At 47.0% G+C, this 71,355-nt stretch overlaps 3 long non-coding RNA genes across 4 annotated transcripts; 1 reads left to right on the forward strand and 2 right to left on the reverse strand.

Moving 5' to 3' along the window:
• Positions 1–8,333: 8,333 nt before the first annotated feature.
• LOC106150282 lies at positions 8,334–13,322 on the reverse strand. Its single transcript, XR_001237004.1, has 3 exons — positions 13,307–13,322; positions 12,775–12,944; positions 8,334–8,921 (listed from the first exon to the last, which is right to left on the reverse strand). It is a non-coding gene; the product is annotated as an uncharacterized LOC106150282 (long non-coding RNA).
• Positions 13,323–13,621: 299 nt separating this feature from the next.
• On the forward strand, positions 13,622–14,117 carry LOC102030297. The gene is made up of 2 exons (XR_263458.1): positions 13,622–13,876; positions 13,968–14,117. It is a non-coding gene; the product is annotated as an uncharacterized LOC102030297 (long non-coding RNA).
• Positions 14,118–33,830: 19,713 nt separating this feature from the next.
• LOC102007002 lies at positions 33,831–43,129 on the reverse strand. Of its 2 annotated transcripts, XR_001237015.1 has the most exons (4): positions 42,806–43,129; positions 42,142–42,273; positions 37,602–37,682; positions 33,831–34,423 (listed from the first exon to the last, which is right to left on the reverse strand). It is a non-coding gene; the product is annotated as an uncharacterized LOC102007002 (long non-coding RNA). The 2 variants fall into 2 exon arrangements; XR_001237016.1 differs by lacking the exon at positions 33,831–34,423 and having other exon boundaries at positions 37,599–37,682.
• Positions 43,130–71,355: the final 28,226 nt, after the last annotated feature.

A 71,355-nucleotide genomic window follows, 5' to 3' on the forward strand; every position in this document is an offset into this window, starting at 1 on the left:
TTCTTTTCCTTTCCTGTTCTGGCCTGTCCTTCCCTTCCCTTCCCTTCCCTTCCCTTCCTTTCCCTTCCCTTCCATTTCCTTTCTCCCTTCTTTCCTTCCCATCTCCTTCCCTTCCCCCTCCCCTTCTTCCTTCCTTCCTTCCTTCCTTTGTTCCCTCCGGCCTCCCCTTTCTTTCCTCCCTTCCTTCCTTCCCCTCTCTTCCATCTTCCCTTTCTCCTCTCTCTTTCTGTATTATACTGGGGATTGAACCTAGGTCTCTATACCTAGCTGCATTATCTATCTATCTATCTATCTATCTATCTATCTATCTATCATCTATCTATCTATCTATCTATCTATCTATCTATCATCTATCTATCTATCATCTATCAATCAATCAATCTATCTATCTATCTATCACCAATCTATCTTTGTGATACTAGGGATTGAACCTAGTGTACCACCATGCTTGGCTCAGATGTATTTTCTTAAATTCTCTTTTTCTTCTCCTCTCATCAGATAAGACACTTGCCAAGGGCCACCAGCTCTAAATGTTTTAAGTCTGAAGTAAAGTGTTCACCTGAAGGACAAGCTTGTGTATTCTTATTCTGTCCCCCAGCTCTGTGTTTCTCGAATTGCCCATGCCTGGGTTTGCACTCCTCTTCCTCCTGCTCAGCCCCTAATTCGTAGGCCTCCCATCAGCTTCACCACCTCGTAAAAATTGTCAGGGCCTCTCTTACCTTCACAGACCATTTCTGTGAAAGTCACTCTGTGTTCTTTCCATACTTTTCTTGCCAGACAAGTCCCAACCTGTAAGAGATTTCAAAGACAAGAGGCTGGGCATGGTGGTGCACTCCCATAATCCCAGCACTCGGGAGGCTGAGGCAGGGGGATTGCAGCAGGTTCAGGGGCACCCTGGACTACATAGTGAGTTCAAGGCAGCCTGTACTACATAGTGAGACCCAGTCTCACAAAACCAAAAAAAAACATGGACAGGGGCTAGAGTAGGGCTCAGTGATAGAGTGCTTACCCAGCATGACCCTGGGATCAATCTCTTTGGGGCCCTGCATCTGGGTTTGCACATGAAAACCCCGTGTAGGGCTGGGATCTTGGCAGGAAGGAATCCCCACCCCTGCTTTCTGGGCGTCTTTTTGATCTACTATATACGGTGCAGCACTGCCTGTCCCACCTCATGTGCCTTGGAATTGCAGTGGGTCCTCTGTGAGCCACACTCCCTTGTGTCTGTTCTAACGTGTTTCAGGACAGCAGTGCGTCGCTGTCACCCTAATGAATGTATCGCCCTGTGAGAACGGCCAGATGGGAGGAGGGAAGAGCTAGGGGTCACCAGGGCGGAGCTGGTGTCCACTGGTGTCAACTGCATCCCATTCAGTATAATTTCCTCTTCTAGGTTAGCTGCTTACATAAAACCATGGGCTTGCTCTCACCCTGTATTCCCAAGGTGACTTTTAGCTAGAGAAACACTAATTTATATTCCCTGAGTGAGAGAGACTCTGAGATCTCAGAGCGTCATCATAGTATTGGTTCTCGGGGTTAATGGTGATAGGTCGCTGGAGTCAGGGGACAATTTCCTTTCTTCATTCAGTGCAGTTCAGTCAGTGAGGTGGCAAACATCACAGGAAATGCAGTGATTTTGGCAGCTTAGGCTACAGATGGGGGGGTCGGATATGATAGGTGTTAGACCTTTTTGGTAGCAAGAAAATTTGAGATTGTATAAGATGGTGAGAAAGTTTATGGGAAGATATAAAATATCTCATAACATCTATGACAGCCTTGCAGAATGCGTCCAGGTCAGCTCCCTGCCGGCCCTACTTGGAGCTGGGGACACAGCCCTGTGGATGACGACACAATGGGCGTGTCACCTTGTGGATCTGCAGTCACCCTTCCAGGTGCCCAGGCTACACATGTGAATGAACCTGGCCGTGGAGAAAGCGCTGGTGAGGGAGGGACGTTTGGTGTCCTTGAAAGCATTTCTGCCTCTGGATACATGATGCGTTATGTCACAGGAATGTCAAGAGGGGGAATGGGAGTGCCATGATAACCTCAAGGACAGCAAGAAGCATGTATGTGAATAGGAGACTCTTGGACCCTTTGAGAAAAAGAGACCCAGGCCTTGCCCGGAGGGTGGTTCTCCTATGGGCACCAGACAAAGGCTGGAGCCTTTTCTGGGGTCAAAACCCTAGTAGCCTCTAGTTTTTGAACATGTTTGAGATTTGACTATTTCACATTAATGATGGAATTGAAACTTTGTCTTAAGTCAGTGACTGCTACATTCCCAGGTAGTTTGAGAAAGACATTTTTTTTTTTTAATTTTAGAGAGAATAAAAAAAACAATAAAGATGATACAGAAGTACAACAATAGTTGTTATGTTGCATATTGTTATCTTCAAAGTATTTGTTCAGAATACCAGATATAGGCATGCAAAATTGATGAAACAATTAGGCATTAACTGTTCCTTTCAATAAACCAATAGAAATTAGTAGTATAATTATGTTAGCTGGCTTGTGTTTACATATATATATATATTTTTTTTCCTTTACTTCTTTCTTTTCTCCTTTTCCCCATTCCAGTTGTTCTTTCCTTTTGAGCAGTTTCTTTCCCTTTCACAATATCTATTGTAACTTTCAGATTTTATTTACTCTTTCAGTTTCTTACACTAGGGAGACAATGTGATGTTTACACATGCAGGTCTGATTTATTTCACTTATGGTCTCCAGTTGCAAAACAATTTGTCATAGCTAAACCTTGGAAAGAACCCAAATGCCCATCAACAGAGGAATGGATAAAAAACGTGTGGTATTTTTATACAATGGAGTATTACTCAGCTATAAAGAAAGATAAACTCAAGGCTTTTATAGGTAAAAGGAAGACATGTTTTTATAGCTCTGGATTCACCTCATATTCCTGGAAAAGTCACATTTCTAAGCCCTTTTGTGGAACGCATTTGATCTGGAGTATTCCAGGCCTGGGGAAGGATCTGGCTGGATGACATTTAGGTGTAGAAACTTAAGAGCCTGAACATTCTTCTCCATCAGACACTAGGACCCCACCCAGTCCCCATCAGTGACGCCACTAAAGAGGTTCTAACAAAGGAAATAAGGTTTGAGTTTGGGATCAACCACAGAGCCTGTTGGGGTCTGATATTCTTCGAAGACCGAGGGAGTGACCTGATTTGTAACCACATTTTTTTTCTGGCTGATTGCTACGTGGGTTTTCCACAACTTTCCTTGGACCATGGGGACTGGCTGTTTTCCCAGCCAGTGCGTTGGCCTGGGGAAGCCGTGAGAACCCTGTGTGCTATTTGAAGGAAGCATTTGGCTTCTGTGCTGGAAGACTCTCTGTGTGTGGGGAGTGTGGGAAGTTCTCTTCTTGCTGGCTCATGTAAAGGGATCAAATGACCCAGGGGAAAAGACTGTCCTTCTGGCTAGCGGGTCATCTCTGCTAATTGACCCAAAGCAACTAGCGGACATGCACCCTTGTAAGACTTTGCCTGTTGCCTGGAACAAAGCAGCCACGTGACCGAGGAATTCCCTTTGGAGTGGCTGGTGAGGGACCCCATGGGGAGATGCTCCCTCTGCTGTGCAAGCTCGGTCTCCCTGAGCATTGTGCCTTTTGCGAGAGCCATATAGAGATCATTTCTCGACCTCAGTATTGGGGCTTGAGTAATTGTGTCAGCTGCTCTTCTCCTTTGAGTCTAGCAGAAAAATCCACTTACATTTCCAGGGTGTTGCCTCTTAGGATAAAATTCTTTCTAAGAGGTTCAGAAGATGATGCCAGGCAAAGACCTGCGCAGATCTGTCCTGGAGCTGGAGAGGGATGCAAGCATGGCAGAAACAGGTCAGGCACTGAAGGAATGGTGGAACCGCGCACTGCCAACGTAAACACGAGCTAATGCTCCTGGGCTCCCCGCTGGGTAGAGAATTTTTTCTGAGCTCTCCACAAGGGCCAGGTGATGGCCATTTATCTGCTTCATGCAACGAAGCAAATCACACAGGAATCCTGGACAGAATTTTCTCTGGATTTAAAACTAGATTTAGAGAGAACATTAAAACATATTTTCCTTGCCACATAAATAGCTTTTGAGGGAATTGTGTCCCCAGGGAATGGGGACTATAAACATTCAGTGCATCCTTCAGACAGCTCATCCTTGGGGCTCTCCCTGGGAAGGCCAACAGGGGAGAGAGTGGGACCCTGCCCAGTCCCCCACTCTGTCACTCACCCATCCTTTCCTGTTGCCTCAGCCTTCCCTTCTAGCCGGCGTACTTTCTGTTTCTATTTTGTAAAATCCTTTCCTCATAACCCCTCCAATATAAAGCTAGAATTGGGCAAGCAATCATTTGTCGGCAAAGCTTTAAAAAGTACCTGCTTTAGATTAAGGCACAATATGTCTTATACTTTGCCTCAGGCTACCATTTAAATGTCTTGGATAATGAAATGAAAAACTGGATGGACTAAAATAAGGGTCCTGTCTGCATTTGACAGGAAAGAACGACCTCTCATTGCCTCTCAAACAGCTGCCATCATTGTTCCCCCTGGAAACTGATTGTGAAATCAGTTCTGCCTTCTGCATTAGTTCACAAATTATCGGGGAGATTGGTGAATTTTGTCTTTTAATGTCAACCTGTTCATTTGACTTGTAGCTTTTGGCTGTAGTGGAGGGCGGTGCTAAGTTAAAGTTTATTTACTTTTACAACCCCAAATAAGTGTTGGGTGCTGGGAAACACTCTTCAAACTTAATAAGACCTCCAGGAGGATGTCTTCAGTACACCACAAAATTGGGACTAGAAGTGACAACTTAAGTAAAATTCCTGATGATCTGGTCATAGTTGGCTGATAAGACACACTCTGCAATTCTCTGCTTATCTTTACTCGTGTGCTCTATTTAACATTTATTGAGGGTATAGATGGCACAGAAGTGAGCCAGACATGGGCCCTGTCATTATTTCCCTCTCTCCATCCTTTCCTCCCTCTTCCTCCCTCTGTAGAGTATGGCTGCGTTCGCATGCAGATGGGGCGAGCTAAGACATGCAGTAGGAGACTTTGAACTGACATGAACTTGAACATGGGCCCAAATAAATTGTTTGAAGGACATACAAGTTACTGTAATCAGGCTTAAGACACTAAGTACACATTCTCACAGGTCCTGAGGGTCTAGAATCTGGCCATGATGTTTTGGCTGAAGACCCCTCTTGAGGTTGCAGACAAGTTGGTGACCAGGGCTGCAGTCTCCTCTGGAAGCTCATCTAGGGTTGGTGCCGTCTCCCCCAAGCTTGCTCAAGTGGTCATTTGCAGGCCTGAATTTCCCATAACCCTTAGGGATGCTTCATGACATGGAGGCTGGTGTCCTTTGGGGGTGAGAAATCTATGAGAGAGAGCCAGCACTGCAGACAGAAGCCACAGACTTTTTATAACCTAATATCAGAGGTGACATTCTATTGGTTCTGCCAATTTCTCTATTGGGAGCGAGTAATAATCCCAGCTCAGATTCAAGGGTAGGGATCCCATAAAAGGGGGTCCCAGGGTATGGGGATCTTGGAGGGCATCTCAGAGGATACCTCCCACAAAGCATGTGCTATTAGGGACCAGGCTCAGCTGTTGGTAACAGACCTGACCTAAGAGGCTTAAATACATGAGGATTTATTTTCCCAATATTATGAAAAATCTGGAGGTAAAAGTCACAGGCCTTGGCTCAAAAGCAGAAGACACTGCAGGTTTTCCAGCCTTTCCCTTAGGGTGCAAAGTTAAGTACCAGAACTTCTGCCATCCTATCTGAATTCTAAGCAAGAAGAAAAGCAGTGGGTAATAAAAGAGTAAAAAGGCACTACACATGAAGATTTTTCTCATTTTAGGAAGTACCACTCAAGGTAATTTGTATTCCATGGTTAGCTCTAGCTGCTAGGGACGTTGGGAAACAGCATACATACCCTTATCCAAATGCATGCACTGCTCCCAGTCCTTTCCACCTCTTATGGTTCTAGGGACACCTGAAAACCCCTCTTCTGCACCAGGTCTGCCCCTCACGCCAAGGGCAGTTTCATGAATGGTTCAATGGCACCTTGGGTTTTATGAGTCTGGTTGACTGGGTGGGGAGATTCAACACCCCACAACTCCACCTACTCTTAAGCAAAAAGGAGGCCAACATTGGAACTCAGTAGCTTCTGTCTGGGGGACTAGAAGTCACATAACCTGCTATGTAAGGACAGAATGCAACCTGGGGATATTCATATGAAATGAACTTGGGAACGGGGCCATTTCTATTCCCCTCCACAGCTGTCATCCGAGTGTCTGGAGTGTTTTTTTTTGTTTGTTTGTTTTGTTTTTTTGTTTTTCTTCCGGTACCAGGAATCAAACTCACGACCTTGCACTTGCCAGGCAGGCGCTTTTGCCGCTGAGCTAAATCCCCAGCCCCCAAGTGTCCAGAGTGTGCACGGGACTGCCAGGGGACACTGTGGTGAGTGAGAGAGACAAGCATGCAGGCCATGCTGAGAGGTAAAGTTGTACCCTGCTTTAGTGCCAGGGGTTGGACAAAGTCTCTTTCCATCGGCCAGGGCCTGGTGTCCTGCTTTGCTTCAGCCTTCTCTACCATAATGAGTGGCTAGGAATCCAGGTTCTGGAGACAGAGTGGGTCCCTGCCTTGCCAGTGCTGTGTCTCCTTGGGTGAACCACAGAACATCTCTGGGCCTCAGTTTCCTCATTTCTAAATGAGGAAATGTGCTTGCCTGTCAAGGGATCACAGGGGAAGATGTATGTTGCTTAGCCCAGTGCCTGAGATGGGAGAAGACCTTTGTACATGTTAGCCACACAGGTAATGTGAGGGTGGGGATGATAATGATGATTCAGTTTCTGTTTTAAAGTTTGGTTACAGTATCTTTTGCTTGCATGTTCATCTGTACATATCATGGTATATTATCTATTTTTTTCTGTTTTAGAGAGAAGCTTTTCACACTTTGGTTGGCTCTAGGCCTCCCTGTCTTCCTGGATCGAGGAGATCTAGGATAACTCTCGATTGATACGGTTTGTGTCTAGATGTGCCCCTAAAGCCTCACGCAGTCGTGGGGGGGTGGAGTTTTCAGAGGTGGCTGAATCTAGAATTTGTAATTGATTCATGGTCCAGTCTGGGATTAAGGGTGTGAGCGCTACACCCATCTTAGGGCAGGTACCCTGCATACAGTATGAGAGACAGAAAGAGGCTTGCCTTTCTTTCCCTTGTTGCTTTTGCTGTCTTCCACTGCTGTGAACTGTTACCCCTCTGCTACACCAACCTGCCTTGGAGCCAACTGATTATAGACTCACACCTCTACAAACTGTGAGCTAAATAAACCTTCCCCTTTTAACTTTGGGTGTTGGGTATTTTGCCTCAGCGAGGAGAAAAGTAACGAAGAGAGTCCAGAATCCCGTACAATTTACAGACAAGCAACACCCAACTTCTCGGCACACATGGGGTGCAAAGTATTCTTTTACACTCCAAACTGCCCTTGCATCTTCCTAGATATAAATGACAAGAAATAAATAAACTGTACGTCTGCTCAGGGGTGCTCACTGCAGATGGAGTTAACCCCGCAGACGCTGACCTATAGCATTAGCAGCCCTAACCTGGGAAGTAGAGGAATCAGGAACAGAGGAGAGGTCTGAGGAAGATGGCTGTGCTGAAGCCAGATTGTGCAATAGGGAACTTTATCTGTGCTCACTGGCAACTCTGTCCCTCGGGGTCATGTCCATGGCCCCATGTCCTCTGTCTTTTTTTAAAAGCCATGTTGACCCTAGCATGGGGAGCAGGGCAGCAAGGGAGGAGCAAGCTGAGCAAGTGGACGGCCGCCGAGGAAGGGTGCCTCCTCACAGGGCATATCCATACAATTGATTTCCTACTTTAACACAGTGCAAAAGAGCTATGCATTCTATAGAAATTATACTTCAAGATTCAAATTTTGATCAATTTTTGCAGCGTAGTAAAACATTTTCTTAGGATGCTGGGCAGCGGCAGAGTTGCAGCTCCTGGGCAGCCATGAGATCAGGAGGGGAAGCAACCGCTCTGTACAGTGTGTGGTGTCCCTACCATGTCTGGCACGTTACACGCGTTGAGTGTGTGTTTGACCTTCCATATTTTCAGCTTAGGATGGGTTAATTGGGACGTAGCCCCACTGTAAATAAAAGCCCATCTGGGGGCCTCTGCACCTTCAAAATAAAATACCTGTGAACTGAGATGAAGTTCTAATTGTGAGCAGTTGAGGAAGCTTACAGCAAGAGTCACTCGTCAGTGAACTAAAATATGCGCCAGGCACCTAGATACTGGGGACACAGAAGTCAACAAATAACGTAAGTGCTGTGTCATTGTGTTTCTGCGGAAAACATGATGTTTTACTTTTATTTTTTAGGAGAGGTCAGACCACATGCCAGTGGCCCGGTCTGATCTCAGTGCTGCAGTCGGTGCCCAGTACTGGCAGCGCCGCTTTCTCCTCCTCACCCTGGGCTCCCTGCATCCTCAAGCGTGCTTGTTTCATGGGAGAATGGGCAGAAGGGCGCGGGCACATTCACTGCGTCTGCGAGCTAAGACCACTCTGCTCTTCTGGGAGTTAGAACGAGCAGTTCCGATATCAGTGCGTAAATGCTGGCAGAGTTTACTTTTGGAGTCTGGGTTATTTTCCCCTCCAGGGCCGCTGCAACTGCAGGCCTGCCTCTTGGGGTCTGCAGGAAAGAACATCTGGATTCCTAGGGCTGTGCAGCCAGTGGGGAGCTGGGCGCTGGCGTGTGCAGGCAGCTGGCTGAGCCTCGGCTTCCTCTGTCCTGAATCCCACTCGTGGGCAAGAAGCAGCCTCAATTTTGGAGTGACGTCCTTGAGGTCCTCCTAACTTGTCTTTGTGTCATTAAGACTGGGCGTGAGACAGCTCTGATCATCCCAGCTCCTCTGCGAAAACAGCCTTCTGTGCTGCAGGGGAAGGAGGAGGGGAGGAAGGGAGAGGAGCAGGAGGGGAAGAGGAGGAGGAAATGAGGTAAGTGTCAGGCAGAAGCTGGTGAGAGCTCTTGTCCGTGGTAATCAGAGGATGAAGTTGGCTACAACAGGAGAACAGAACAAAAACAATCTGAAAACAAATTCTAAAATTTCCATGAATTTCTTCTTGGGACATACTAAGAAGCATCCTGCATAAAATAAAGGTTCTCAGCAATCATTTTCCACTGCCACTTTCCTTCCCTCTTTACAGGTCCCTCTGGGAAGCCCAGTGGCGGGGGAGGTGGCCTCCAGGCTCAGGGATGACTATCTTGCCGTGATTTCCTGATACGACAATATGCGACTGTTCTGCTACACGTGTCAGTGCCTCTATCACGGGGAGAATGAGGACCCCCACCAAAGCCAGACGATGATAAGGCTGCACTGCAGCTTCTAGTAGTCTGGTGCTGAGAGTTGGCTCAGAGAGAGTCCGCTGAGCCAGTCACCTTCAGGGTCGGTGGCCTTTAACAGAAACCTGCGACAGCAAAGGCTCAAATGCAAGATGTTCTCTCCTCCCCTGTACAAGAACCCAGAGGTGAACAGCTTGGGGCTGCCTATCCTTACTAACTTGTTCCTTCCAGCTCTTCTCCTGCCCTCCCTAGTGGGTGGCTGTCCCCAGCTCCAGGGGGCACAACTATATAAACTGTTCTAGGAAGAGCTGTCCTGCTTCCAGCTGAAAAGCAAGGGCTTGGTTACTAGGATCGAAAGGCGGAAGATGTGGGCTTGGGCAAGCAGCAGTTGCTGGCGAGGCTCTCCTTTGAGCTGTGTTTGGCGGAGTGTTCCTGGTCTCCGGTGGTAGACGGCGGTTTCAGTAGTGTCCTTTTTTGACCTGGAGGTCCATAAACGGATAATAAAACAACAAGACACATCAGCTTTTGCACATAGTCCAGAGGCTGCCATGGGCTGGGAACGGCGTGATGACAGCCCTGCCATTCCAAGAGCACACAGGAGTGCCCAGGCCAGCAGTTTCCCCAGTCTTTAGGTCCTGCCTTGCGACTCTCCCACCCATCGTTCTTTGGGGCTCTGGCTTGTACCCCTGGAGGCTCCTCTGTTTCCCGTCCCTCGGCCGCTTGTCTATGACATGGGATTGGGCACACGCTTTTGGCTGCAGCTGCACAGCTCTCCCAGCCCACTTCCTGTTTCTGAAAGGCTGGAGGGGGCGGGCTCACAGTGGAATAGCCAAAAAACTTTACTTAGTTGAAGTTCACATAATATAAAATTAGCTATTTAAAAACGAACAATTCAGTGGCATTGAGCAACACAGCAATGTTATGTAATCATTTCTATTTGGTTCCAGAACATTTTCATTGCCCCAAAAGGAAACCCCATGTCCATTAAGTAGTTGCTCTGTTCCCTCAGCCCCTTGGCACCTGTCAATCACTAAACTACTTCCAATCTGTGTGGGCCAACGTATTCTGGACATTTCATATAAATGCAATTACACAGCTTGTGTGATTTTGGGTCTGGCTTCTTTCATTTAGCACATTAAAAAAAAATTTTTTTTTTTATTTTAAGGAGAGTAGTAGCTGAGAAACAAACAAACAAAGAAATAGAACAGTAGCAGCATACCAGTGTCACAAACATAAACAAATCAAAGCAAGAACATTTAATGTGATACAGAGTCTCAAGACAGAATAATACAAATCAACAGTGGTTGTTACATTACATATCTCTATCCTCAACTATATTGCTCAGATCACCAGATGTAAGAATGAAAGATTGCTCAAACCAGTATAGGGAATAAGAAAATAATTCTTCCATAAAACAGTAGAGATAATACAGAGTTTCACTAGACAAGATGGTAGGAGTTCACCATTGTAATTCCACTGCATATTGTTACCTTCAAATCAATTGCTCAGACCACCAGACACAAGCATGCACAATCGATCAGAACATAAAAAATTGTAAGCACTAACTGTTCATTTGAATACACCATCAGATATCAGCAATACAGTTATCACAGCTATTCATATATATAATTATAGTTTGCCTCCTTCTTTCCTTTTTCTTCTTTCCCTCATCCCAGTCGTTCCTTCCTTTGAGCAATTTCTTTCCCTTTCCTATCATCTATTGTATGTTTTGAGTTTTACCTAGTCTTTCAAGTTCCTGCACCAAGGAGACAATATGATGTTTACCCATCTGGATCTGGTTTATTTCACTTATAAGTATGGTCTCTAGTTGTATCCATTTACCTAAAAAATCCTCAAGATTATCTTTTTTAATAGCTGAGTAATACTCCATTGTATAAAAATACCACTTCCTTTTTATCTATTTCTCAGTGGATGGGCATCTGGGTTGTTTCCAAGATTTAGCTATGGCAAACTGTGCTGCTATAAACATGGATGCACATATACTGCTGTAGCACAACATTTTCAAAGTTCATCTACAGTGTAGAGTGCACTAATGCTTCATTCTTTTTGTGGCTATGCAATATTCCACACTGTGCATAAAATGCTTCTCAGTCTATGATCTCTTTGACAACTCAGGTACCAGAAAACCCAGTCTACTTCTGATTTGCTTGTTTCTGGTCAGTTCTACATGGCTGCAATCAGTCTGAGTTCTTGTCAAGACACAAGTCTCAGACTTGCTTCATTTTTCTCCTTTGTTTTTTGATCCCTTGGTAACTCTCTTTTTATCTAAGCCAAGCCTCCTCATCTCTTTCTGAGCCACTATGGGCCTTGGGCACACTAAAGTTAACTGGTTCTCATTTCTTCCTACTTGGAATTCATATGCAGTTGACATTTCTAGCTTTGTGAGGTCCTGAATTTCTGATCTCTTCCTTTCCTGAAAACAAACCCATTAATTTCTAAGCAACATCAATTAAAAAACAGCAGGAATTTTTTTTGCAAACATGCAAACCCTGCCCATTAAAAACAGTATACCATACAGTGAAAGGGCCATTGCAGTGTGAGGAAGAAACGTGGGTGTCAGAGTCAACGGTATACAGCGAAACCCTCCTGATATGGGTGCTCAGCCCTGAGATCTCATTAAGCATCACGCCCTGTGAATGATCCCTTGAGAGAGATGTCACCGTCATTATCTCTCTTTTCTCCAGGAAGCAGCGGAGGTGGGATGTGGTTCACAACCAGCAGCAGTTGGTTAGAGGACTCCTGTCTGGATAGTTTGCATTTAAACCAAACCCCAGTCCACTGGCTGTTCACTCAACCACCCCATGACAGACAGAAAGGTCACACGTAGGAGTGTGTGGGGGTGGAATGGGATTTTCCCTCCAGGTCCTTTCAGTCTAGTGGGAGGGGAAGGATTGCAGTGAAGTGTGAGAGATCATTAAGACATTTAGGGACCCGTGGATGGAAGGAGTTGAGGGTGGGGACATTGGAATCAGGTCTTGAGGACTCCGGAGGTATTTTCTTGGGGTGAGGGGATGGATGAGAAATTACCAGGTGTGGGAAGACACAGATGCTTTTGTTCTCAGACCTTGCAAGGGAACAGCACGAATAATGCGTCCAGAGGAGTCTCTGAGGTCACCTAATATCATTATTAATAGATACATAGAGCAACCCATTCGTTACAATAAAAGTAATCACTTTGGTTTTTGAATTAGCCCTACTCAAATGCATTCAAATTAAGGGGTGATGTGACCCAGTAAAGCCCAGCGGTGTCCTCCCTCCTGACAAGCCTTTTTCTATCCCTGGATCACACTGGTTGCGCCTTCTGTGTGATGCGCTTGTGTCCCTCCACCCATAAGCAACACGGACCATCTCTTTTCCAGTGTCCTATGGGCACTGATGGCCCACCTGGGTCCCATGCCATGACAGACATTGCTGGTTCCTACCTGACCTCTTTCTTCTGCTCTTGCATTTCCAAGACTAGCTTACAACTGGGAAGAGCCATATGACTGTCTTACGTATGGTGGAGACGTCATGGTGAAGTTTCAGTAAAGCTCCACAGTGGTGCAGATGGGAATGTGCTACACATGTTTTTGTCCTTCTTCACTTCTTCTTACTGTGTGCATGGAGAATATGAATTATCTGGCTGGAGTTCCAGTAGCTAATTGAGACCGGGAAGTCATTTTGAAGATGAAAGCCAGAAAGACAGGCACCCAGGGTCAGAGTAATACTCAGGGGCTGCTCCACTAGGCAGTCCGTGCTGCCGGGACAGATTGCTTTCTCATGAGAGAGACGTGTGTTCCAGAAATACGCAGCCAGCCCTAACGATGGATTGTGTGGGGTGGGAGGTACAGGGGATGACAAGCCTGCCAAGGCCACATGAAGCACCTAAAAAGGAGGCTATTAGACAAAAGGACAACATGTCCGGGACACAGAGCTGCATTTGCCAGTGCTAAGACTCGGCCCACTGCTACTCACTCCATCTGCATCATCTCACTGACTGAGCACTAGATGCTGACTGAGGACTCTCTCCTGTGACCTCAGCTCTTCTCCATTCACACAAGGATATAGAAGCTCTGTGCCAGTGTGTTCTTAAGGCCACTGAATTGAGGAGTCAGGTTCCAGTCTGAGTCTGTTTGACTCGGGGACAAACCCTTAAACCCCACCTGGATCCACGAAGCTATGCAGATATGAAGCACAGTAGCTTAGCAGCCCAATCTGTTCTGTGGCTTTGTGTCATCACAAAAGTGAAAGAATCAGTTCAAGGAAGGTGGTGGAGCCTGGTGGGCAGGGACCAGGGAGGAAGTACAGGCAGGTCTTGTGACAGTGGGCTGAACGGGGGTGGCAGGACCTGGGGGTCCCCGTCTGATCCCCTTCTCACCTTGCTGGGGGTGGGTGGCACCTGGGAGCGCCCACCTGGGAACTTCTTAAACCCTCATTATGGTGGCTGGTGTTGAACTCACAAGCTTCCCTCAAGAGCTACGATGGATCAATGCCCATGTTCACATCTGGAGAAGTTCAACAGCCCATCAGCAGCCACAGGGAAGGGTAATTTCCTTTCAATATAGTTCAAGTTTTTAGTTAATGAGCTTTTCAAGGTGCAAACTCAGATTGCTTGGGGGTATGTGTGTCTTTGTAGTGTTTTTGAAGGAATCACTAGGGGCACGGAATAATGAAGTGAAAATAAAGAAGCTGTTAAATCACTCAACCATGAATCAAGATGGTCCATCAGAGAATGAGCTCCATCCTCTCTGTGGGCAGCCCGCATTAAACCAAAGAATTGTTTAGATATGAAGGGTTTTGTTTGGTCAGTTATCAAGCCTAAGAGAGTTCCTAGTTACACTGAATCATGTAAAATGATGAAGATTATCATCTGGTGCTGCTTGCAATGGAAAGAAACCATTCATAAATTCTTCCTGTTAGCCAACCAAGGAGAACAGTAACTGCCTTGGCTTCCTAGTAATAATTTTGCTTTATGTCTTTTGTGTTAACGTTCTGGAAAAATAGTCAGTCTTACCAGACTACATAAACTAACCCCAAACATCACTGACACATTTGGGCTGAATGATATTCAGAACCTACTCCATCCTGAGATGCCATCCCCGTGCTCCGGACAGTGGGAACACTCGTAACAGCTACTTAACTCAGAAGTTGACAGGTCGCGACCGGGTCTCAGCCACTGAAATGATGTCACTGTACTTGGTGAGGCCTTGAGGAATTCTGTGTCCCATTTCTCTGGTTCTTTTGTGCCAGGGTCATCTGGGGGTGCTGCACCCTGTATTCCCTCCCCACCCCCTGTAGCCAGGCTCCTGTGTCCCTGATGTAGAAGCTGAGAGTGACATCTCCCAGGCCACCATAGCCTCCCCAAAGCCAGGCCAGCACACCAGGAACTCTCAGCATTACAGGTCTGGGCTTCTCCTGCCTTCTGGAATCTTCACTCCTCAGCTTCTGAGCCCTGATTTTCTTGGTTTTCCTCTGAACTCACTGGTGGAGAGTACTGGTCTCCCTTCTCTTCTCAGCTCTAGGTACATGTTATCTCTCTGTCATCCAGGTTGGGTCTTTAATTACATTTCTAGGACATTGACTCTCCACCTGCCTTGAACATAGACTTATCCCCAGCATCCCAGGCTCCCCAACATCTTCACGCGTCATCTCCAGCTGGGGTCTGATGAGCCTGTCTCAACAAAGAAGGCCAGAAGAGAGCCCATGATTGCCTCCCAGCCCACACTGTCCTCCCTCTCAACCCTCCCCTCTCAGTAAGTGACTCACTTGCCCAACCAAAAACCTAACAGAGATGCCGGGTTATTCTCTCTCCATCATGACCCCCAAACCCAATCCATTCAACTGCTCTGCCTCCACATGGTGCCAATAGGGCCTCATCTTTCCATTTCTGCTACAGATTGGATACCCAGCTGGACCCCTTAACTGGCTTGATCCTACACACAGCCTCCACATTTGCAGCAAGAGTTACCCTTGGGGAATTCAAACAGGATCATGTCACTGTCACGTCCCCAGCCGCCCAGCTTCCTCATGGCATTTAGCTTTTGCTTCAAGCTCTTCCCTGGCACTTTCTCCACCCATCTCTGTCCCAATGGCTGTCTGTCTCACATCCTTCTCTTACCTCACGCTAATTTTTCTCTTAGTTCATATCACCAGCTCCTATTTCTGTTTTCCTGTGCTTATCATCTGTCTCATCACCAGAATATAAGCTTCGGGAGAACAGAGGCCCTTTGTGTCTTGTCTTCTTCCTGCTGTGTCAGAGCTTGGCATGGGGTGCACATTTGTTAAATACTTGTGGAATGGTTGAGTTCCAAACTTCCTGCCTTTTGCTTTCTATTTCCTGACATCTTTCTGTTTTATCACGTTCTGGTCTGTTAAGTAACATTTTATGACTGTGCACCTTATTCATAAGCACTGTTTTTAAAAGATGCTGCATAGTTAGTGAGTGATTCACTTATTTAAATTCTAGACTTTTAATTGTGGTCTGTAATTCAAATACTGCAGGGGAAGGGAAACTTTGAAATACCCCACCACACATCTCCTGAGGTTTCTACCAGCTCAATGGCACATGTGAATAATAGTCAATATGTGGAGATGGTGCTTATTATCATTTTATGTATTTATTTATTTGGGTCCTGGGAATTGAACTCAGGACCTCATGCTTGCCAGGCAGGTGCTGCACCACTGAGCTAAATGCTCAGCCCCTATTATCATTTTACACGCTTAAGGGTGTTAACTTACCCGAACTCACGACCTTGCGCTTGTCAGGCAGGCGCTTTGCCGCTGAGCTAAATCCCCAGCCCAAGGGTGTTAACTTTTAATTCTCATATAACCCTTTGAGGATGGAATTATTTTGCAAATGGGCCTCATTTTGCAAATAGGCCAAGTGTATTAGTTTCCTACTGCTGTGTAACAAATTACACAAACTGTGTGGCTTAAAACAACCCCCAGTATTAGTTCACGGTTCTGTTGTCAGAAGTCTGGGTGGACTCTGCCTGCTCAGGGTTGCATAAGTCAACATGGAGGTATTGGAGAGGTATCTTGTGTGGGCTTTCTGTCTGGGGAAACCTCACCTGTGTACGCCTGCTAAAGCCAAATCCAAGGCCTCCCCTCCAGGGTGGAACCCAGCTCTTGCTCCTATGACTGCCACATTCTCTGTTCTCTCCCATACCGTCAATGTGCTCCTTCGTATCACCAGCTCCTATTTCTGTTTTCCTGTGCTTATCATAATGTGCCTAACCCCTTCCTCCCGTTCCTCCCATGCTAGGGCCCTTGAGTTTTCCTCCTGCCTCGCTAGCCCCTGCTTTGTACCCACTCTGCCTCCTCCTGCTCACCCCCCATTGCTCCCAAAGTGCAGCACCTGGATTGATTGCCCCCTCTCCTGCAGTGAGCTCCTTGGTCTCCAATTACACAGACTGCATCATATCTCATTTAAGATGCCTTAGATCAAAGAAGCACCATGAAGTTCAAACACTGCTGCTTGAACTCTCAGGCTCCATCATCTTGTTTCAGATGTCCTTTTGCTCTCAGACCCGATACTGCCCTGAGGTGACTGATGGTGTTTCCTGTCTCAACAGCTCTACAGAGCAGCAGGACTCAGAACTCCCCCTCTGGGTCTCCCCATCACCCTGTCTGTGGGAGCCTGTATCAGGGTGTCTTGGTTACTTTTCTCTCGTTGCTGGGACAAAATACCTGACGCCCAAAATTAAGGAAGGAAAGGTTTATTTCGCTTACAGTTTGTGGAGCTTTCAGTCCATACTTGGCAGGTTACAAGGCAGAGCAACATATGGCAGAGGGCTACAGCTCATGGCAGCAGAACACAGCAAAAGCAACAAGCACTAAAAGGGAGGAATGGCCACAAGCAGCCTCTTCCTCTCCCTTACATATACAAACTATCCACCCCAGGACAGGTGAAGCTCTCACACCCATAATCAATCAAACTCTAAAAGCCTGCCCCATGACCACATGAGGCTTTGGGGGGACACCCAGACACAAATCATAACACAGGGTTTACTAGAAAAACAGATATAACAAGATATATGAATGCATAAGAATCTACAAGATTGGCTCACAACAGTCACCCAAGAGTCGGATGAGGAAGCATGCAGAGGGTGTCTGCCCACTGGAGAATAAAGGATCCGGCTCAAGGTCTGGAGCTCACAACAGTGGCCGTGCGAGTCCGTATCAAGAGGCCGATGGTCTGCAATGGGAGGCTGAAGAGTCTACACCGGAAGGTGAAAGGATCTGCTCTGGAAGCTGAAGAGTCTGCGGCAGTCAGGTGACATCCAAGAGAAAGTGAAGACTGGAGCTCCTCCAAAGAAACAGAAGCAGATCCCTCCTTCCTCATTTCCCCTTTATATCATCCAAGCAATGAGCAGGCCTAGGGTGTGCAACTGCTAAACTGATCTAGTTAAGTTTCTCTTAACTAATCTTCTCAAGTTGACACAATCAATCAACCTTCACAGACCCCTCTGTGTTCATGTTATGATATTGCCTGGCACAACACCCCACTCTGCCACACATGCTTGTGCAAATATGAATTTATTCCTAGGGTTGTGCAGTGTCCAACCTGTGCAACTGGGTATTGTTGATTGACTTCACATATGCTTCCTTCATGATATCCAGGCCTAGACATTTGAAACTTTAAACAAGAATGAGACCCCTTAATTTCATGCATTCTTTTCTTGCTACCTCCTCCCTGTGGCAATCACTGTAGTCCTGGGCTTTTCCCCAGCTGGAGACCCAGAAGCCTGTCACTGTGCTAGAAGCAGCCTGTGCTGACACAGGCCTGGGAACCTCCCCTGGGAACCACCATACTGGTCAGAAATGGCTTCCCAGGGTTTTGCTTAGCCCATCAGGACGCTCCTGAGAGTTTGGCCTGGAGTCCATGGCATCCAAATGAGGCTGCTACCCATGGGAGGAGGGACTGTGTGTGGGTCACAGTGGGGTCTGCCTGATGTGCTGTGGCTGAATATGACTTGTCAGCTCTGAAACTTTAAGTGAAATTTAATCTCCATTGTGAATGTTAAAGTAGGGTGCAGGGTGGAGCTTGGACAGGTGATTAGGCCTCTGTCCCCAGGAGGGGTTTGGGTCCATCCATTCAGGACCTCATGGCTACTGGTCGTCTGGAGAGAGGCTGCTGGAAAAGCCAGCTGGATGAGTCTCTTTCAATGTGACGCCCATTGTGACCTTGGGACTCATCACCAGATGTGACGCCTGAACCTTGCACCAGAACCAGGAGCCAAAGCAAATCTCCTTTCTCTCCCGACTTCCCAGTCCATGGTGCTGTGTTCTCAGCAACAGCAAACAGGCTCAGGTGTCGTTGTGGTCGGGATGAGGGAGGTGAGGGTCCGCGTCTCAGCCCATGGACAGGAAGATGCTGGAGGGAGAGAGAGGCCTGAATTTGAGAGCAAAGTCCTAGGGCAGAGGTGAGGCTGGAGAAAGGGGCTCAGATCTGAAATGAAGGGTGAGTTCCCTCAGGTTGGCTCCAGTGAAGGGAAGGCTGTTAAAACCTCTGTTGACCACAAGGCCTTTTTACAGGGGAGCACTGCGCATGGAGGATGAGGGTGGGGTGCAGCTTCATGGGCCTTTTAGGGAAGTGTTCAAGGTGTCATTTAAATCAGTCTGCCCTTCCTTCCTCCCTCCCTCTCTTCCTTCCTTCTTCTTTTTTTCTCTTCAGTCCTGAGGAATTGAACCCAGGGCCTTTGCACTGAGCTACATCTCCATCCCATTTTAAACATCTCCATCCCATTTTTGGGACAGGTCTCATTAAGTTACTGCTTGACCCAATCTGGGCTCAAAGTCAAAATCCTCCTGCTTCAGTCTCCCAGAGTGCTGGGAATATCGGCATGCACCACCATATTTGGCTTCTTTGTTCTTTCCATGATGTAGACTTGATGTAGTTTTAAGAGGTAGATTGCTTTAAGGTTAGGATTTTTATTTACTTCTCAAGTCAACAGGAAGCTGCTCTGCTTTCCCTGTATCTGCAGACTGTGGGAAGAGACATTTGGAGAGAAGTGGGTGTGTGTGCAAACATGTTTAGAAAGTCCCTGGTGGGGACTTGCCTGGTTTAGGAACATGGGCTTGAAACCAGGTGGCCTGTGCTAGTTTGGGGCCTCTGCTCTTAGACGGGGTCGGGGGCTGCTCCTGCCTTCCACACAGGGCTACACTCAGGACCAGAGGCCTTACCCTCTTGCAAGTGGTTTGGGGAGCTACTGTCTGTGTAGACACTCTTCAGTGTGAACCACCAGTCTTTGTAAGAATTCCGTGACATGCTGGCACTTGTGTCTTCACACTGCAATCTCCTTAGAAGTGAGACTTTTTTTTAAAAATTCAGTGAAACTTTTTATTTTTTTATGGTACCAGGAATTGAACCCAGGTCCTCACAGATGCTCACAGATGCAAGCACTTTCGCACTGAGCTACATCCTCAGCCCAGTCTCATTTTTTATGGTGTTATTTTCTTTGGAGAAAAAAACATGAAGATGTTACAGAGTGTCTTCAAACTAGCAATGTTTAAGATGTCATGTTTGATCCCTTTCTGGTCTAATATGCAGGCAGGAGCCAGCTGAAAGAATCTGCTCTAGAAACTTCCACCTTACATCTTGGGGGAGGGCTTGTGAGCCCATGTGCCGTCATGAATGCCCTGTTTACCAGTGTGTCAGGGCTGGCCTCCTTCTGCTCGCATTCACATCCTTTCCCCATTTCCAGTCCAGATGAGAACAGCTGAGGAACAGAAGGTCCCTGAAGAACTGAGACTCACTCATGCAGCAATGTAAGGGGACGACATGGTCCCGTGGACCCTCCATGGCCATAGCTCAAATTGCTGTTTTGGGAAAACGCCTGACTATGGGGTTAAGAATGCCCTGGAATGTTCTAGAAGGTTCATTATAATGGCATTGTTGTGGAAGAAAATACTGTGAAGTGGCAGGAGGGTGTGGCTTTGTTTCCCAACTAGTTCAGATTTCTTTCATCCCTGATGTTATTTCTTTCAATTATTAATTCTCTCCCCAGTTGTCACAGGGTTTAATGAGTTGACTGAAGAACAGTCTTCATGAACCGGTAGCGCACGCCTGCAATCCCAGCACTGTGGAGGCTGAGGTACGAGGATCTTTGTGAGTTCGAGGCCAGCCTAGGTTACAAAGTGAGCTCAAGGCCAGCCTGAACTGCACAGCGAGACCCTGTCTCAAAAGACAAAAAAAAAAAAAAAAAAAAAAAAAAAAAAAAAAAAAAAAAAAAAAAAAAAAAAAAAAAAAAAAAAGAACAGTCTTCATACATAGGGGAAAGGCTGATTTGCCCAATATAGGACAAACAAACAACCTTGGCCCCTGCTTTAGAATCCCTGCAGAGCTCCTGGTCAAGGCGTTTCCCTCGTGGGCTGTTGCACCCTGGTTGCTGAGACCCTGTCCCTTGTGGAGGATGTGAGATGCGCTTCAGTCCATGCTTGGGGCTGTAGCCCTAGCCCTGCCCTCGCTGTCACCCTAAACAAAACATACTGCAGTGAACTTCAAGGCAAAGATATTCCAGAAAACCAACAGGCTTTGCAGTTTGCTGGAAAACGAGCAAACGAACGTGCAAACAAACAGAAGTAAAACAAACAAACAAAAAAATTTGAGAATACAAAGATTTGACCAAATAGCCACAATGCTACAGCTTCAACAGGGAGCTCAAAACACTGGCTTTCATCTGATGGGAAATGTTCTGATTTCCTGATAAACAATCTGAGCTATAAAATAAGGAATGAGTACTTTTCCCCCGGAGATGAATCCAGCTGCAAATGGGGATAAGTCCTCTGGTCCCTCCAAGACAAAGACGACTGGGATACAGCTCTGCACCCACCAGGCTCCCCTGGGTCTCTGTCCTCCTCCCAAATGAAATATCCTTATTTGCTCATAACCTTTCGGGCATCAGAATGAGATCTGCATAGCGGTGGGTACTAAATCAAAACAGGCTTTCGGGGCACCGATATTCAACGTGGTCTTGGGTGTGTCACCCTCCAGAAGCTACCAGTTAGCTGGATGCAGTCGTAGCAGTGCTTAGTGGCTTCTCGAGAGGCTACTAAGCCGCTCTCTGGAGCTTCTCATAATTGAAAAATGCTTCAAGTGGCGGAAGAGAGCCCCGCCCTCTGCATCATTCAAAAGAGAACTGGGCAACTCCTACTGCTTGCATGTAAACACTCAACAACAGTTTTCAAAAGTCAGAGGGCTACACCTTCATCCGAGCACATTGGGAGGCGCTGATTTTAGACCCCTTGAATTTTTTAGATCAGAGGAGATGCAGGAAAGAGCCTGCACTGAAGTGCAAGGCACTTCGAGCATTCGCAGGGCAGAGCAAACCCAGATGCCTGAGAAAATTAGCCAGCGTCTTGCCCTTTCCCTCTCTGCACTTTGCAACACACGACACAGTTTCAGTATGTATTTGACGTTGAAATGCTCATGAGATGCATGCATTTTATTTTCCAGTTGTTCCCAAGTCCCCTTAACGAGGCATTTCCCCAGTGCAGCCAATCCCTCGGTGACAGGCATATGGGGTCAGGCAGGCTGTTCATTCCGGAAGGGCGGCAGAGACCCTGGGAACCGGACTAGCCCAGCTCACAAGTATGAAGAGAATGTCGGGAGAGGAAGTGGCCGCTCTGAGTCAGCATGAGTCATCTCGTCCCAATGAGAATGTAGGCTGAGGTGTGTGCGCCTTTTTTTTTTTTTTTTTTTTGGGTCTTAATCGTGTGGACATCATTGGGAATGGGGAGAACTAAGTGACTGTACGGTAGCTGCTTTTTAAGTTTCAAAGCAATACAGCAGCTGTGCCTGAGCCTGTGCAAGCCTGGGGACGGTCACAGGATAGTTCCTGAGAAGGTGGAGCCTTCAGCTTCTCCCTGGTGAGTATGTTTCTGACATTTTCCCACGACTTCTGCATGTGCCGCAGGGTCTGAGCTGTGTCAAAGCTGTCCTGTCCTTGAGTGGACACTGCGTTTCGTTTAGATTTTGCAGATCTGTAATTTTAGCAAAGTGTCTCCATCTGCCTTCACCCCCAGAGTGGCTGTTTAAACTCGGCTCCGGGGAGTTGTCTAGCCGTTCAGTGGGGAAGCGTGGGTGCTTTCTGCACTCTGCGTTGTCTTGGAACAGATGGCAGAGATAGCAGTTCTTGTCTGGAAAATGAGCCGCCCGGGACTCCTTTCCAGAAGCCAACGCAAAGCTCTGCGACGGAGGTGGGTGAAATTGTGCTAACCCAGGGCCGCTGAGGTTGAGAGAGCTTCCGCTTTTTAGCGGTGGAGGAAAGAGCCCTAAGCCCTTTCTGGCCGCCTGGTCTGAGTGGTCCGGTCTGAGCTACCCGACTTCCTGGCTTCGGTGCCAGAGATACAAAGGCGAGGCAGAACTTTGGCTTCTTTTACCAAGTGTGCGTGAACCGCGCCAGGAGCTCGTTTTATATTCTTTCCTTTCCCTGAAGGCTGAAAGCCACACATGGTGGCAAAAATCAGAATGAAAAGTATTTGGGGGGCTAGGACGGAGGACGAGGAGGAGGAAGGCTGAGGATGGGGTTGTCTGGAGTGGTTGAAGTCAGACCTGACTCTGGTGGCTGTTTCTTCTCCGAGTTACTATTCTGATGGAGGTTCGCTTTACTGTGAAGTAAAATACAGGAAACACGTTTTTAAATGTTCTGGTTACTGTAAATGAAACGGTTAAAATGTCATAAATACTTTATGATAAATATTTTTTTAAAAATTTGCTTAAAAAGCAGCACCCCAGCCAGCAGGGCATGACAGGGAGATTTTTTGGTGCCGGCATTTGAGTGTGCGGGCTTCCTGGGGTAATAATGAGTCAGCACTGCTTTCTATAATTGGAACGGCTCTGATCAACCCCAGAGAATAGCAGGGGTCCCCCAGCCCCCCAGGGCTTGGCCGTGCGGTCTTCGTTCCAATCAGCGTTGCATGTCACTGCTGCTCTGGGGACCAGCCCTCAGCTCTGTGCCAGCTCCCGTAGGCTTTGCTAAGGGCTCCGTCTCTGTGTCAGGAAGGATGTGTTTGGCGTTCTCGGCATTTCCTTTGGCTCCTGTTGATGACTTTTAGGTTCTGCCTTGAGGAACTGGTTGAACACAGTTTGTTCAATGAAAAATCCACCGTTTAGGCAAGGTCAGGGAGCTCAGCGCTGCCGCTGCCTCCGGCATGCTGCGCTGACGCTCTGCCTCCTAGTCCCAGGTGCCCGAGGACTGGACAGGAGGATCGGGGGAGGCTGTGAACTTTAAAGCTGGCCTCCTACTAGTCACAGGCCTAGTGGGAAGATTCCAGGTTCCAAGGGGAAAACTTCCCCCATCACCTCACTCTTCTTAGAAACACAGTGAGGGAAACGTTGAAAGAATTAAAAAAAAAAGCTGGGGCTGCCGGTGGGCGGTTCAGGGGCCCCCGTGGGCCTCTGTCCTCTTCTAGTTCTGTTTGTCTGCTCAGGATTGTTTTTCTGAGTTTAGATAACCTGGGTGGGGTCCACCCTCCGGATCACAGGCCCTGCCACACCCTGAGGCCACAAACCTTGGATGGCGCCATTCGAGGGAGGCTCAGCCCCAGGAGGATGGGGGCTCCAGCGCATGCCTCCAGCTGCCACTCAGGGTGGCCAAGCTCAGGGAGTTGGTATCTGCCCAGCGCTCAGAGCCGGCCGATGTAGAAGGGTGCCATGCATATTGGTTACTTGGTCCTCAGTCATCTGGGCTGGAGCCCTGGGTTGGTTAGATCATTTAAAAGAAGGATCTGGCTCTTCCAAGGTCAGCAGGGCATGTTCCCAGAGGCTGAGAATCAGTTCCGCAGGACAGACACCAGCTCTTCCCAAGGTGGCAGGCCAGCCCTGGGTGTCTCCTGGTGAGTCACCTTTGTGAGTGCCAGAGAAATGCCACCTTCATGGAGATGAGAGTCACAAAGGCCAACTGCAGCTCACAGTGAGTCCAAGGTTGTGTGCACCACGCCCTGGTTTCCATCCTGGAGAAGGCGCTGGTCCCTGGACAGGTCCCCAGGGTGGAGCCTGCCACTGGGTCGCAGATCGCAAGCTCTCTTTGGAGGGCTGGGAAAGGGTTTTGAGCCAGCTGCTTTTGGTCTGGACATTGGCTGTGTTCTTTCACGGAGGTTTCAGGCAGCTGAATGGATTCTGGGAACTGGGTTACCTCTCACATGAGAAATAAGCTGGGGCAGAGGGAACCAACACGATCATGTTTGCCAGTAGGAGAAGTCACTGAACAAGGCCAGAAGCAAAGTTACTGAGGGGACGAAACCGGGGCATGTCTGAACGGGGTCTGACAACTGCCAGAGGGGCCAATCTTGCATGGTTACAGGCCATGGGTAAAGAAGGGCATACTCCATGGCAGAAACTAGCATGTAGTCTAAAAGGACATCTACTGTAAAAAGAAAATGCCCTCAGTTTGGTAATATCAGGAAGTTGCCCAGGGTCCTATTGTCATGGTGCCCTCTACCCAGGGAACAGCTGGTTGGTTAGCGATCCTGCCTTCCGCTTTCTCCGTGTCACGGTGGGACCTGGGCTGTCAGCACCTCCTGCCTAGCTGTGTCCCCACCCCTGACAGCCATGGGGAGCATTCAGCCCTGGGCAGGGCAAGTTCCTTAAATTCTCAGTGTCCCACCCTCCTCATTGTGAAATGAGGATTATAACTGCACCAGCCCTGTGACACTGGTGAGTTTGTGGTTAGTACACAAATTACGGGAGACGCCATGACTGTGAGGAACAAATTCACTTGTCCAGAGGTGGAACTGGGCTCCTTGGTATCTCCATAGGTCTCCCTGTCTTGGGGAATCCAAGAGTTGATTCTCTGCCTCTGGAGCGAGCCTCCTCCTGAGTCACAAGCCCAGGACAAATCTTGCCTTCACAGAGAATTGGTCAGTAGGCAAAGAAGGAATGTTCCTTGGTCGTCTCTGCAGCAGCTCAGGTTCTACATGTCACTGTCACCAGCATCATGACAGAGGGACAGCTCCCATTTTGTTCAGACCCAAGCACATGGTGGTAACTTCCCCACGTGTCCCCAGGAAGCTCCCCTGCCTCATCCCAAGTCCTAGGATTCTCACACACAGCAGCCGCGTCCCAGATGCACAGGTGACGGGGGTCCCATGAGGCCACGCAGCACAGGACAAACAGGAGGCGCAGGTGACCGCAGCAGGGCTTGTGTGTAACCCACGCGGGCAGGCAGCGGGCCGGAAGCCTGGCTGCCGGCTGGGCCCGCTCCTGCAGGGGGCGCAGCTCCTTCTGTGTGAGCCGCCCAGATCCTGGTTATTTGAAAATCATCACAATACAGGGAGGTGACTCATAGTGAAAAAGTTAGGTAAGAGACATTTAAAACTAGACCGGGCTGAGCATGGCACGGCCCCCGCTCGCCAATTCCAAAGGTCGCACATGAGTGCACAGTGCTCTGAAGGCAAAGCCTCCGCCCAGCCCGCGGTCCTGTGGATGGCTATGTCGCACGGTGCTGCCTGTCAAACAGAAACTTCGGGTCCTCTACGTCCCCACTCTCAACCAATAGGCTTTCAGGGCTGAAACTGCAAGTGCTGATGGGCTGTAGATGGTGTGTGTGTGTGTGTGTGTGTTGGGGGTGGGGTGTCCTGGCAGCTGTCACTCATGATACGACCCTAAAGATCCCTCTCTGCCCGCTTGGCTGGGCCTGGGAGTCAGGAACTCAGGGCCCTAATGGTTCTGGAAGCTTCTGGGGCTCACAGAGCTCAGGCAAGGAAAAGCCAACAACAGCTTGGCCGGAAGTTGGGCCCACAGGAAGGAGGAGTGGGCCTGGCTGCTCTCGGAGGATTCCTTCTGATGAAAAATAGATGCTACTGCATCTGCTGTGATCAGAAGAGCTAAGGGTGGTGGCAGATCTTACCACTGTGGTTTTTCTGCTTATCTTCTGCTTTCCACACTGATTACCCTGGAAGTGAGCGCTTCTGCCCTTCCCCCGCCTGGCCTCTTAAAATTTTGTCATCCTGAAAATAATGGAATTTTCAATGACAGCAGGAAACATCACTTTAGCTCCTCTCATTGGACAACTGACAACGTATGTGAGGGATGCACCGGCTTCTCTGCATTCAGCCAGATATAAAGGTAAATTTATAAAATAGGAGCAAACTCCAGGAAGAGTCAGGCTTATGCGCTCTCACACAGAAAAAGGGTTCTGCTCCCTTCTCTGCACTTTTCTCAGAAAGGAGGCAAGTTGTACAGGGCAAGGTCAAAGGCAGCCAGCTCATCCATCTTCTTGCTCTGACATTCTGAGCACTGGCTTTCTTCTGCCAACTTGTGTTAGGTTTTCAAGGAGGCTGCTGGGGCTCCACCCATCACCTCTGCATTCCAGACAGGGGCAAGGAGGGAAGGAGGAAGAAAGAGGTTAAGCCTATCTATGTTAGGTCCTTGGTGGATTAAGAGCAAACTCTCCTGGGAAACCCACAGCATCCTTATGGGTCCTTTGGCCCTGGCTGTGCTGACAGGTAACAGGGGATGTGAATGTTTCTGCTCCTCAGCCACTGAGCGGCTGAATTATGTGAACAGACCCCACGACCTCGGAGCCAGGAGTCACATGGTGCTGTGCCCCATGGCACCTGGGCACTGACGACGGCCCTCCAGGATGGCTGGGCTGATGTCTGTTTCACCAGTGAGACCTCGCCCACCCCTCATCCCTATCCCGGGGACCTCAGCACCTCCCTTTACCCTGCGCCCCGTGCTCCTCATCTGGACAGTGTGGGTGACAGGGATGGAGTCTGTAGGACAGACTCCATCTGTGGGTCCTCTGTGCAAAGGCCCCACAACGGAGCCAGCATCAGTGCCACCCAGTGAGCAGGACAGTGTTGGGTTGTCCCTGTCATTTATCAATAAACAATACATATTTCCTAAATGTGCCAGGTGTGGCAGCACATGACAGGAATTCCATCACTGGGGAGGCTGAGGCAGGAAGAGTGTCGCAAATTTGAGGCCAGACTGGGTTATGGTATATAGTGAGTTTGGGGCCAGCCTGAACTACACAGTGAGGCCCTATCTCTTTGGTTCTTTTTCCATACTTCTGGTTATTCTTACAAGTGGACCTAGTCACTGAGGAGTCAAGTGTCCACAGTCATACCCTTAGGATGGAGAATACTATCTAATACAGATTCAGCTGGAATGACTTCTGGTTGCCTGCCTCATGTCCATTCTCCTCTGCTTCCTGTGTTTTCAACAATAACCTCTGTGTTGCCAAGGACAGCAGTGTTTCCCATTAAAAATTGGGTTTCTCAGGCTCCTTTACAGATAGGATGGTCAATAAAAGATTTAGACTGGAAGGGTCTGCTGGAGATTCAGAGAAAGCTCTTTAAAAGAAACAAACATTTAGGAGACTTAATTAACCATTTGCTCACCACTTACCTTCTGTCCCCTGCCTAAAATGAGAGGAGATGGCTGGAGCTCCAGCAGCCATACTGAAGTCATTAGACAAGTGAGAGGAAGGAAGCTGGTGCTAAAAATGGCAGCATTGGACGATGACCATAGGCCTTCATGAGAGCAGGCATTCGGCCTGGAGATTTGACTTGTTTTTTGCAGTTGATTTGCCTGCATGGTGCAAAGGGAGATAGGAGATACCACTGGTGAAACAAATCTGTAAGTCAGCTAGGAGTGGTTTGGCTTTTGGGTCCTGTTGGTGTGCTCAACCTGCTCAGAAATGTGTCACAATAGCACCATGTACGGGCCCAGCCTCTGTGGGCCAGTCCTGACTGCCCAGCAGGGTGCCACAGGGCTTCTAGCCTGGGCCAGGAAAGGAGCGAAAGACAGAGAAGAGGCAGAAAGCGAAAGCCCTGAGGGGCTGGGGAAGACATGCGGTGACTTCTTGTGGCTTCCCAACCCCCCAGGCAGCACAGTCCAGTGGAACTTTCTGAAACAATGGAACTGTTCTGCATCTATGCTGCCCAGTGCCCTGGCCACAAGCCACATGTAGCTGCTGAGTGACAGAAATGTGGCCAGTGTGACTAGGAACCCAACTGGAAGTTTTATTTAATATCAATTAATTCAAGTTTAAATGTAGCCACACACGGCCACGAGCTACCAGTTCTGTGTGAAGTTTTCCATGTGGAGGTGGGCAATTTTCCCGTGGTTTCCCCCATCCGTGGTTTTTCTTTCCTGGTTTCAATTATCCACAATCAACGACAGTCCAAAAAGAACTAGATCCCAGAAACAAACAGTTGATTAATTTTAAATTGTGTATTGTGCTGTGTGATATGATGAAATCTCTCACAGACCTGTTCTTTCCTCCCTAGAGGTGAATCACCCCTCTGTCCAATGTATCCAAGCTATATGTGCTGCCTGTCTATTAGTTACTTAGTTGTAATTGCAGTTACCAGATTGTCAATGCATCAATCAGAGTATTTGAGTCCAAGTAACCCTTACTGTATGTAACAATAGCCCCGGGCACAAGAATAAAGATGTTGACAATGCAATGTTTGTGTACTGTTATAACTATCCTATTTTATGATTAATATTTATCTCTTACTGTCCCGAAGCTATAAATTCAACTTACCGTAGGTTCAGATGTCCAGAAAAAAACAGGATACAGAAGGTTAGGTGCTATTGGTAGTTTCAGACATCTGCCAGCGGTCCTGGAATGACTCTTGTGTGGACCAAGTGGGACAAATGTATCCCCACAAAGTCCACGGACAAACTAGACTGACGTGCAGAAGCCTGAGATTGGCTCTGGCTGGTATCCTACAAGTCTCCCAAGCTTGTCTTTGGACAGCTTTTGAAGGGAGAAGCACTAAACCATGCTCAGAAACACACAGGCTACAGGGATGAGGTGACAGGCCCCTGAAGGTGGCCAATGGCACCCAGGCCCGAGCCTTTCTCTCTCCTGTCCTGCTCTGCTCAGGATGCCTCTCTTCTAACAGCACAAACCATTTTGGGCACAGATGACATCTATCACATGTGAGGGATTATGGGCCAAGACCCAGTGCTGTCCTTCCCCTGGCCGGGGTTTTGCCCCGGGTTCCTCCCCAAGCACTGAGCTATTAGATCCGTGAACCGTCTGTCCTCAGGGGAGGCCACATAGCCTGTGATGAAGCCCCACTGGGCCATCCTCAGCTTGGCCAGCTACCTGCTGCATGCATGGGAGTTACACAGTGCTTGGCCTCAGTCTCCTAATCTGTAACTTGGGGATACAGGATGGTTACCACAAAGGGTTGTCCTGAGACTGAAGGCAATTACTGTAGGAAGAATTCTCAGAAAGCACCGCACACAGCAGGTCACAGTAGGCATTCAATAGTCCTGGCTGTTCTTATAGGAATTAGTATCTTTTTGCCACTTGCTCCAGAGCACAAGACATTTCTCTCACCCCAGATCTCTACGCCCGCGGTGACTGGTCCCCCCTGACTTCGACATCCCAGGGATCCCATGATCTGCCTCCCTCTTGGTTTGCTCCCAGAGGCCGCTGCACTGTGTCCTACAGTATCTGGGAAGGGAACACCACTGCGCATCTGTTTGTTGCGCTCTGCGCAACAGTCTGCAGAGGCCGACCTGGCAGGAGATGAGCAGATATAGTCATGAGGGAGTGGCCGGCAGAGGCGATAGAGGAGCTGGGGCGCGTGCACAGTGGCAGAGGGCCTTCCTTGATGGGTACACATCTATGCTTAGAGGAGTGGGCTTGAGTATGCATGTGTTGGTTTGTTTTTTCCCGGATGGGTATGGCAGTCTCTGTGGGGGACTTGCAGAGGGAACTGGGGGACCCGGAACTGTGTCTACTCAGACACACAGTCAGAATCCCAGGCTGAGTTCCGGCTTCTTCTCACTGTGGCTGTGCGGCCGCATGCGAGTCAGCGATCTTTCTGAAGCTCGGTCGGGCGCGGGGATGGGACCCACAGCGGAGACACTAACCGTGCAGCTCGGAGTCGCTGACATTACCAACACTCTCTTCCCGCGCGACTCGAGGGCGCTCAGTGTGGGGAGGACACTGCCCGTCGTTGGAGCCCTGGGCGAGCCCCGGGGCTGCTGATCGGGTCTTCCCCTTCCCGCAGCGGCGTAGGCTGCGAAGACGTCCAGTCGGGGCCACCACAGATGTCTAGCCCTTAGCCATTTGCACCTGAGCCTGCCCCCAAACCCGCCCAGTCACTACCGTGACTCTCTGGACAACCTCGACTCCGCACATTCTGTCAGATTTTTTTATGCATTTGTCCTGTTTCAGAAGCTGAGGGACATGGGCGCGGGCTGGAGTTCTTCCACACAGGCAGCTGTCCCACACCAGCGCCCACTGTCTTTCACACACGCCTTTCTCCAATCATGAGCGTGCCTGCTTCTACGCATGCGCATGCCTGCTTCTACGCACGCGCATGTTTGCTTCTACGCATGCGCATGCATAGAAGAAGGCATGCATAGAGGAAGGCATGCGCATGCGTCTGGCTTCCTGTCCACCTAGAGCACTTCAGATTCCTGGCCCTCATCACTTGCCCAAGCTGTTCTTCTGTTCGCCACTCCAGGAAAAGAATCATCCCAGATGTCAGCTCCCCTGGCCTGATTCTGGCTTCCTGCGCAGTGTTGCCCTTCAGGTGAGCACAGTGACCTACCTTGTCCAGAACACCAGTTTGAGGGTGATGCCACACCCATCGGCTGGACCCTGCTGTCCTTGTGGCCAGTTCACAGTCTCCACCTTTGTGTGAGGACAAGCCACAAAGCCACATGGATCTCCGTTCTGCATTTGAGGTGGTGGCTTCTGTGTGTTTGATTTTTTTTTTTTAACTTCAGTAGAACTTTACACTATCGTTAGTTTAATCTAGACTTGACTCACATATTCTTTAAAATATGAAGCTGGAGAGGTTTCCCTTTACTTAATCATTTGGATCCATGGAGCCTGAGAGCAGAGACTTGTGGCATGCGGCTGGAGGTTGTTGCCGCTATTCCAACATTCTCAAGCACCTCAAGTAGCTCCCTTTTCTACACAGGTTTCGCTGATGGGGACCAAGGGAGTACAAAACACACACAGTAGAATATATAATGAAGGTGGGGATGATTTAGACAACCAATCTTCTGATGCGTCCTGCTCTCTAGCTTTCTTTCCTCTATCCTAAAGGACCTGGAGACACACAGACATTACCAGGGCAGCTGGTAATCAGATGGTAACAGTAAGTTACTGTCCGCATCCAGAACTGAAACACATGGTTGGTGACTGTCTTTGCTTGTATACAACCCTGTCCTCAGAGTTTGTGCATGAGAAGCACTTGATTCCACTCAGACAGCCCTTTCGATCTGGTACCGCAGGGCCCCGCCTGACAGATGGGCAGCTCCTCTCCTCCCCATGCAGTGGTCTCTTTGAAGTCCCCAGAAGTGCCTGCTCAGTGAGATTGGTGGAGGGAAGAAGTGAGACGCAGATGAGGGCAGACTGCCACCCAGCAGCATGAAAAGTGACTGCAGAGCAGGACGTCCTGGCTAACTAATGACTCTGCCAGTGACTACCTCATCTGTCCACAGTGTACATCCCTGCTGTGTTTGCTCACTAGCTGAGCTCATCATTGTGGCCCTGGACAGATCAGGAGTGGGCACTCAGAGGGGACAAATAGCTGCCTTCAGTGTCATACACCCCTCTGGGCACACCTCACCTCTACCTGCCCTTCAGCTGCCAAAATCATCAGCATCTTTCAGCTCTTAATTTCTGTCATTCTCTGTGAAATGGAAAGTCAGTAGGAGATGATGGATGTCTGAGTGAAGTAGAAATTGTTCTTCATATTTCAGAAAATTGAGCCCCAGAGTCATCTGAGCAAAGTGATTCAAAAGATAACTGTACTTTCCCTAGTCCTCCGCTGGTGGGAACGTAGAGCGCTGTGCTTCCTCATGCTGCAGGCTTTGATTTTATATTGTGCTGAACTTAGGAGGGACCAACCACACTGGTGCTCAGAGTGAATCAATTTGGTTTTGAAAGGGCGTCCCCGCAGTAGTGGGGGTGGAGGAGGTAGTATTTGTGGAGTACCTTTGTGGGCCAGGTGTGTGTGTCTGTGAACTTATTTAAACCCCATGTCCCACTTTCCAAGGCTGGGTACAATAAACGCAGGTTACAGTTGAGCAAACCGAGACCCCTGAGGGTGCACTATAGACCCAGAATTCCTGGTCCCCTTGGATGTCCAATGGTGTATATATGGTCAGCCTTCTCTGAGTTCTGTTTTCCAAGATCACATACAGATTAAAACCTTTTTAGGATAGCTCAAATGAGTTATTTCTCAGGGCATACAGTTGTCTTTGTAACTCCTGCCAGGCAGCTCTGTTATGGCCTCAGAGTCTCATCTGAGGCCCAGTGGTGTGTCCCCAGCTGGCCCCTGAATCCACAGCAGGCACCTGCAGGCTGTACCTGGAAGGGCCTGGGACTTTTGTACTGACTCAAGTGAGCTCCCAGCACCTCCTAGGAGGTGCAGACAGGATCTTTCTTTCAACCTGCACATGAGGTAATTAAAGGACTAGCATTTTCCAGCTTTAATTCATTTTTCCATATAATTAAAAATGAAACACTTTCTACTCTGTCTTCCTTCCGGTTCCCTCTGTGACCCTTTGCTTCCATTTTCCTGGAGCCTTTTAGTTTCGTTATGCAAATGTAAGCAAAGAGGAATGAGCCTTTTTCTTTCCTACCTGATTTTTCACAGAAACTGTCAATATAGTTTTCATTTTGTTTTGCAGTGCTGGGGACAGAGCCCCTGAGCCAGCCCCTGAGCCACACCCTGGCCAAACAGTAGTTTTTTAGTGTTAACTCTTACGTGTTCCTAGTGCAGCTGCCGTTTCAGGGCCACTGACCATTTGCGCTCTGTGTGGCTGGTTTAGCTGCTCCCCTGTTCTGTGGGTTGGGCCTGAAACTCATGCAGGTGTCCCCAGGGGAGGTGGGGAACAGGTAGACAGGAGGCCTTTGCACACAAGGAAGCCACCATGTATGTTCTCCTGTCCCCAGCAAAGCCCCCGGGGGCCTGAGTGGTGAGTTGCCATCATTAGGATCAGTGGTGGTTTTGAGGTACACTCTCAGGGGACAGGGACTTCATTCTCCAGGGTGATAGTTTGGTATGAGAGCAGTGATTGGGACTCTGTGTACTTCATGAGGGTCCCAGATCCCCAGAGTCACCCTGAAGCCAAATTACATTTATAAAACAGGTGGATGAGGAGGTAGACATTGGGTGTTCAAAAGAGGAAATTTCAGGAACACTTGAAATGAAGCTCCCTAGTGACAGTAGGTGCCCTTGTGGTGGTAGTAGCCAAGCTGACTTGTACAGGCTCCTCCTCCAGGTCCCTGGCCGCTTGGCCTGCCTCCAGTGGATGTTTGGGTGCACATGGTACCCCATATGGGGGGAGGGGACAGCTGTCCTCACAGCAGCGGCCTCTGGGATCTATAGTGCTTCCTGGATTCCACCTTAAAGCACTATTAGGGCCAGAAGGTGACACAAAGGCCCAGGGTGGCTGATATTTGCTGAGGTGCAACAGCCCAGGCCCCACCTGGTCAGACCTGTCCCTTCCAGATGCCAGGTGGGGTGGCGGGTCCTCCGTGAGGACCAGTCCTCAGTAGACCTTTAAATCAGCAGCGGGATTTTTCAGCTACCTGGAGCAGCCTGCTTTTAGCAACCTTTAATTTGGCTTCTTTTTAGTAGAGACATTGACACAGAAAAGAAAGCAAGTGACTGGTGCTTAATGGGAGGGCACCGTGTTTCTAGATCGGGGAGAGAATGGCAGAGGAAACAACATAGAAAGTGAGTAGGAGTCCACACTCTGTGAGTCATCTAACAGTGGGCCCCATGTTCACTTGGGTCTCCCCAAATTCATGCTCAGAATGTGACCTTATTAGGCAACGGGGTCATTACAGAAGCAATTAGTTAGGATGCGGACATACTAGAGAGGGTCCCTGACCCCCCTCTAGTCCACTCAGGTGGCTGGTGTCCTTACAAGCAGAGGAAATGTAGAGACAAGTGCACCTCAGGGAGAGCGCTGTGTGAAGACGGAGTTAATACAGCCAGGAGCCAAGAGAGAAGCCTGGAGCAGACCCTCCCTTCTGAGGAAGCCCAGTCCCACGGAACCTCTGAGTTCAACTTCCAGCCTTCAGGATTGCAACACAGTAAATGTCTGGGCTTGCGCCACTTCATTTGTGGCCCTTTATATGGCAGCACCTACAAATGAACACAGCGTTAGCACCTTACAGGCATTAAAGGGGGCTGCCAGGAGCAGGCTCACCACTCCCAGGTCCTGCTAGCTTGGACCGGCCACTCAGGAATGTCTGCCGATAAAAGGGACTCCACCATAAGCAAGAAATCCTTTTTTGATTTACATGAGTCAAATGTTCTCATTTCATTTTAACTTTTCCTGAGTTGTAGAAAATGACGTTCAAAATTGGAAGTCGGTCTTTACATTTGCCAAAAAAAAAAAGACCGGCTTCATTCTTATCTATGATGTGTCCCACACGCTGGTGGCCACAAGAGTGTGTCCCCGTGAAGGAAGCTTTGGGGGCTGTCATCCCCAGGCTCAGGGTGCAGGCGGTCGGAACTTTCACCCACATTTCACCCACTTTTCCTGCTCTTTTCCCTTTCTCTGTTGTTCTCAAGCATCACCCCACATGATGACTTAACAGAGAGGGGACTGAGGTTCTCGGGGGCTTCAAAGTCACAGCGTATGGAGGGACTTTTGGTCTCTTTGGTAGTTATAGAACCAGGGTGGCAGGGAGACCAGCAGAAGGTGGCTTTGACAATCAGTTCAGAAAAACAGGAACCATCAGTTCATGAGAACTGGAAGAGAAAAATAGTTTAAAGAACTGAGAAGGTGCCACATTATAGTGAAAGAATGTTGGGTTTTGGAAATGACAAAAACGAGTCATTATCACCTCGAAAACCCCATGGAGTCAGTTACACGAGACGTAACCGCACACAAACACGGGCATTTCTTATAATATCATGGCATTTACAGTCAAGAAGTTTCTTTCAGCGTATTTCATGGAAAGTTATTTTAGTAGCAGGGGTAGCCTTCAGCGATGAGTATTTGTCGAGAGTAAAACTGTATCTTCAAAGGCAGGAGGTGGGGAGGGAGGACTCAGAACTGGAGGCGACCTGGAGGGCAGGTGCCCACTTGCTGAGCTCCTGCTAGGTGTTTCTGGGGCACAGGGGGTGCCAGGGGGGCAGCGGGGGTGGTTTGGGGTGCACCTGCCATCAGGGCCCCCAGATCACCATCATTTGCTACAAGTGCCAGCTTCTAAATGTTTAATTCTTTTGCTGTAAAATTGTGGGCCTTGTTTAAAGCAGAGCCAAAACAATGTAAAAAACAGTTATGTCTGTATGATGGAGATCCAGGCTTGTTACTTTAAGGTAATGTACTATATAAAGAAAATATAAAAGCACCAGGTGAAAGGTGCCCTAAGGGTGGAGGTGCCCTGAGGCTTAGCTGCCCCAGGGCAGGGAAGAGGTTGTGTGGGTGCCCTGTGACTCTCTCTGGTGACTGTCTCCACCACAGTATGGCATTTTAGGAGTTAAGACAGGAAGAAAATAACACGGGTAGCCTCCCGCTGAGGGTGCACCTGATGATTGCCTAAAGAACGTCCCACAACTCCTCCCCTTGAAAATTTACAACAGTACAGTTGAAGTTGTACCCTTTGGCTTTTCTTTCTTGTAGTCCTGCCAGTCATACACAATGGGTCTCTTTACAAAAGGGCTCCGCACTTAAGGCTGCACTTAAAATTTACCCTCCCTGCTGAAGAGTTTTATGGCATAAATCCAATAAAATTGTAGCCATGCGTTAAAAAAATATGAAGTGTAATGTTCAGCTTCTAGAAAGTGATTTTTTAATAACAAATATATTAACTATCAGATTGTTTTGGAGAGAATTGGTTTCAAAGAAGGCCAGTGATTTGAAGATACCACCATGTATTATAGCAGTCATTGATATTTTCCTACTAATCTATCCATAACTCTCTAATGTTTGTATTGTTCCTATCCTATTTCATAAATGGATCCATGTTTATTATTATGTGTTTCCTACAACAACCATTGAGAATTATTGAATGATTATTCAGTAGGTCACTCAAGTATAGTTCTATTTATATTCTTTAGAAGCCACTTTGAAGATACCTAAGTATAGTACAACAACTATTGATAATCTCCTACCTCTTTTGTCTGTAACTCACTATCATTTGTCTATTTGTTTTCCTGAGAAACTATCTTATAGATAACAATACGTAAAACAATAACCATTGATAATTTCCTACCACTTTGTCTGTAATTTGGTAAGCCCCTCCTATTATTATGTTATCCTTCTTTTACTCTTTAAAATAAAAAAAAAAGAAGGCCAGTGAGGTCTATTAATTGTTCTTTTATAAATTATCCACTCATCCTTTTTGTCCACATCTCCCTCCTTCCTTTTATCTCCTTTCCTTCCCTTCATTTTTTTCTGTTCAGTAGAGTTGAACTAGTATCCTGGATTTTACACTTTTAATATTTGTGCTACTTCTCCTCCCTTATCTTTTTTACTTTGTTCACCATGTCTTTTATATTGTAGAAATGTTTAATTTAATTAATTAATTAATTAATTAATTTAATTAATTAATTTGTTTTTTGTCTTTTGGAGACAGGGTGTCGCTATGCAGTTCAGGCTGGCCTTGAGCTCACTTTGTAGCCCAGGCTGGTCTCAAACTCACAACGATCCTCCTGCCTCAGCCTCCCGAGTGCTGGGATGACAGGCATGCACCACCACACTCAGCTCCAGAAATGTTTAATTTTAAAGTAATTATTATTTTCCTTTTGAGCCCTGAAGTTGATGCCTTACTTAGAAAGTCTATCCCTACTGCTCACTTAGGAAAAATAGTCTCTCATTTTTTCTTCTAATGCTCTAAAATTTTATTTTTGAAGTTTAAAATATGAAGTCATAGGGGCTGGGGATTTAGCTCAGCGGCACAGCGTCTGCCCGGCAAGCGCAAGGTCGTGAGTTCAATTCCTGGTATCAGGAAAAAAAAAATATGAAGTCACTTTGGATTTATTTTTGTGATTTGAAGGAAGGAGGTGTAATTTTCCCCTGCACGGGCAACTAATTTTTCTAGACTATTTCTGAAGTAGCCAACTTTTCCGCGATGAGGTTTGCGTGTTGGGAGAGGGATGAGATAGACATGCGACAGAGGAAGGGGGCGGGGCAGGTGGCTGGGGGCAGTTGGACACTGAGTAGAAGGACGAGAGCTCGGGAGACTGTGGCAGAAATGGGTCCGGTGGTGGGCATCCCAGGCGGAGAAAGATGTCCAGAGCGGATGCCCATGAGGCCGGGCAGTGCCCCCTGGGAAAACCTGCAGCCACTGGGAGAGTAAAGTTCAAATACCTGTGTATTGAGAAAATTTGAGCTCCATTGTGCAAGGTAGACTGGCAACTCGAGGTGAAAATGGGTCTGATTTCTGTGGGGCTAAAAATAAACAGAACAGTGAAAATAAGCTCAAGCAGGAATGGACACAACCTACAAGAAGGGCACCCATTTTCCCCAGTGTGGATGGTGAGTCCGATCAAAGGATTCAGGGTGGTGGGTGCCTGTGGGTCCCAGAAGCCAAGCTGGCGGCCGCTAGTCACATCTCCAGGATGCTCCACTTCTGTCTTACCACCTCGAGGCCCTTTGAGCAGCACTACTGAGTCTCCTGCATTCCCATTCTGAGTCAGGGCGGATATGGGCCAGGCTATTCTAGAGAATGCAGTCACAGAAGGACCTGCACCGGGCCCCATGCTCTGCCTTCTCCCCCTTGGAATTCTCAGTAGTGTTTGAGCGAGGAATTGCACACACTCATTCTGCACAGGAGCCCATGGCTTACATAGCCTGGCCTCAACATTAGACCCACGTGGGCCGCAGTCCCTTTCCCGCTCAGCCCAGATGACATCTGCATCCTCCAGTGCCTGCTCCTGGGAGCCCCTGCTTGAAGGCAGAGCTGGCTGTCTTGTGACCTGGTCCTCTTGTGATCTGGCCTCTCTACCACTGCTTTAAATAACAGCAGAACCCCATATATAAAATGTGGCTCAAAAGCAACTTGCAGAAATGAAGAGGCAGGGGTGGAACTGTAGCAAAAGAGTTGCCTCCCCCTGACAGCTGGATGTGGGCTGTGTGCGTCTTGTGTGCTGGGAGGGTGCAGAGGAAAAAGCGGCCAGCAGGAGGCCCAGTGCACCACTAAATCCACAGCTCAGCTCCTCGGCACACAAATACCCTGCTTGGCACCAGCTCCGGGGTTCAGGGCTCCAGGCCACAGGAAGACTGGCTGCAGGGACCTGTCTGTCCCCATGTAGCACGTGGCATGTGGGAGGGGGCTGTTGCACAAGCTTTCTGCTTTATCCATCAATTTCAGGGTTCCCTTGGGATGGAGGAGCTGGTTCTCCATCAGAATATTCTCTGACCATCATGTCGTCTTGTCACTTGGTGGCTGTCCCTGAACGGGGGCATCAGCCTAGCCTCAGTCACCTCTTGGACACCAGGCTCAGGCAGTGAGGCAAATGAGGACCCAAGGGGAAAACCTGCTGCTCTCCTTGTGTTCCTGCCCAGACTCTGCCAAACCCATGGCTCCTGAGTGGTTTGGTTCTCCTGGACTGTGGAACTCGGGCTCTAGCCAGGTGAGCTCACAGAGGCCAGAGCTGGAGAGTTCTGGCTGTTCCGACAGCACGATGCCCCTGAGATGCCCACACAGCTACGTACACCCACCCCCGGAAAGTTTCAGGCCTGCACCTGCTGAGTTTCAGGCTGGTGTGTGTAATGTGGCAACACCTGTAACTACAGGCTCGGAGGATGGAGGGGTGTAGATCCTAAAGGCTATGCTCCAAAGGGATCTACAGTCAGATGTCAAGTTGGAAAATCCAAAAGAAATTTTTTTTTAATCTGTGGGACTTCTCAGATCATTTGACCTTGCATTGTAAATATACAGACGTGCTTTGAAACTACCTAAAATGACACAAAACAACACAAAATGTGCAGCATCTCCTGAACTGAGATGATGGAGATCCCTCCCTTTCTCCTGTTCCCCTTCCTCCCTACCTCCCTACCTCCCTTCTTTGCAGAATGTCGTGAAACCCAAGTTCCAAAGAATGCAGTTAAGGACAAGGCATATGAGTGTTGTAGACCTGTAGAAGGGCTAAATTACTGTGGACGGAAGGATAGGGGACATTTGGTTGAAATTTAAAGCACGGGAAAAGAATTGCACATAGCGGGAACTATGTCAGGAGCAGAGCACGGTTCCTGTGGAACATGTCTAGGGTTCCTCTGCTCAGGCGGGTGGAGCGAGGGTTGTCTACGGAGCCCCCAGTTGCCAGATTCTAGAGCCAGGTGCTCATCTGAAGGCTGTGTGTTTGGTGGGTGCTTAAAGGTTTCTGAGCAGGGCATGGCATGAGGAGTGCACACCTCAGAATAACAACTTGGTGGTACAATCGAAGTGAAGACATAATGGGAGGTTGAGAGCTCTCTGAGAAGTCATTCTCAAGCCAGGTGTGGTCGTGCAGGCCTGTGATCCCAGCCCTCTGAGAGGCTGAGGTAAGAGGATTCAAGTTTGAGCCAAGCCTGAGACTGTCACTGTGAGACCTGTCTCCAAAGAAGGGAGGTTGGGTGTAGCTAAGTGAAAGGTCCTGGGTTTGGTATCTGCTACCTAAAACAAAACAAAACAAAACAAAACAAAATAAGTCGTTCTTGGCGTGGAAGCCTGGCGTGTCCCTGAAGGAGTGTCCTGGACCACAGGAGGCCGAGGGATGGACAATCCAGACAGAGCAGCAAGATGAAGATCAGGCTGAAGTGTGAAACACTGCACTGCCACTTTGAGAGTTTAGAACAGATGGCTGCGCCTGGGCCTCCACCTGTGCAGATGGGTCAGGAGAATTTGACATGTGTGAGGGGTGGGCCAGAGTGGAAGTGGCTTCTCTCACCCAAGCATTAAGCGTCTTACAGAGCGAAGTTATTACTGAGTTGGCAAGTACCCCTAGGGGCTCCCCCTCGGTCCCTTGAGTGTATATTGGCTGAGCAGCCACCAATGACAAGTGGAGACACCTGCCTGTCGCGTGGCACCCTGCCACTCTTTCAGGGAGGCCAGCTCCTCTGCTGGCTGTGTGGGTGCAGATGGTGCGAGTGACCAGAGCCCCTGGCTCCAGCAGCGGCCTTGTTGCTGGGCTGGATGCTTCCTGTTGCTGGTCAGGAGCTGCAATCCCAGTGTTGGGTAATGCACAGTTACTATGCAATATCCCAGTGGACTTTTTTAAAACAAGGAAACGTTCCATTTGGACCCAGTGGAATCCACTGTTCTCTTAGTTACGTATCCTAGGATCTCGTGAAGTACACCTTGAAATTGTTAATAAAGGAGTAAGTAGACAACTCAAACATGTCCTGTGGTTTGGGAGTCACAGTTTTTGTTGCTCATGCATGACACAAAGAACATTCCAGGAACATCACTTCTTAGAGCTTTGTGCTGGGAGAAATGCAGCTTCTCCGGCCGTCTTCCAAAGAAACTCCATCAACTTGTTCTCCGTCTGCCCCCACCTTGCTGCCTTCCCCCACGCACAGGTGTGTCTGTGCTCACACTGACATGCGGACATGCTCTGGGGTGCTCTGCTATGCACGCATTTGGTGCATGAAACAAATCTCTCTTCAGTTGAGGCGTGGAACCAGGTGGATAGGTAAGAGGTGTTAAGTACTTAGAAAGGCAGACACGATAGTCCCCGGACATTGTAAAGAACACTATACGCCAGCTTGCTGTGGGATACACTATTAGAAATAGTTCTGCATAGTGATTAGGAAGTCATGAGATTCCAAACAAAGTGAAAAGTGTCACATCTACACAACTCAGCACCGTGAAGATACGGAGGTGACTCAGATAGCGATCTCAGTGGTGATGACTTGGTGACCTTGGAAAGGTAAGATCTGAGCAGCAGGCTGAAAGGGGAGGGAATAGCCCTGCACGGGTCGAGAGTGCTGTGACCTGGAGTTTAACTGGGATGGTGACTTGCCCCAGACTTGCGGTGCTCACAAAAGAGGTGGTGTTTGGGCAAGACCTGGAGAGGGAGGTAGAATTACGTGGGCAGAGGGGAGGTGTCAGCATGTGCAGAAGTACAGAGGTAAGGGCCACGGCTGTGCACATGAGATGCAACGTCAGCTATCATTTGGCTACATAGAAGCACACAGTTCCACGGGAAATGACTGTCGTGATCAAGCCTGCTGTGACACAAGCATGCAAGTAAATACGACGGCACCTTCAGGATGAAACATTCTTCTGACGAGGCTGACCTTGCTCAAGACAGGGCTGAAATTCCTTTTGGGTGGCCAACCCGAGAGGTTGTTCAGGAGCCATGTGAAAACCTTTACAGTTTGGGCCATGGTCTGGTCTGGTCTCCCACCTGGCTCATGTCACCTGATCATTTCTGTCACTCTATCCAGTATCAACAGAGCGCACTGGGGGCCTGAAAAGCTCTCCCCAAAGAACTTGCAAAGCAAGCACGAAGCTACATGAGGTGACTTCTACAGCACGGTTTGTTTGAATTATCCAGAGTCCTTCATTAACACTTTCAGGGTGCAAATTTATGAGGTTCCAGACAGGCAGTTCAGTGAGTAGTAGATTCTGGTTCCAAATAGCAAGAAATTTCCTGGATTTTTTTTTCATTTTTTAAAATTTTTTTATTTATTTTTTTGTCTTTTTGAGACAGAGTCTTACTATGAGTTCAGGCTGGCCTTGAGCTCACTTTGTAGCCCAGGCTGGTCTCAAACTCTCAACGATCCTCCTGCCTCAGCCTCCTGAGTGCTGGGATTACAGGCATGCACTACCATACCTGGCTAAAATTTCCTGTTTTGAAGAACCAGGTCCATTTGGAATATTCTGTCCTAACTATATACTACTGCATTCATAACCCCACAGTACCTGTCTGGCGTCTTTCTTGCTGTGTCGCTGGGCACTTTCTTCCCCATCATAGGCGGTCACAGTGCTGCATGTGCGTTCAGTGCTTCTCTCCTCGACTGCTTCTGGTTACCTCTGTCTCTGTGTGCATCTGTGCTGTGGTGGGAGACTTGGCTCTCAACAGTTCTTCATCATTAGGAATCATTTCATACCTTGTCAATTATTCTGGGCCCAAACTTCCTTGGATTGCTTCCCACCTAATAAGCCCCACTATGGGGCAGATCACTGTCCCCTGAACCTTCTCAGCTGCTCCTGTCCTCCTAACACTGCAGGTCTTAGAATTAAATACGTTTTAGGTGAAAATTGCCCAACTCAATGTAGAAAGAGGCCACTGCCTCCCTTTCACCGTACAGATCCCTATTAGTGCCCATCAGAGTGCTTTGCTTAGCTGATGGTCACGTGACATTTCTGTTGCCAATGGGATTTTGTAAGATATTTTCCCACTTTAAATTTTGTTTCAAAAGACAAATCACCTATGTTTGAAACCTATGTAGTAATGGTTGATTTTCTTTTTTTTTTTTTCACCCACCGATGTACATAACCTAATACTGTTGTTTTTTTTTTTAAACAATTATTTGGAATTTTTAAGCCATTACCCTATTTGTAAGCATCCTGTTTGTGAGCTCACCATTTTACCTTCCTGCTTGGTGGGGTCATCAGTAGGTCTCACAAACACACCGTCTGTGTTGGCATCAAGACATTGAACAAGTGGCGGACAGGACAACGGAAGGTGGAATGTGGAGCATGGTTAAAGAGAACATGACTCCAGGCAGAATTTGGGGTCGGTCAGCCAATTGTGCAGTCACTAATCCTGTTGCTGAACACAGTTCTCTGACTGGCTGCTAGGACTTCTTTTAGGCAGCCTTGCTGAAATCCGGATAGGCGGCTTACTGTATTTCCTTGACCTACCCATCTGGAGGCCCTGCCACAAGAAGACGAGTTGAGCTGGCTCCTAGGACTCACCACATCCCTTCCTAGGGCTTCCAAAGCATTCTTCTTGCCAATCCACTTTGGAATGTCAGGGGCCAGCATATGAGTCTGGGACTATTGAGTGACCTTGCCCTTTTGTCTATCAGAATTGCCTGTGTCACATGGCGCCTGAGGGGCTCGCTGTGGTGGTTCGGCAGCTCCTGGGCTACAGGTCCCTGGGGCAGAGACACCGGGCACCCTTTGGTGTCTTTACAATCTCCACCCTCACTCTGCCTGTAGTGCCTCACATGTCATCGAGGTCCTTGTGATGGTTAATTGTCTGTCCTGACTTTGCTAGGCCACAGCCCCCAAGTAGTTGATACAGCATTGTTCTAGATGAAGCTGTAAAGGTATTTGTAAGATGAGATTAACATTGAAATCAGAAGACCTTGAGTAAAGTGAGGAATTGCCTGTGGACTGTGAGTGGGCCTTATTTAGTTAGTGGAAGGCCTTCATAAAAAAAAAAAAAGACTGGTCTTCTTGAAAGAGCGACTTGCCCCAGGAGACCCGGCTGCAGCATCAGCTCTCCCCTGGGCTTGTAGCCTGCCAGCCTACTTTGCACATTGCCAACTTGCCAGCCCTACAGTTGTGAGCCAGTTCCTTAACTCTGTCACGCACATGCATATGTACACACGCATGCGCACACGCACACACCAACACCCTATTGATCGTATTGCTTCTGTCTAGAGATCCCTAATACTTGTAGTACTGACAGAAAAGATAAATAGGAGCAGTGTTTTCTCTCCTTACCACACTTTTCAGTTTCTCCTTTTGCCATATGGATGTGAGCCTCCCTGGAGCCCCTCCCCGCTGGGGCTCTGTTGAACTCCACTTAAAAGTATCAATATTGAGCGGCCACAGTGGGGCAGGCTTCGGCTCCAGTGGGCAGATAGGTAGGTACCTTCTCCCCTATGTACTGTCTTTCCGGATTGTGCTCGTACTCTTCCTGTTAGAATTGTAACACCTGTCTTCTGACCTCTCCCTTCCATCCACATGCCCTGACTTACACACTTCCTAATTTCTGATATTTAAAGTCATGGATCCGACAACACAGTAGGTCTAAGGTAGATAGAAACCACATTTATTTACATGGTTGTATCTGTATACATATAAGTATATGTGTATGCATGTATATAAACACATTCAAATTCCTGGAGATTCATTTGGCAGCACTGGTTTGGAATATTCGAGTTTACTAAAATTATGAATTTGGGGCGGGTAGTGAAATTGCCTTATCAGCCCGTAGTGACTATAATTAGAAAGTGGTGCTGAATCAGAGGGGCTATGTAAAAGTGCTTAGCACTTGACCCTGGTTGGATTTAGGGCCCCCTGGTACACGCTGAGAAGTAAGGGAAATTTCCTGCAGCCACATGTGGTCACGCATGTGTGTAATCCCAGCATACTGGGAGGCTGGGGCAGGAGAGTCACATATTCAAGCCCAGGCTGGAAAACTTAGTGACTCAGCGAGACCATTTCTCAAAATAAAGAAATCTTTAAAAAGGGCTGAGGATGTAGCTCAGTGTGAAGGCCCTGGATCCAAATCCCGGTGCACCACACAGAAAGAAAGAAAAAACAGAAAAGACTTTCTGCTGATTCACCCCCACATGTCCTTGTCCCTCGTCCTGTTTCTGGGTTCTGCTCCCCAGGCCTGTTTGCTTTGCCCCCACTTTCCTCTCTCCCTCTCTGTAGGACCCTCAGCGGTCACCCTCAAAGTCTTCAGGGATCACCTTCTTTGAAGGAATGAGCATCAGGACTTTATAAAGTTTAATTGAATCTGTAATATCTTAAATGATTCTTTCTTTCTGGAAATAATTGATGTTAGCCTCTGAATTATCTTTCCTATGGTAAGAATGGAGGTCTGTCTATTTAGTATGCCCTCATCTTTCTCTGTGGATCGACAGCAGTAGTGTCCAAAAGAATCCATCATTTCCCAACTGTCCCTGAGTTCTTTAGTGTTTCTGACCCATGTCCTGATGATCATGACCAAGTGGGTTAATGTATGTCCACCAAAAGGTGTTTCCCACCTGGAGGCCAGGTGGTTTGTTGGCCAGGTGTGATGTGGACTCCAGACATTTACAGGTGATAGGTTCCATGGAAGGTGCTTCGAATCCTGGGGAAAGCCTCCCTTGGGAAGGAGGAACATCTGAGTCTGAGAAACTGCCAGCCCCATGACTCTGAGCACAGTGCACATGTCACATGAGTTTATGGGAAAACCCGCTGACGTTCCCATTGGGAACACAGGGGACTTTTCTCCCTTTCCCACACTGGCCCTCAGCAATAGAAGGGCCATCTCAGAGTTCCCCAGGAGACAGGAAGGGCTGGGGAAGCCCCTGCAGCCTGGGAAGGTGACATGTACCTGAAGATTTCTGCCCAGGGTCAGAGCAACATGGGACTCTCGAGAGCCCTGAACTGGGAAGCATTTTTTTTTTTTTCAGGTAGTAGCTATTTTTACTGCGAGGGCTGTTGGAGAACATAGTTTTGAGGTATGAAATGTGATTCCCCAGTCACACACCCTACAACTCCCCAGATGTGTCCCCGCAGACCAGGAAGTGCTGGGCAGCCACGAACCCACTCTGGAAAACTGTTTCTGAGTAAACAGGGCTCAAGACTTGGGCAGAATGTGTGTATCTGGCAAGGTCAGTATCTTGTAGCCTTTCCACTGAGCAAGTTACGAGGCTCTCCAAGGCCTGGTTTCATCATCTATAAATGAAATCAAACCTACATCCCCGTTCAGTACCAAATGCAGCCATGGTGCTCGGACCAGCGCTGGCAGGTCATCGGCGGAAGCCCAGGTGCACTTTATCCATTCAGGTGACCTTCTAGCCTTGTAATCCGGATCTTGCACAGGAGTGGAAACAGCTCTGAGTTTGCTGAATCCCAGACAACGAAGTATGGGCTTGGTCTGACTTACTCTGAGTTGTGCTTACGGTGAAGGCTGGAGGCCATCCCACATAATGCAAGGCAGTTTTGAGTGACAGGTCACTAAAGGATTAGTTGGCATCGCTACTCAGGGCCTTCCGAGAAGGGTCAGGGTCACTGTAGTTTTGTCTTATAGAAAAGTTTCCTGCTTGCAATCTAGTTGACAACTATTTTAACGGGTTTTCATCAACGAACTAGATTTTCTTTGCACCTGGGGAAATTTAGGGATTCCCTTCATTGCAGCTGTGAGCTTTACACGAACCTTGAAAATGAAACTGAGCAGAAGTGGGGACCAAGGAAGCACATCTTGGAGGGAAATGGAAATTACTGTCCTGAAAAGGGCTGCTCCCACGTACGTGCTGGTGGAAACCCTTGACATCCTCTAGAAAGAAATGCAGAATCATAAAGGCTAATGATTACAGGTTAATAGAATTATTATAGAATTATTTGGGCCTAAAATTCATATTATAAAATCCCTAAATAAGTTATCTATCATGACAGTTGAGAAAGGCATGCCTGTGAGCTCCATCCCTCAGAATGTTACATACTCTGTTTCTGGGTTGAGAATTTCTCGTCTGAGTGGCTGTTGTCCCAGATCACTTGAGTGAACTGCAAATGAACCACACGCAACGCAGATACAGTGACTGCATGCCCCAGTCCCTGGGATGTGCCTTGAATGTGAACCAGACCTGTGTTTTCTTAAACCCACGGGACGGAGATTCTGGATGTGGTAGGACCGATCTCCAGGGCCCGAGGCTGGCTGTCCCCCGTCTCAGGCCCGCTCCAGTGAGTTGAGTGAGTCGGGACACCCAGGTTACCTCCCTCCTCTCATCTGTCTCCTGGCACGTGCTTCAACGCTCCATTTATGCCAGAAGTTTGGTGTTCGCCTCGGGGCTTTGCTCTTGACATTTCTACTAATTCTCTGCTTTATATTCAAGATTGCCCTTCTGAAAGGAGATTCCCATTTCAAAATTGCATCTTTTGTGCTTTCAAGTAGGCTCGATGCATGCACCTTGTTGGCCTGGTGTGTACATTAACTTTGGAAAGAGGGATGAACATGGAAGATGGTGGGGGCTGGAGTGGGCAAGGAGAATGATTTGCATGACCATGTTTGCTGCCGGCTGCAACTGAAACCCAGCTTGTGTGGGCGGGGCCCTGTTTCCTAACGTCAGCACCCCTGCCCACGGAGGTCCCCACCAACGCACCGGTGCCCACAGAGGTAGGGGCATCGCAAGGCCCAGGGGCAGCGGGCACCAAGCGTGAAAGCAGGCGGAGCGCCTGGAGCTCAGCCTGGCTGCTGGCTGCACGCCCACAGCCTGTGCAGACACGGCACACTGGCCTTTCTGTCTGATGCCAGCCTCCTGCTGGGGTCTCTCCCTGCGCCACGGCGAGTCTGGAACAGTGGGGTCAGGTCATTTCTGGAGAGCTGCTTTTGTTCTCTCCTTTGGCAGTCATTTTCTGAATCAGCTAGAGTGTCCCTGAGCTTGATACTTGAGGGCCTGTGGAGGGCACGGCCTGCTGCCCGCTTGAGGTCACTGCCCTCAGGCAGCCTGAAGACCTGCATGGAACAATGCCTCTTCCCCTCCTTGGGCTGCACCCCAAGTACAGCAAGGCATTTTCAGTTAATAGTAACTTTGAAATTAGCTGATCTTGTAACTTCTGTTGTGATTATCCCGCTAATGTCTCTGAGTGGCAGGATGATATTTGTTTTTTAAGTAATACCAGAATATTTTTGATACAGGACTGATTTGTTCTGAGGACCAACTTTCCTACTGTCAGGTATCTACTCCTGCCAAGATTTTGAGCGTGGAAGCCTTTTGTGGCTGTGTTTCCTTCTGCTCTGCCTTCAGCGTGCTATTGGCCATGGCCTAGTGAGTGGACAGGGGGACACGTTCTCCACCAGGTGTACTTCCCATCCCAGGGTCCTGTATTCATCTGACATTCTTGGAGCCTTGAAGTCCACCTGCCCGTCAGCCACTGTAAAGATTGAACCATGAGGCTGAGGCAGGGTGATCACAGGTTGGAGACCAGCCTAGGCTACATAGCAAATTCAAAGCCAGCCTGGACTATACATTGAGATCCTGTCTCAAGAAGAAAAAATAAAGCACTAATTAATGGCTATAGCATCATGTAGTCTGATGTAAAGGTTCTTCTGATACAATTAATACAGATCCTACAAATGGGCAATCCGGTTCACACTGTGGATTTTTCTTTAATGACTGTGATAAAAGTGTAACTGCATCCTGGTGTGTGCGTGGTGACTGTTTGGGCCGAGCAGTGAACATCACAGCTCCAAGGGGGCCTTGGCACTGGCTGGGGGTTCTGAGGAGGTGACATGTGCTGCCCGCAGAGGTGTCCCCTGGGATTCAGTTATAAATTGTGGTCGTTGTCTGGCTCTGGGACGAACCTCACGGTCGGGCTTTTCATTGTTCTAGCACAAGCACAATTTTGTGACATCCACACCGGATTTGAAAGTATTTGGTTTTGTAAAAACATTGAGAAGAAGGTAATTGGCACAGGTGCAATCTTATTAGGTGTTTGTGGTTGTTGGTCCTGAGCACCTCTGGGTGGTATTAAAAGACAGGGGCAGAGGGGTGTTATTTAGCGAATTGAGAAATTTTACCTTATCTGTGTTACTTTTCTCGTTGCATTTTGGAATAAGGAGAAAAAAAAGCAGGTTATTTATTTATTTATTTTTTGAGACAGGGTCTGATTATGTAGTTCAGGCTGGCCTTGAACTCACTATGTAGCACAGGCTGGCTTCGAATTTGTAAGGATCCTCCTGCCTCAGCCTCCCAAGTGATGGCAGAAGCAGTTTTAAAACTAGAGTTGAGACTTGCTTATTACCACAAATGTAAGCTGGGTGATTATTATATCCCGGACGTGATGCTATGCTGAGGAATTGTGCCTTTGATCTTGGCAAGTTTAAGTTTTGGAAGCAAATGTGATATCAGCATTCATGTTTCCTGAGGGCTGAATATGGGCTGTGGAAATGACCTTAGACAATCCATGAGAGAGATCACATTATGGCCCCTATTGCATAATGAGAAAAAGGAGGCACAGAGAGGTTCAGTAAGTTCTCCAGGGTCACACAGGAGGAAGGTGGCAAGGCCTGTATTTGAAGCCAGACACATACCGATACACACTGATTCCCGAAGCGTGCTGTTACTTGCTGTGCCACTAAAGCACACTGTTTTTTTGTGTTTGTTTTTCTTGTCTTTTTGAGACAGGGTCATGCTATGCAGTTCAGGCTGGCCTTGAGCTCACTTTGTAGCCCAAGCTGGTCTTGAACTCACACAATCCTCCTGCCTCAGCCTCTGGAGTGCTGACATTACAGGCGTGCGCCACCACACCCAGCTAAAGCACACTCTGAATAAAGTGTGTGGAGAGCACAGAGATGCTGGGGCTCTGAGTGTAGGAGTTTAGGGTGTGTTCAAGAGGCACCAAGGGCAGGCTCAGTGCACGAGGTTGGGTGTCTGTCCCGGATGAGTGTGTAAGAGGGCGTTCACTGCTAATTCGACTAGAGTGTAAAACAGGTCCCTCTGTTCATACGTAAAGATGCATTCAGTTTGAAGGGGTCCTGGCTATCTCTCAGCTCCTTTCGTCTTGCTCCAGTGTCACTTGACGGATGTTGATGAGGATGGCATTCCTGACTTCTGTAATACGATGTCAGTTCTCACACACGTAATTCTGGGCATGCAGTGAGTAAAACTATAAGGCTATTCTTTCAAGATATGCTGACTGGGGCTTTCACCAGTAGAAGGAAAACCTTTGCATTTCAGAGCAGAATGAAGAGGGGACTCCTCCCTGAGAAGATACCATGGGGTGGTGGAGAAGCCAGATGTCCCCAACTGTCCTTCAGCCCCTTTGACAAGTTAAGAGGCAGGAAAGGAAAGGGGCATCTTCTCCTGGGAAAACAAACTGTTTGTTTGGGATCTATTGGGCCCAGCCTCGCTCTAGCTCCTCAGAGCAGTGGTTCCCTGGACCAGGTCCCAGGTGCGCTGTCAGTGCTGGAGGAGGTGCTCAGCTCAGTGGGAGCCCGGCAGGGACCTGAGGGGGGAGCAGGAAGTCAGGGGCCCCATGGAGAGGAAAGATGCAGTAAATGAGGAGGAGGAAGAGTGTCAGAGATGCCCAGCAGAGGCAGGAGCTGGCACTGGTATGAGCACAGACAAGGTCAGGCTGCCTTTCTTGACTAACAATGGTTTTTTATCTGCTCAAGAGCAGTGGCCATGTTTATCCACCTCTGTCCCCTTCCTGCGTCTTCTTCTCCCTGGTGTACCCCATGGCATCTTATTGGTGCTTCTCAGGGCTGAATTGTGTCCCAGCCCAAATTCATATGATGAAGCTTTACACTCCAGAACCCCAGAAGGGGACTGTGTTTGGAGATGAGGTCTTTGAAGAGGTGGTCCATGGCAAGTGAAGTCACACAGGTGACCCTAACTCGGTATAATGGTTCCCTTCATATAGGAGACTGTTAGGACGCAGACACGCAGGAGGAGGACGGTGCGAGGGCACAGGAGTAGGCGGCCATCGGTGTCAGTGAGAGAGCCTTAGAAGCAAGCAGCCTTGCCAATCACTTGATCTGGGTGTGTCCTCAGTGTCAGATGGAGACTTGCACCAAGAGGCTGCGGCCTCCCAGATGCTTCCCAGGGAAATGAGGAGAGGCTAAGTTGCGGTCTTTGTGATCAGAATCCACCCGTCGACCTGGGAAACCACACAGGGTGAGACCCAGGGGTAGCAGCAGGCTTTTAGGGGCCCCAGCTGGGCATCCTCTTCCGTTCTCCAGCCACTGCCAGGGGAGGCCAGCTGGCGTTCTTTCGCTGGTCCTCGTTTTGAGTGGCTCTTGGTCTCACATTGCTCTCAGCGCAGCCTTCTTCGTGGGTAAGAGGTACTTGTTGCTGCACTTAATGAATGAGGGAAAGATGAGGCCCATCAAATATCGAACCTCAGCAGATGCCCTGCCAGGTAGAGTTGTTGCTGGGAGAGAAATCACAGCTTATAGTATCAACAACATTTTTTAAAAGTATACTAGGATCAGAGCTCAATTCATATGTCTTGCTCTTTCTAAGTACGTTGGTATGACTGCCTTTTAAAAGTCCCTATTATAGTGAGCTATTCTGAACCTTCTTAAGAAAGCAAGAATGCCAGGAAACCTATTTATATGTTATTTGTTACAATATGAAAATCAAGACCCCTTCTATGTTAAGCTCATCAAGCATTATTCAATCCTACTTGGTCAGATTCCACAGCAAAGAACACCGAGCCCAAAAGGAAATGAGATTCCTGGGGTGGAGAGAATTGGTGTCTTATAAAGAGGCTGGATGAGAAATAACCCTGAAAATGAAAGGAGGCCTAAGGATTACCTTAGGTAGCCTCATCGTTGCTCAGTCTTCATTTAATTAGGCTCTTTTTTGGGGAGAAGACTTCAATTCCATTTTAATTTTCTTTATACTTGTTGTACAATTGTAAGGGGAAATCCCAGCAACCCGCCTGGGCAGCCTGGGTGACATCTCTGGGAGCAGAATCTTTCCCCATGCTAAGGAGCCAGAGCACTAGGCCAGCTGCTTTGCACTGGGTTTTGCTGGGCCTTTTGCTACACATTTCTGGGTCCTTAGTGGAGTGGGCTGGTCTTAGTGAAATGGGCTGATCGCTTCCTGAAGGGAGAGGAACCCACATGTGTAGGCCCTCTCGTGGAGGGGTGGAGAGAATACCACTTCTTATCTGAGACTTTTTGTTAAAAGTGCCAGAAAACCCACTCAAAGTGGCTTACGCAAAGTCTAGAAATTCCTGTCTCACGTAGTGGATCGCTTAGGGTGCTGAGTGCAAACTAGCAGATACCTGCTGCTTCCCCTCCCGTGTCCTAATAGCAAATATCATAACTTCATCCCCAGGAAGAGGGCTGCGTGGACACAGCTCGAGAGATGTCAAGGTGTTTCCACAGCTGTCTTCTCCTCCTGGCTCAGTCTCTAATATGCGCACCGTTTGCCAACAAGCTCGACTCTCATGGTCACAGAGTGGCTGCCCTTTGTCCCTATCAAGTCTACATCCAGCAGAAAAGAACTGTGTCCCTGCCTTGCTGTGGAAGTGCTGAGATTCAGTGTGGTGGGGCTGGTGAAGGGCTCGTGGGTGCAGGACTGCGCTGTACTGATCGCCTGACTTGGAGTGTCTCCACTCTGGTCCTGGGGATGGAGTTACGATATTTGCTATTAGGACATGGGGGTGGGGGGGCAGCAAGCAGCAGATGTCTGCTAGTTTGTACTCAACGCCCTAAGTGATCCACTACATTTACATCTGTTGGCTTGACCAGGTTATTTGCCACAGTGGCTATCCCTTTCATAGACTGGCTGGGAGACGGTCCTCGAAAACTAGAAGTAGCCACTTAGAAATTGGGCATCGCCCCATTATGCCCGAACCCAGTCTGGAACAGTGACAGGCGAGCCTGCCCTGGTGGCTTGTTCCTTGGTGCGCCTTCCCGGCAACCCCGGCTCTTTTATTGGCATACAGTTGTCTTTTGTGTTTGAGGAAGACTTTTTTATTTCATGCTTCCTCATTTTCTTGGGGCAGAGGTAGGACCTTTGTCTTTCTGACTTACTCTGTTTATCACTTAGCTAGAGTGAATGAGTTACTTCAAAAGTACTTTCCGATGCTGGTGAAATGTTTTGTCTATGCTCAGGCCCCAAGGAGCAGAGGTTAGTACCTACAGCTTCATCTCCGCTCACCAATCAAGCACGCCCCAGGGTCGTTCTCTCCAGTGAGGGTCCTCCTTGTCAGATTTCACTGTTGATGGGGTCGATCAAGGCCACTTGGCAAAACCAAGCCATCCCAGATTCTTTGTCACCCGTGTTCTAAGCACATCCAGTGAGTTCTCAGTGATTACAACCAGCAGGCAGACGATGGCTGCTGAACGAGGAGGTGACCTCTATTGTTTGTTCTGATGGTGCAGGTCACTTTCGGGGCCCCCAGCACTTTCGGCCACTTAGAAAGACACTATTTGTTCTGCCAGAGCATTTGCAGTCTGTTTCTGATTAGTTAAATGGGTCCTGACCACTGCTAAACTCACATTTTGGCTTTGATTTATGCCTTCCCTATCTGCGGACATGTTCCTTGTTATCCCATACAATAGGAGGCCCCTCGTTATTTATTCCTTCTTAGTTTCATGTGGACGAGATATGGCCAGGCAAAGCCATACATGTTAACATCGTGCAGGACTCAGATACGGAGAGTAAATAATAGTAAAGCGTCTGATTACCAGGTCACTAGGGAAAAAAAAAAAAAAAACAACAAAAAAAAACAACAACAAAAAAACAACTTAGGCAGCTCCCTGAGATGATAATCCCAAATTTCAAAGTATCCTTTTTAAGTAGGGAAAACACGGTAATAAATGAGACTCGGGGGTGTTTAGAACAAGAGATATAAACAGAAACCATGCTGAGACGTGGCTCTTTGAGGAACACATGTCCACAAAGACAGATGACGCATTCCAGGCTGTTCTGAGGGAAAATGTGGCCTCTACGGCTCACGGTCCTGTGACCGTCGCTTTTTCTTCCCTCGATCCTGTTGTTTCTGAACTTTGTGCAAAAAGCAAGCAGGAAAAGATCCCAAAGACAGGCACGACAGACAGGTTAAGGAAAAGGGGCAGAGTTCACAGACTTCATAGTTCTGGGTGATCTCCCGTCTTAGCTGGACGGGTCCAACCACGGATGCGTGAAGCCCTTTGTCCACCTCTGAGGTTGGGCACGTCGCTGGACACCCTTCACCTTGACCGCACACCCTCACTCTCCTCACGTACGGGTAAACCCCTCAACAGTCATTGGGAATATTTACATTTTTGTTGTATTCATGGGTGTTTTTTGCAAGTTATATATTTTTACTGATAAAACGTGGAGTTTTGCAGTGTGGATATAAACACTGCCATCCGGATGTGCAAAAAACCAAGCTTACTTTTTAAAAACATTTTAAAGAATAATATAAATTCTTTCAAATGAATGACTTCCATTTATTTCATCTTAACCTCTGTCATCAGAGGTATTAGGAAGCCTGTGGTGGATTCAATGAAAAAACATGATGCTACAGTCTTTGAAAGGTCACGTGTATGGGGATCCTGAGTAGGACCGTATAAGGCATTCGTTTGTTTTTTTTACCCCCCATTTATACAGACTTTTGTTCTGCTCTTAGATAAAATACTAATAAACAGGAAGTTGAAAAATGTGGTGCAATTGTTCTGAATGTTGTTTTTCTTACGAGGCTTTATGAGCCCTGCCGCCGTCCTATTCCCCGCAGCCCCTGTAGGTGGCGGTGTTCATAAAGAAATGAAGTGGCCTGTCTGTCATCCCCGGCCTGGGTGCCTGGGCTAAGTACGGCCTGCGCAGACATTCCAGCACTTTCCTCTTTATTTGTCCTGAGTCAAGTTATAAAATTTTACAGAGGTGAAAATAAGGCTATTCCTATGGAAAATATATTTTTCTTATTTTACTCTTCATGCCGAATACACAAGAACATTTTGTTTCTCTTGAATGGGTGTGTGTGTGTGTGTGTGTGTGTGTGTGTAAAAGAACCAGGAACAATTTAATAATAATATGCAGTCTTTTGCTTATCTCTAGGATGCTTCATTAGCAACAATCTGGAATCACTGCCTTTTGAACAAGTTAAGAAACTCTGAAACATGACTCTCTTTTTAACAAAAGAATGACTCTAATAACCATAGAGACACTCAGTTGCATGGCCCATTGCAAGATTGTGGCCGGGAACAGAGTCCTGAGAGAGACCCTGGCCCCTCTGCCTCAGGCTGAGCCCTCAGCAGGTCCTGGCCTTCGTGGATTGAAGGGGTTAGAAGTTGTGACCTTTAGAAGCTCAGAAGCTAAAGGAGGGAGCCCTGGAGTGTACACTCATTCTTGGAGAGCAAGCTCTGTGCCCAGCTAAGCAGGGTCCTGGAGGAGACATAGAGCAGAGACTATGTCACCCTTCCCCTTCCCAGAGGCACATAGAAAGCACATGCCTCCCTCCCATTCCCACCCCAGGACTGTTTTGTTAATGAATAGATTATCTTTTTTATTGTTTAAAAATTTGGGGGGAACAAAATTTATACACAATAAAATAGACATATTTTAAATGTCCAGAGAGAAGTTTTTTGGCCAGTACATACGCCCAGGGCTTGTACAACTCTGTCACACCAGTGATAGGGGTATTTGCAACACCCCAGAAATTTCCCTCACACACTTCCTCTCCTCTCTTAAGAACGCCTAGAGACAGCTGCTTTTCTAATGATTTCCACTGTGGCTTAGTTTCTGATCTCGAACTTTGTATGCCTGGAAACGTGCAACATTACTTTTGTGTCTTGATTTTTCTCTCTCACCATGACGAATGTGAATGTCACCCATATTAGTCCACATATCAATAGTTCACAACTTTTTGATGATGGTGTCCCTTGTATGGACCAGTACCTATGCCCACGACCAGTAGAGACACCAGGTTGTATTTTCCTCTTAGTGGAAGGCTAGGTTGTTTTTAGCTTTTGTTGTTTTGAATAAAAGTACTACAAACATTCTTGTAATATTGTTTCTGGACTTATACTTTTATTGGAGGAGTGGATAAATACACACCTAGGAGTGGAATTGCTGGGTTTTATATTATTCGCACCACCAGACCTCATGTAAACACCAAGAGTTCTGCTGCAGCCAACCTGGGCCTGCGGCTCATGCCTGCAGAAGCCCACGGTCCCTGTCCTCAGCCTGTCCTGCTTGTTTATTTTTTGTGTCAGTTACTAGGTGAAACTCAGTGTTAAAACTAGAGGGAAAAGAAAAAGATGCAGGAGTGGAAGTGTGAGGACAGGAGGACCCCGGGCCAAGTGTGTGGGCCCTGTGTGGGCTCGTTCGGGCTGGAGCTGCACCCAGTACGAGCGGTGCTGCTGTTCCTATCAAAGAGCTGGAGCGAGTCAGTCCCTCTGTATGACTGTGCCCTGGAAGAGCGAACTCTCAATGGCCCCAGATGAGCCATCCCAGGAAGTATCTTCAGGGTTTGGCTATTTGGGCGAAGAACAGGGCTATGTGTAAGTTTGTGAAATTCACCTGGGTTCTGGGGAATGTTTCAGAGGCGGTGAAATTTCCACCTTGAATTTCCTGTTTAAGAGAATTTTTATGGTATGGCTAAAAAGATGCCCAGTCGCTCAGGAGTTACGGGGTCTGCACAGGGGTCCTTGTTCTGGGAGCTGCTGGGTCATTATGCAATCCCGTGCTGCCTGTGTGGGTGTGCAGCCGTCTCATGACTATTTTTACCATTTCATTTTCTGTTCAGGGTCAAGAACTTCACCCCCCTAACTTGGGGCCCATCCCTAGATGGAATGTTCCAACAATCAAAGTGTCTCAGTGCCTCCTAGACCAGACCCCTGCCATTCCTGTGAACATAAGATACCTGGAATAAACCCTAAAGCAAGTCAGGTTAAATATTCTGCTGGAATAATAGGCTACTTTTGTGTAGTGGGGCAGAGTTTTTAGGAGTTATTAAAGTTTTTCGTAGATGGCTGAGTTCCACGGCTAGAGAGCAAATAAGTTATATTTCTCTTTAGTACTGAGCATGTCCACTGATTTCAGTATTACTCATTAGAAAATACTGTGCTCACCCGCAGATGCCTGGGTTCTGGGGCACAACCGCTCTGTCTTCTCCTGTGGGCATTTTACACCGTTCTCCTCCCCGACTGTGGCTTTCACTGTCATAAATGAGTCGATGAGCAGTCATCAGCGAGAGATATCTTGTGACGCGCCTACCCTAACCCAGGTACAATGCTAGGTGGTCAGAGGTGTGTGAAATACAACATCCATCCCAGGGTCCCGCGTTCTGTCCCTGGAACACAAAAGTGTAGACATTGTTATCAAAGACACAGGGTGACTAAACATCAGTGTGCGCCGGCCCTTTTATCCTCTTGTGAAATCGCAGGGATTTCCACAACGGACATTGTTCTAGTCATTTTAAAACTTCAGGGCACTGAGCCTGATCAGCATATTTTAATTGTTGTTTTTATATTTTAGAAAGGATGGAAAATGAATTGAGTCCATTTGAAACTTCCGCCAAGGTCATTGTACCCAGCCGGTGGAGTGGAGTAATATTGATAGCGCTTTCATTTTGAACATAGTTATTTTCTCACTGGGGAGTGATTCCCCCCTGCTTGGTGCTCGGTCTGGTGACTTGTTGATTGCATAGTCCTACGGTGCAAGGTTCCTGGATGCCTGTGGCCTGGTGTGGCTGGCTGCTGGCCCACCCCTCCTCATTCAGTCCCCCTGCCTTTGCCCCCAGGGCTCTGGCTGGGCTTGCTTTTGTTCAACAGACAGGAGGGGACTTGGGTGGTGTAATTTTAGTGCTTTGGGCCTGGGTGGTCAGCCCAGAGATCCAACCTCTGCCTTGAGATAATGGAGAGAACTTGTACTTAATTCTGCCAGATCAAGAATTTGCTTTTACATGGTGTTTGCCCTCTTTCTTATAAAAGTATATTAATAAATCTTGGTGCTTGTCCTCTTTTGTTTTTATATCTATCTATATTCTATAGATAGCATATATACAAATTATCTGAGGCTTTTAAAAGGGAAATAGTAATAGTTAATTAACCTCAATTTCTTCTTGAGATCACATTGTTAATCCAACAGAAGAAGATTCAGAAGTTAAAACAAGTTGACACCTATCCGAGTCTGAATGAAAACACAACATTTGGCTTTCATGTTTTTTTCTGATAAGCCTTAGTTTTTTGCACTATATCAGACCTTTTCAGATGTCGGATATCTCAGATAAATATGATTTAGAGTTATAATTCACTATATTCCAGTTGCCCACTTATATATTTTGATGTGTTTATGATATAGTAAGTGATGCTTTTTAATGATTCATATTCTGGGCCAGTGGTGTTTATCTCTACATTTATGCCTATTGCTTGATATTAATATCTCATATTTGCTTACCTCTTATATAAGCCTACCTATGAAATTTTTATTTCCTTTTTGCTTGCCTGTGAAATTAATTTTTCTGTAATGTCTCTCATCTTGTAGCAGGCAAGATGAAAAAATCAGCAAGCTCCTTATTGCACAAAATAAATGACACACGCTATCTTCATCAATAGTTTTTAATATTTACAGATGAATTTTTAAAAATAAAACTTGCCTGTTCTATTAACAGAAGAAAAAGAAAACTTTTTTCCTTCTCTCCATTTTTTCCCCACCCTTTAAAAATGTTTTTAAACACTCAGTAATCAGCTTCAACTTTCTCATCTTTAGGGGAATTGCTCATTGTATTTTCTGCTTATAGTCACTAGGGCTAGTGTTGGGATCCAAATCAGCTTCCTGTTGTTGGGGTAGCTTTTCTCAGTGGTGAGACAGATCGTGTACAGAGAACACACAAGTGGATCTGAGATAGCGGCCTGGTTTATTTTACTTGTGAAATGTCTTTTAAAATACCAGTTTTAAAAGTGTGTCATTTGCCAAATCAAAATAGTGTGTTCCTGACATTTTTCACTGGATGTCCTCCCTCCACACATGCTTTATATGCAGCTAGATGTTTGGACTCAACTTCCACTTTTCCTATCTGTAGAAGCATTGTTCATGCCAATGGGCCTGAAGAAGATCACTGTGTTTTAGTGAAATTTACAGGTAGCAGGACAGAAGAGGGACAGCATAGCAAATGGACTGTTGCCCTGTTCAATGCTTTTGATGCTAAGGATGTTTTTGTAAAAAAAAAAAAAAAACCAAAAAACACAAAATGAAATCCTGTATGGTTGCACTTATGAAGTATGTTGAATATTCATAGAAAAACAAAGTAGAATGGAAGCTCTGTGGGGTAGGGGTGTGGAGGTGAGGAGTTCTTATTTAATAGGGGCAGGATTTGTGTTTGGGATGATGACAGATTCTGGATGGAGAGTGGTGAGGGTAGCATGACAGTGTTATTATGTGCATAATGCCACTATTGTTATGTATATTTTAGCACAGAAAAAAGTACACAGTCATAGACATAGGGTGTCTGACTCACCATGTGTCACAGAGTTAGAAGCTAAATGTGATTTATAGGAAATTATAGGGGAAGAGAAATACCTCAGCTGGCTATAGCGGCGCGTGTTTGTAATCCCAGCACTTTGGGAGGCTGAGGCAGGAGGATTTCAAGTTCAAGCCCAGCAGGGGCAGTTTAGCAACTTAGCAACATCCTGTCTCAAAATAAAAAATAAAAAGGGCTGAGAATATAGCACAGTGTGAGGCCCAATGCTCAACCTCTAGTACTGCAGAACAAAAGGAAAGAAAGCAACAAAAAAGAAAAGAAAAACATCAAGAGCCATCTTCTCGTCCAAATGTCTTTGTTTTACAGCTGCGGAAGTTTAGGCTCAGAGAGAGACTGCATTTGCAGCGTGACCCGAGTCCCAGTAGGAGCTCACCACAGGTCCCTTTCCTGGCCCTTTGCTGTGCCCCCCCGCCCCCCACCCCGTGGTCATTTCTTCTTGTTGGAGTAAACGTGTCTCTGGTTAGATTAGCGTCATGATAAGGTCTCCCAGCAAGGAGGTCTTAATCCTTTAATCTGGACGGTTCCTGAGCTGCACGGCCGCGTCTCCAGGGGCGGCTCCAGGACCACAGGCTGGCTGCTCTGGGCCCCATGACCTCAGAATGCCATTAGACCCGAGGCCTTTATTTCACAGGGAAATTGTGTTGCCGGCAAAGCGACTGTCTGGCTGTTTGTAGCCCTCTGGCTCTCCAAGTAGACAGCACGGAGCTTTTCATGGTGTGTAAACAGCACCGCTTTATGTGAACTTTGAACTTGGCAGGGACTAACCTATGCTTTCATAGTGTTCATTCAGATTTCATGTATTTCTGCCATTCTTAAGTACTCTGTTAATAAGAGAGGTACATACTGAGAATTATATGATTTTTATTAAGTGGTTTATATTAGCTCAGGAGTTAAACCTCATGAAACAAATTTCAGTGAGAACTCTCTGACCCTGGAGTCTCATTTTCCAAGTCTTTTCTGAGGCACACATTTATTTTTGACTCTCGTGTGTATGCCCAGTCATCAAATATGCTCACAAGTTACTTTGATATTCTTTTAAAACCCCACCTTAGTGGAGTGACCATGTCATGCCCCACAAGCTGCCGTCCGTATTGTAGACAGTTCATCTCCTTCCTGACAGCACATGCGCTGACACCAGTGTTTCGTTTTATGGCAACACATTTCTGCCTGCTACCAGCGTTAACAGTTCTGTGGAGAGGTAGTAAAATTGCCTGAGCCCGGGACCGCAAATACCTGCGTGTGCGAGATGGCAATTCAGTGAAACAAAAGCACGATACACTTTTTCTTTTCAAATGAGGCAGCGTCACACCTAAAAAGCCAACTTGCCTTTCGCTTTCTAAAATACACTTTACGGAGGGAAACTGGTGGCCCCCAAGCCCGGCCTGTGTAAATGCCATTGAGGAAAATAGAGGGCGAATGACTGTACAGGGGACGGATAGCTGGAGAAGGCACACTGTCCATGGGGAGCCTTGGGGAACCCCATTCGCCAGCCCTCAGCACTGTGCCAGGCTGCTTCTGTGGTTAGTTTTGTCATTTAGCTAGCAGGGCACTCGAGGCGGAAGTGTATTTCTCCTAATCTGATACATATTTTCCTGAGTCTAAGCTCCTTCTGAAATGGGCCACACACATCGAGTCGGGAATACCCAGCTAGAAAAAAAGAGAGAGGAAAGAACCAAAGCAACGGAAGGAAAAGTCACAGAGAACACTTTAGTGGTTAGCAGCCTCGTCAGAACTAAATGTGTTGAGTTCGCCTGAACGGAGCTGCTGGGGTAGGAGAAAGAACACAATTCACATATGTGAAGGGTATTGATACCCTGGAGGTAAACAAAGTATTTAGCGTGCTATAAAGAAGGGTAACCAGAGTAATGGGGCGAAACCAAAGGAAGACGTCCTGGAGTGTAATATTAGAAATAAACTTCCAAACAAGGAGTGTCCATCAGAGTGTGAAGTGAGCTTATTAGAAAAAGAAAAAAAACCTAGCATGCCAGTTCTAGTGACATTGCAAAGAAGGTAAGGACGCAAAGCTGAGGAACAGGAAGGGAGACGGGACAGAGAGGGTGCATGTTCAGGGTAGCAGAATAAGCAGGTGGAGCACCTGGCCAGTGCTGGGTTTTTGTAGAATATTCCCCAAACTGCAGCATAGTCACGGAAGCTGAGAGCGTTCAGTGCCTGCACTAGATCTGGGGATGCTCAGGTGAACCTTCTGTATTTCTGTACCTGAACTTAGGCATTTGGTCACTTTAGGACTGTGGCTTCTCAAGCTTGGCCATCTGTGTTCCCCAGAAGTTCTTCTTCTTTCTGTTTATGGAGTCAGCACGAAGAACTGATGTAGGAAGTCATGTTGTGTGCTGTCTTTTGACTTTCCAAAGAAACTGCAGGATGATCACTGATCTGGAGACATTTTCCATTAGAACTGTTTATGTATTAAAGGTCCTACAAGGATGCTCCTGACACCTGGCCAAGTTGCCCCCTTTGGACCTGCCCTTTCCCCGCAGGCAGGAGCTTTATTTCATTAGCAAGGGCTTCCAGTGCCGTGTGTATAGTCTGGAGAAAAGTCTTCCTGCTTGGCGGACCGACCTGCTTTTAAAATATGGTTGCCTGACGCTAGATAGGTAAAGTAATACCTCCATACCAAGGTAAGAAGGACTTCTCCCCGGGCAGAAGGGTGGTTCTCCACAGAATAGCGAGAGTGTGAGAACACAGTGCCTTTCCCCTCTAAACTCTGTGAACTGCCTTTTCAATACCCCGTGGAGTAAATGTGTGAGTCAAAAAGGAGGCTGTGGCTTCCTCCAGGTTCTCTCTGAATGAGGTCAGTGTCTATGTGAATTTCCCTTTCTTCTTTCCTTTCCTCCCAAATTTCCCCTCGTTATCTTCTTTTTCCTCCCCGCCCCTTTCCTTCTAACTCATCTTCCTCTTATTCAGTATTTTTTACTGTATACAAATTTTTCAAAAGTGATTTTTACATCTGTTCTTTTTAAAAAGTCATGAAGTTCAAGAATGAAACTGCCCTTGATGTATTAGTCTATAGGGAGAAAAGCAGCCCGTGTTAAGAAGCAAATAATAGAAGTGCAATTTTAATTTTTCCAGTTGTACAGTAACTGAATCAAAGAAGATTCCACTCCCACCATGTGGTGATAAGCGCCCTGCTCGAGGCTGTGGGCAGGGTGGGTCAAACAGAAAAGTCACAGTGCCCCAAGTGGCCCGGGGGCGGGGGAGGTCATGGCTGCCTGTTTCCCCAAAGTGGGACTGCAGACTTGGAGGGAGCGCTGGAGAGGAGAAACCGCTATGTTCCCCTGGGAGAAAACTTGTGAACGCCTGCTAATGAGATAAGCCTGTCCCCAGATGTCACCAACCCTGCCCTGCACTCTGGCCCCAAGCAAGGCCTGCTGTGCTGCTTTTAGAGTTTCAGGAACACACGAGCCTCCTCTAGGAGCTGGTGTGGTTGGTGAGGCAGCACCAAAAACCACACAGCCTCTGTGTCTCCAGGACGTGACGGGGTTAGAGGAGAGGGGGACAGTGAGCGAGGAGGCCAGAGGAAGGGAGGTGCTGGGTGGTTCTAGGAAATGGGATTGGGGGAGGGTTCCATGAGGGAGTGTGTGTGTGTGTGTGTGTGTGTGTGTGTGTGCTTAAGCGTGTATCCTTTCTATCCCTTTAAATGACCTTGTTCATCGTTTCTACATCTTTATGGTGATTGGTATAATGCTGTGTTTGTAAAAACCCTTAGCAATACATGGTCTGGACCTTACCTGGTATATGATTGATGAATTCAGTCCACATCAATGATGAACCTACCACACACAAACACTGTGCCAAATCTATGGTTCTAGTGGGTATGTCAGAGCTTCGTCAACACCCGACACTAGAACACCAGGTCAGTGGCCTTGAACCACTTGTACACTCACCTTCCCTCCTGCCCTTAAGCCTGGCTGTATTTTACAGGGCCAGACCTCTTTGTTATAACCTGGGCTGCATCGCCAGGACAGCCCTGGATCACGGGTGTAGAGTCAGGGTGCGGGGCTGGAGGTCCTCTCCCTGGGGGGTGTTTAAGAAACCTCTAGCAGGGCCTTTCTGTCTGTAAAAATCCTCTGTGTAGAGTTGAGATGGAGCCACATTTAAGAAATGGGTGAACTGGGAGATACTTTGCAAACCTTAGGGAGAAATATTGGAGTAATCAGTCTAATCAGCTTTTAGTTCCTATGAACAGCACATTGGACCCCTTGCTTGGCATGAAAGCTCTTGCTTTCGCCAACAAGTGTAGCACAAGGATTACTGGAATAGAACAGGCCAGCTCCGTTAGAATAGCCCAGCTACTCCTTTAGAATAACCCAACTGCATAGACAGGAGGTTTTTTGCATGCATTCACCTGCAGCCACCTTGGTCAGGGTGTCCTCAGGCTTTTCTTGGTCTCTGTCTGTGTAAGTTTTCGGTAGGACATTGGATTAGGTGTGCCAGACTCATCCTAGCCTTGATTATGAAGACTATACACATGCAGACCTCCAAAGATAAATGTTATTTAATTAGATAAACAACTTTTGTGTAGTTTTGCTTTTCTGATCTCTTTCAAGGTATTGCTGACCTAGCTCATGGAGCCATTTTGAAAAAGCTTTGATGTGAGTTTGCGTCCACGTGAAAGGCTTCAGCCTGGCATGAGGTCGTCCCTTGGACAGGCAATGGAGTGGGTTAGAAAATTAACGTGCAGGGCTAGAAAATGTGCACCTCCAGGGTAATCATAGTGATGGTGAGGAGCCTTCTCTGGGTCCACCTAGTTCTTGCTTTTAGCAAATCCACATATCCAGTACTGAAGGCAGCTTCTTCTTTGCTTTAGAAGGCCTCTTGGCAGACAACGGTGAGCCACTTGTTAAAAATCAAGAGTCCTGTAAACATGTGTTGAGGTCCGTGGTGCTCCAGCGGAGTTCTTGGTGCTGGAGAGGCAGGGTGAGCTGAGCTGGCCAGGATGTCTGTCTTGGAGAAGCTGCCGTCTAACCAGGAGGGCGGGGACTGGGCTGGACTGGCTGTTGCCGGGAATGGCAGTGAAGGCTCCGTGGTAAGACGGTGAGGAGGAGACATCTGGGTTGACAGACATCTGTGCCCTATCCCAGTGTTTGACCTCTTGTCCTTTGCAGCAAGCTGGCCACCTTGGTTTCCTTCTGTTCACTTAGGACAATGAGAAGGTTGTTTCCATAGTGGGCTGGGAATAGCACCTCAGCACATCCTCCTCATCACAAGGCTCGTCTCATTGGACCTGTCCCCGTCATCCCTGGAACAGTAGTGGAGTCGCACCCTGGGAAGGTGGTTCATGCTGTTAATCCCTCCCCTTGTGAGTCTGTGCAGTGGGCACTCACCCAGTGCCAACTGTGAGCCCGGCGTGTGCTGGGCAGGGACAGTGAGCAGCGGAGTCCCTGGCCCTCCTTACCCTGGACTCTGCTCAGTACGCAAACAAGACCTAAAGCTGTGTCTCCCAGTGCTGAGAACCCATCCCCCAGCGAAGGATGGAGGAGGCGCCGTTCAAGCCACAGAGTGGCATTTGGACTTCTGCTTACTGTGCAGGGACAGCACCTAGATAGGCAACCACTTGCTCTATCCCACAGTTTCCTAGTTACTGCTACCGGCAGTGGCGGGACTTGTGACGGGCACTTGAAAGGGCTGGGGTAGCCACATCCCCAGGATGGAGGTGAGTCCGGGTGTGTGGACATAGCTTGCCCTTCCTTTGTCCCTGGCGAGAAGCAGAGGTAGGCAGGTCATTGGTACAACTGTGCTTCTGCGCTGCTAAATGAATACTAATGAAAAATGACAATGTTTCCAAGTTACTTCTTGGAAATAGATTGTGGGTGAATAACAAGTGCTTAAAGCTTGGAAACCCAGTTTCCTTTGCTTTGTGTTTTTAAATGCTCTGGCAGTGTGGTTTGCTTTTTTTCTGAGAAAAAGAAAAGTAAATAAAGGCTGACAACTGCCAAGCTATTCTAAGAGATGTCTTTACTCAGGGAACCCAAGTCGGTGACGAAGGACAGAAATTCAGTATGAAAATCAAATCCATCGCACTGTCACCATACCCTACATTAGTGATGAAGAAAACATGTGTTTCATTACAGGCACCCATGGCCATCCTTCTGAGGCAATATAAATGAGAACGTTTGAAAGGATTATTTCTACTTTGTCACCAGACTCAGCTGTTTGTGTTCCCTCATTGCTGGTGAAGATCACTGCTGTTCTCGGGAGCGATTAGGGTTTATTCCATAGCAACACGCAGCGGCAGAATGCAGCTCTGTGGGCAAAGTCTTCTAATAAATGCAGTGGGGACATCACCAGCAGCAAAGGCAGCAAGGGAGGGAGGGGCATGTCACCGGGCACAGCGCCTCGCTGGCTTCTTGTCTGTGCCTGTGGGCAGGGCAGGTAGGAGCATTCTGCATTCCATGGCGAAGTCTCCGCGTTCTGGATTCACCCCGTCCAATGTGCTCTAGAGCTGTATTGCAGCTCTGTCTTTATTTGTGCTTCTCAAAAGCACTCCATAAAACAAATTCGCTGATCAGCTGTCCCTGGGACTTCCGTGTGCTGGTTCAGAACTCCAGTCTAGTGTTCAGAGAAGCTGGCAGGACAGGGCTTGCGGCCATGGAGAATTACAAGCAGACTTCCGATGCTTCAGGGGAGTGAAAGCCCCCACCCCACCGGTTCTTGCAGACCACTTTGCTTGGATTCATAAACTGGTTATTGAGTGCCACAGCTCAGGCAAATGGAAGAGAGTGCTCTTAATAAATCTGGGTGCCTTGTAGTTGATAAAACAAATCAAATTTGCTGTTTGCTGCTAAGAAATAGGTGCGCAGTAGGTAACACCTCTCAGTCATGCCTGTCCCCTGCGTGTGCCCTGGTTCCCTGTCCTGTTTCCTTTTCCAGCTACTCAGTGCCCCAGATGGGAACTTCCTCTAGTCTGGTTCTCTGAGGCTTGAACTGTAACCCATATGGTCCCATTTTATGCTACAATTTTTACAATAGTTTTATTGAGATGTGGTTTACATACCATATAGTTTACCTTTTTAAAATATATTTTAACTGGCCAATACAAACATAAAATGTGTGCCTATTTATGAGTTACCATGTATTTTGATAGATGTATATATTGTATAATGTTTAAATCAGATTAAATATATATCTAATAATATTTATCATTCCTTTACAGTGAAAACATTCAAAATCCTTTCTTTTAGCTTTTTGAATTATATAGTACATTATCTGTGGTCCCCTATAATTGTACATTTTTTTTTAGTTAGGATAATTAATAAAAGAGTTGGGCTTGGGAACAAGGTAGTTTCTAAAAACAAACCATGGAAAATAATTAATGAGTAGGGCAGTTTTATAAAACATAATTTTTCCTGTAATCCTTAAAAAGCACATTTCTCCCTGCACATAAACACTTGCACAGATGTCCTGGGACTGGTACCCCTGGACCGCCTAAGCAGGAACACAAGTGGAAGGTCATGAGCAGCAGTGCTATGCGCATATACGTTTCTATCCGGTCACATTAGTGACCTGTGCCGTCCACAGATGAGGGTCTCAGATCGAGGGTGGAAGAGAAGTGACCACTTGGTTCTGCCCTGGTTTGTCTTCATTTATGGTAGAGTTTAATTCTCAGCACATTACACAAGATGGGTGCTGGCCTTTGGAAGAGAGTGGACGAGTGGCTGACTGGTTCATCAAACATCACTCATGTGGTAGTGCCGTGGTGGTGGGTCTTTTCTCTGTCCCTCAGTGAATAACACCGGGAGCATCCTTCTTGGCTGCTAGCACCCTGTCGGGGGCTGAACTGCGTTCTAGCTAAAGGTGCCTGAAGGCAGATGTTTATCCAGGAGCTTTTACTGCTCCTTTGATATGATTTCTCTCACCGCAGCTTTAAAGGAGGTAACACGCTCAGCGTCACTCTGGGTTTTCCTCATCATGCTCAACAATTTTTAAGCGTTGATGACGGAAAGCCCACTGTGTCAGAACGCTCTTTTCAAGACAAGTCGCAGTGCACAAATGGGCCGGAGAGTGAGACCCTCTCCACTGCGGGGAAGAGCTTGCTAATCCACGCTGTGTCTCCCTGGCTCTGTGTCTTGTGGTTGATTCCTCTCTGTCGCCATCCTTGTGGTGACGTGTGAAAGTTGGCTTCTATTCCACTCATCCCCCACGGCTCCACTTTCCTTTGACTAGATCTTAGGTAAGGAAGTGAGAGGATACGGAGAGGACTGGCGTGCAGCAAATAAGAGTTAAATCTTTTCAGATTCTGAGGCTGGAAATCAACACAAGATCTACTGGGAGGAGTGGTGACATCTCCACTAAGTAGAGGCTGGAGATAAATCTGACAACCTCTGACATCTTTAAATGTCAAACCCACCCCACATCACAGATGACATCGTACCTACTGATCGGACTCCCTTTAAAATATACTTCATGTAAATACATTTTTGCGAAACCACAAGCTGTTTCTCTCAGTTTTGTTTTCAGTTGGCTTTGATAAAGAGATTGGTTGACATCCTACAGCTAATTAAACAGCTTTCAAACCAACATCAATGAAGGGTTTAGGGGACTCTCAGAAATACACCCCACTTTTCATGGTCCAGAGCTATCTATGGTGTCTTTACATTGTGCTAATAAACCCTTTCAGAGAGAGTTGTTTAGCTCTCCTAACAGTTTACAACCAAACTCATCCTGTTTTCGGTGGTGCAGACCCAGGGTCTGATCTTTCTTGCCTTTCAGGCTAGCACCAGCGTCCTGGTTGATGTCAGGCTGCAAAAGATGCAATATCTCTTTCTGTGTTCACTTAAATAAATAACTGTGAAGTATTCTGCATCTTTTTATACTTGCTACATTTTTAATGGTGTTACTAGAAATCAATTTCATTTTTTTCTTTGTGGATATCAGAAAATGAAATATGTGAAATAATCATTTCCACAGCAAGAATTAATTCTCAGTTCCTTGGATCCTCTCAGCCTTCTCTGTCTGGATTTTATCCCCCACACCAGTTGTAGTTATTTCTAGATTCTGAAGAAGTATTCCTTGCTTTAAAAAAAAAGTTGATATTTTAAATTTACAGTTGAGCCAGCCCTAACCACTAAAACCAGATAGCTTTAACACAGCTTTTGTCATTTCATAAGATAGTTTGGCTTTAAGCAAAAAGGCAAATGGAGGAGGGGTTATATTTTACCTACACTTAGGAACATCTCTAAATAGAACAAAATTTTTAAAATCTTGGTGTTAACAAATGTACTTTCTGAAAAAGGGAAGATTAAATTAGTTAGGTTGCATGGGAAGGAATTGTGCTAAAAACATTCATTTTAAAAACAGGAGAGTTCACATTTTGATTCAGATACTTGCCCCCCCAAAAGGTGGGACTTTTAAAAATTACTTTGATTTTTTATTCAGTGAAAGCTTCCATGCAGTGCAACCCTGCTCTTGAGAAATTCCCGGGTTACAGAGACAATGGAGGGTGAACTTGACCTTGTTGGGTGAACGTGGCCTTTTCTTTTGTGGTAAGACAAAGTTTAAAGGACAACGGTTCTGAAGAAAGTGCTTCAAGACTTCGTCATGCTTCACTCTTTCCAGATGACTAAAATCTTCATCACTTCCCAAGTCTTACTTCGGGGGAAGGGGATATGCGTGGTTTTAGAACAGTGGCAAGTGTGGGTTAAGGTCAGGCTTTTTCTGAATGTGAACATTCAGTTTTGGTGGGTGAGATGGGGCAGAGTATGCTAAAGGAAAATTCTAAGACGGCAGATATCTCACAGGAACGCATGAAGGTGAACCCATATCTCATTCCCTGTCTTCTTTAACTACAGTGTTCTTGCGAGATTGTTTTTGAAGGCTGCTGTCTTACATGAGTCAGGCTGCTTTCTTGAAAGTATCAGAAAAGCCTCATAATATTGACAGCCCTGGAAAGTAAAAAATATGAGGTGTAAATTTTGAATCACAGGTATGTTAAACAGCATCACACACACTCTTGAATGGAAGATGTTATTATCTTGAGGCTGTCATCAGTTTTGAGTTCAACAGCAACAATGCTGAGCTTTCATTGAGAGTGTTTTAAAATGACCACAAATGTGTCTCCCTTTCTCAGTGATTTAAAATTCCTTATGCTCCTTTTTCTGAACAGTCAGTATGGTCTTTTTCAGTGATCTTCCTGAGTTTTGCTGTTTGTTTTTGGTCCCTTTTCACTGTTTATTCGCTGGTGTGTGTTTGTGAAGAAATCCACTTTCAGAAGAAATGATGACTTCTTATTCTCTGTGGGTGTTTCCTTTCTTTACTACTTTAAGAATTTTCAAGTTGAATAGATTATGAGACTACACATTTGCAAAGTCCGTGGGGGAGAAGAGTTAAGTAAGTTTTAAATTATTTGAAGTCAGGGAACTACTGTGTTGACTGTTGGTGTTTTTCAAAGGGCTCCTCAATTTAATTAGCCAAAGCACTGAGCAGTATTTCTTTCTAAACTAGATATGAAAAACGGCTTAGCTTTTCTAAATGGAAACAGCAAGGACTAATGCCCCAAATATTGTCTAAAAATTCTAGAATTGTGTGCAGGCTGCTGTGAGCAATTCTGTCTCTTTATGGAGAATTGTTTGGGCTTTTCAGAAACTCATTAATTTGATTGTAAGCACCTCAGTGTTATCAGGAAAAGAAGCTTTAGAAAATAGTTTCAGAATGTGTCATTTTCTCCTGGGTTTAATCTGAGACAGTGTGTGGGCATGCTGGTATTTTAAAAGGCTAAAAATGTTGTACATATTTGCTGTACCTTCAAATCTGAAGGGAGATTACAAACAGAGAAGAGTTTCCTTTAGGCTCCTGTCTGAAATTCTGCTTTTCTTCTGAGGAGTCATTCTTGAATTTTTAAGAAGGAGTCTTTCATTGTTTTTCCATTTTCGATGTTTTTCTATAATTAAGCAAAACAAATTTTCACAAGCCAGGTCAGCTTGCCTTCATTTTGTTCTTAGTATTTAATATTTTATGAAATAAAACCCTGCATTTCCATTTCAACTAAGTTTCATTTTTTTATGAAATGATTTGCGGTGTAAGACTGCTATTTGGTTTCAATATTAATATATAGCACGAACTACGTGGGTGTCATTTATTTTCAGTAGTAAATAAGTGCTTAACCGATTATTTTACCTCGGCTTAATTCGATTGACTCCTGTGGAGTTTTGAGCTGCATCTTCAAAAACTATTTGGTGTGTGTAATTTTTTTTGTAAATTAACAACGATATGGTATGCTATTAACAGCAAGTGTCACAGTGTCATGGTGGTTGGAATCAAGGAATATCATGTAGTCATTATGAAAATCCAATCAGTAAGCTAACCATTAATTAATCTTTTTCCAGGAAACAGTGATCAGTCTTTTTCAGAACCTGAATATATTAGAACTCTGTATATATATCTATATATATATATAGATATATAAATATATATATATGTGCATTGTAGCTTTAAAAGGGGTTAATTTGGTAAGCAGAGGTACCTTTTCTGTTTGTACTGTATCTTGTTCATTTTCTCATAAACTATATTTGGTAGCTAAAATGTTGAAAGCAGTTTGGGAACAAAATGTCTGCTTACACCATGACAAAATTGGCCACAATTTGCCGATTGGGTTGATAACAAAGCCAGCAACACAAAATAGGTAGAAAAACAGTTTGTTCGGTGATGTGAGACCACTGAAGTTCTTTTTTTGCATGTTATTTTTTTCATTCTGATGTTTATGTTGTGATGGAAATACACGAAGAGAAGTCTGTGTGCCCTGAGTGTTTCATTAACTATTTCATCTTTGGATTTCTTTTTAAACTTGAGAAAGCAACCTGCTTACCAGGCTCTGAGACACATCTGAGTTAAAAGCCAACTCTGCTCCTAAACCCCACATGTCAACCGGGCTCCACCTGCTCATAAATGTCTCCAAGCTCATAATTTGATCTTTTCAAGCAGAATTTAAGTTCCACGATTCCCCTAAGCCTTCCATATGAATTATATGGCTGTCACTACAGTTTTGTAAATGCAAAACAAAAATTACAGTGTGCAGTTAAAAAAACATTTGATGGTCCTACACTGGACAAAAAATTTCACCAAGTGAAAATGCACATCAAGTCTCCTGTCTTGGCAGACTGTAAACAAATGTTAATGTTTTTACATGAGACAATACATTTTTTTGAAATGATAGAACGAGTTAACAGCATCCTCCCCCTCGTCTCTGTTGTTCTCCCTTCTCATGCCTGCGTATGTGAGCGTGAATATGTGAGTGTGTGTGCACACGTGCGC

This window comes from Chinchilla lanigera, unplaced genomic scaffold (assembly GCF_000276665.1).
Source record: "Chinchilla lanigera isolate Chin_1 unplaced genomic scaffold, ChiLan1.0 scaffold00069, whole genome shotgun sequence".
NCBI classification, from domain to species: domain Eukaryota; kingdom Metazoa; phylum Chordata; class Mammalia; order Rodentia; family Chinchillidae; genus Chinchilla; species Chinchilla lanigera.